The 72,089-nt window shown below is 40.2% G+C and overlaps 2 protein-coding genes and 1 long non-coding RNA gene across 3 annotated transcripts; 2 read left to right on the top strand and 1 right to left on the bottom strand.

Annotated features, from left to right (window-relative positions):
- Positions 1–6,922: 6,922 nt before the first annotated feature.
- Positions 6,923–13,469, top strand: LOC141803939 (uncharacterized). Its single transcript, XR_012599621.1, has 3 exons — positions 6,923–7,018; positions 8,058–8,123; positions 13,353–13,469. It is a non-coding gene; the product is annotated as an uncharacterized LOC141803939 (long non-coding RNA).
- Positions 13,470–14,211: 742 nt separating this feature from the next.
- LOC141804785 (eotaxin-like) lies at positions 14,212–16,359 on the bottom strand. The gene is made up of 4 exons (XM_074689402.1): positions 16,069–16,359; positions 15,831–15,948; positions 14,855–14,932; positions 14,212–14,734 (listed from the first exon to the last, which is right to left on the bottom strand). Exons 1-4 carry the CDS (start codon positions 16,148–16,150, stop codon positions 14,605–14,607), a joined length of 408 nt encoding a protein of 135 aa, XP_074545503.1. The 5' UTR covers positions 16,151–16,359; the 3' UTR covers positions 14,212–14,604.
- Positions 16,360–24,636: 8,277 nt separating this feature from the next.
- LOC141803892 (ephrin type-A receptor 4-A-like) lies at positions 24,637–66,311 on the top strand. The gene is made up of 19 exons (XM_074687954.1): positions 24,637–24,889; positions 25,557–25,624; positions 29,259–29,456; positions 29,728–29,838; positions 30,228–30,582; positions 46,938–47,093; positions 47,766–48,293; positions 52,266–52,390; positions 52,553–52,712; positions 52,812–52,923; positions 53,674–53,732; positions 53,988–54,101; positions 54,200–54,385; positions 54,482–54,543; positions 56,716–56,925; positions 57,161–57,337; positions 63,420–63,607; positions 63,775–63,960; positions 65,380–66,311. The coding sequence occupies exons 1-19, from the start codon at positions 24,733–24,735 to the stop codon at positions 65,495–65,497; spliced, it is 3,270 nt and encodes a 1,089-aa protein (XP_074544055.1). The 5' UTR covers positions 24,637–24,732; the 3' UTR covers positions 65,498–66,311.
- The last annotated feature ends 5,778 nt before the right edge of the window (positions 66,312–72,089 follow it).

Here is a 72,089-nt window from a genome sequence, read left to right as displayed (position 1 = left end):
TGTATAGCGAAGTACATTAGGATCCTTGGCAGGAAGTGATTTTTTACCCATAAAATTGCCAAAGTAAATGCCATATGAATTACCCTCCATTTAATTGCTTTACAGCCTGTGAATCATGCAATAGAAATAATATTTACTTTTAAAAGTACTTTTCAGGTTATTTCAGAGCCTGTACTTTTTACTTTTACTTTTACTTGAGTGAATATTTGGATCAGTACTTCTTACTTTTGGAAAGGACAAAGCTGTGAAAATTTTGTTTAGATTTTAGAATAAGCAGAGTGTCTCTACTCCTTCTTTGTGTTAGCTTATCTGGAGGATAGATGTCAGCCAGTCAGCTGAAAGCCACACTCCTGATGAACAGCTTTTATCCTTTCTGTTGATGTTTTTCTTTTTTCTTTTTTTTTTAACTCAGTAATTTATTCTCAGTTGATCACAGTAACTTGAGTAAATGTAATGAGTTACCACCACCCCTGCTCTTGCATCAGTAAGCTGCATACATAAATAAGTGGCAGGTTGGTGGGCTGCCAGTTTAGATGAGGGGTGGGGAAAAACCATTTCAGTGTGGTGTGTTCAAACAGTCACTGACCTCAAACACTGTCTTCTGTCAGAGCTCTAACCCTTCGCTCCACTCTATGGTTTGAGCTGTACTTTCTCTTTCTACCCACGCGTAGTAAGCAACAGTTTGTTTCACACATTTTTTTCTTTTTTCAACCACTCTTCATTGTGCTCGTACTGTCGCTGCACGGAAACATGATGACTGGAAGCCCCCAGAGCTTCCACATGGTCAGCCTGTAGCCCACCATCTCACATCATTTCAGAGGGGGGAGATGGAACATACCGGAAAATTCAAAGCGACACTGACTCATTCATAAAAGCAACAAATAGATTTGACTCATCCATAAAACTAATAGATAGATTTGACTTTTTATTGAGGAAAGTTGGTTTGACATTTTATTTGTGGCTTTAACTGAGTCTCATCTGTGTCAGTTAAATGGTTTATGTGGTTAAAGAGCTTTTCTGTGACCCCTGGGAAGCATAGGTTGAGTTTAACACTTTGAGGGACGATAACAGATGGTATCATAGCATTTAAAGCCTTCATGAAACAGTGACCTATGCTTGGTTTGGTGTATTGTGTGTGCCACAGTTGGCACCACAGTTGGTAAATCACCTTGTGATTCAAAAAATGACAAGTGGCGCACTCATACACTACACTTACCCAGTAAGGATACAAAAATCATAGACTTAAAAAAAGCTTCAGTCATTGTTTATAGTAATGACTGAATATTAAGAGCTTTGTTATCACATTCCATTGTTTTAAACAGGATATGTAAAGGTTATTTCTTAACTAATGAGACATAGCTGCACTTACAATAATTACGAATAATGGGTCCAAGAAATATACAACAAATAGAATTTTAAATTAGCTTATTTTATAAATATGCATCTTTTTTGCAGCATGACCACAAATTTAAAATATATCTTTATATCTATGACAGCTAAAATTTGATGTGGTAACAAATTGTCATCATTTGCTTCAAGTTAGCGTTGATGCTTCCTTGTTCCTCTATTCCATTTGTCATGTCTTGTCAAATTTGTACTTCTGGCCTTGTCTTTTATGCCTTAATTTTCCTTCCTGCTTTTCCTGGTATGAGTGGATCTTGTTTTAGTTTTCCCAGTGTTGGCATTTAGCTGTCATTTCTTGCATTGTAATATCATTCTTTACCCTTGTGTTCCTGAACGTCTTGTGTTTGAATTGTTTCCTGTTTTGTTTTGTGAGTTATTTACTTCCTGCACACTGATTGCACCTTATTATTTTTATCAGTGTTCACACCAAAGGGCAACGTCCAGTTTCGAAAAATGAAACCTATGCGAAAGTGCTTAAAGGTATACTTGGTAGTTTGATTTAGATACACCTTTTGTTACACTGGTTAAAATAATCTATATGTCCCGATTGGCAAGCAATACATGATGTGTTCTTAAATGAGAGCGAATAATATTTGCTATCTACAGCAGGAGAAAACCCAGGAAAACATCAGCCAATCACATCTATTAGGATCCAATCTGTTAAACCAATCAGATCCCATCCTGCCATTTTAGCATCCTCCTGTGCGTACATTTCACCGGCGGGCACTGCCCCTGACTCAATGTGTGTTCCCGACTATAGCGTTGTACAGGTTCACACTCAGCAGAAGAATGGCAGAGAAACTACCCATACCCTGATTACTGGTAACAGCTCCTCCGGCTAAACAGAGCAAGAAAAGAAAGATGGGGGCTGTCTTTTATTGCTCTGTTTATCTGCCTCTAACTAATGCCCCTCTCGCTCGACCTCGGGCCTGTCCCTTCTGACCCGATGAGGTACGTAGTCCAGATCAGAGTCTAATAAACTCTCCCCACAGGGGCTATGACAAGCAAAAAAATTGTAATATTTAGTAAGTCCTAGAGAAAATGTACATGTACTATTTGTATTATAGCTTTACTTGTGAAAACATGTCACAGGTAAAAGTGGATGATTCTAGCATTACAGTTGCGAGTGCTAACAAAAGTCATGTTTGTTTATTTTTTTCTAGCTTTACATTTTAACATTTTGGTGTTTCCTTACCTCTAAATCAGACATGACTCGACGAAGTGCAAAACATAAAATGTGCTGAGTCTGTCTTTCAGTCATTCACAATCATAGTGAATCAGCGGCACTCGTGCATGTGAGCGGGGCTGTTGCTTTGGAGGGGGAGGAGGGGCAAGTCAGAGTCCTGACGAGATGCTACATTCAAATTTATGCTAGTTTTTCAGGACTGCCAACCCTGCCTTTAAGTTTGCTGTTCATCGAGAATCTGCGTAAGGCTGGCTGCAGAAAGACTGGAAACCAAGTACACTAAGACAAAAATACAGACTTTTACGGCATTAAAAAGCATGTTTACAGCCTGGTTCAAAAACAGCTTGGGTCTGAAATGCTAATTTTGCAGTCAGCATACACTGAGCAGTGGGGTTCCTAACTCGTCAGTTTATTAGAAACATTATTGGGGTCGTCTGACTGTCCAATCACAGACACAGCTCAGCTCATGTGACTGGCGGGCGCCCTATGGAGGACTTTATGTTACTGTATCAGAGAAAGATGGGTGACGTTCCCGAGACTTCATCCATATTGAATACAGTCTATGGTTCACACCTGTTGCTCATCACCAAGTGTGTATGAAGTTGCTGGCTGTTTGCCAAACCTCCTACCACATACGACACATGAATGCAGTATGTGGAAGGAGCTGGAACTGCCTGCTGCTTTTATAACTAGTGTATAACTGACTTCTGTTGGGTCAGTTTTGTAGTATGCTTTGCTGGATTTTGGTTTCGTAGAGACACAAGTAAAGCAGAAGTAAGGCTGATAGAATAAAAAGCTTCTGCAGAATCTATTGAATTGTTTGAAAAAGATAAAAGGGGTTTGAATGCACTTCAATAACTTTTTCGTAAAACAGAGTGCCCCCCAGAAAAAAAAAAAAATTCAAAGCTGAACAACATTAGTGCCATGTATTGTGGGAAACAGTGTGAGGTATTCCCCATTTTATAATGAGACTTTTTTTCCCAAATAAGAACATTTTTAAGAAACTGCAGATTTTGCTCTTTTCACTTACTACATACTACATTTTCATACACACCACATCAGGAGACACTTATAGAGTAGTAGTTGGTTTTGAAGAACAGCCTCTGTGTTTCCTCCAGTGAGTTGAATAATTGTCTTTAATCCCCAGCGTTTGTTATGGTGGCCAGTGAGTGTCAGATGATTTGAAAAAGCTACAACACGAATGCAAGTACAAAAATACAAATGCAAAAAGCAACAACACAGATGTGAACACCACAACACAATGGAAGTACAGCCACAACACAGGTCAAAAAGGTTAGTTATCCTAAAAGACACAGAAAAGTTGCAGAAGTAAGTAAATGATTCTCTTTTTAAACTTAATCTATGAAAACAGCTTTGTGAGGGTCTCACATTGCAATATCCATCATAGTACTTTATTTTTTTATTTACTGGAAAAATACATCATCTTTTATTTAGCTTTATGATTCAATAATGTTAGCGTTAGCTATACTTATAGCTCAACTGTCCTCTTAACTTCTGTTGTGTTGTGGTTCTTGCATTCCCGTTGTGGCTTTTGCGTTTGTGTTTTTGCTCTTGGGTTTTTGTTGTTGCTTTTGCAAATTGTCTGACACCTACTGGCCACCGTAGTTTGTGCTGTGCTGTGGTTCCCTTGTGTTTTGAGTTGTACCTGCTTGGATTTAGATTCTGGGACATTTTGAGTCTGTTTTGTTCGACCTTTTGCTTATTGACTATTCATCAGTCTGCAAGCAGGCATCTGTTTCTTAACTGTTGTGACCCCAAGTACTTAAAAATTTAATCCTGCGCTGTAGATGATAATTTCCAGCAGTATCCAACTGTTTAAGTCAGCTCCATGAGAAACAGAGATTCCTATTTGGTGGAGACTGAGTCTTGGGATTTAGCTGTCCAATAAAATAACGGCACTGCCAAAAGAAAAAATATGAAAAAAAAAGATTGGAAACAGCTCAACCAAGGATAATTGTGCAAAGTAGAGTTTAATTCATTATGTACAATGCATTATTTTGATACTGATGCACTTTCAATTTTTGACTCTCATTCTCTACAGAACTTTTTTTTCTCTAAAGTTAAAGTGAAAAGTGCTATTTGACTATTTGATTCAGCTATTTCAGTGTGAGCCCTGAATCCATTCTCCACCTGCTATGAGATACCTTTCTCACCCAGTGAAATTCTTCGGATGCATCAACTTGAGAATTTCTCTGATTCTTACTCTACTACTCTACAGAGTTTTTCTCCAACTTAAAGATGTTATTATTGTGAGATTCTGTGTTTTGTGGCCTTTGGTGGATATGAAACTCACAAAGAAGTCAGATATAAAGATCTAAAAGCAGATGACACTACCAGTTGCTGAGAAACAGATCTGTTTGTGTTTCTCAAAACACAAACTCAGAAACAGCACAGGCTACTACAAGTAAAAATAAAAACAAAAGCATTTCATCAAAAGGGTTTTTAATTTTCTGACTTCACTGAGTGTCAAAGTATAAAAATAACACTTTTTTTCTCAAATATTCACATATAAAGGAAAATACATTAAATTTACATCAGTGGTGAGAAGATCTTTAAAAACAGCTTAAATTAACAAGAATGAGGTAAGAAATTTGTTGGAAGCACAGAAATCATTCAGAGTCTTTGGAAATCAAACGATAGGAAATCTTTGGTTAAAGAGGAGCTCTTAATTTAATTAATAGTGCAGTTCTTCAACGTGAAGATGGATATTATGCCAGTGATCGCATCATAAGACAAGTTGTTGGAGTTGCCAGTTCTTTCCATCCAGATAGGCCATGCTGGTCTTTGTCCACACTCTGCTGGGGCTGGAGCAGATTCTTTTACCATACACTGTCATAAATCTGTTCAAAAAAAAACAAAGCACAAAAAGAAAACATTCAGTATTTTGTGCAAAATTCTTCAAACCTCAAGTTCAAACCTAAAAATATTTTGGTAAATTGTGAATTGCAGACTTACACCACGGCATGAAGAGGGCATGATGACCTGTACTGTATGTAGTAACTTTTCAGCCGGTCTCTGTGGACTTGAGTCGATGTAAGTGTTCGGCAGCAACTTGCAATCCCACCTTTAAAGAAAGAAATAAGAGTTATTTTCACTATACTTTACATTTTTACATTAAAAAACTATCATAAATTGTGAATGATCATAAAAATCAACAAAATATCAACAGATAGAAATCCTCATTCTGCCCTCACCTTGACCTGAGGCTGTAGAAACCGTGATGGTTACAAGAAACAGCAAAACAGTAAAGTTAAGACTTGGCATTGTGTCTGTAGCTCAAACAGAGTTGAACACTTGTCAGCTCTACAGCCCCCTCTGAGCCCAGCGACACATTTATACATCTTGCAGTGCAGCGTGATGCACCCACAGATAGCACTGATGGAACAAAGCGTACATGTTTCCTCCCATCGTGGTACACTCCCCTCTACTCGCTGGTGGTCTGAGGGTGTTGATATGTTTTCCACTGCAGGAGGATGTGGTCTTTGCAAACTGTGGGCCTAATATATTTACAATTCAAATTAATGCAACAAAATACCCGTAACATGTTAAACTATTTTGGATTCCCGTGTTTTCAAAGAGAAGAAATGAATGCATGTTTTCACACAAACGCTCTGCATATGACTGTGGAGGTCACAGCTTAATCTCTTAGTTCACATCCTTCTACAAGTCTTACTCCTGCAATGAGACGTTTTCTACTATAAGTTTCTGAGGTTTCTCTCTACTACTGATGCTTGATGCGCATCTCTTCAACCACGTAGTGCAGAGGTTGAGACCCCCGTGTGTCAGTGTCATGACATTTGAAAGCACGTGACAGTTTAGTCACCAAGTGGAGACACCACAGCATTGTCTTCTGTTCCACTGAAACACTCATGGTTAGTCGTCGTGTGTTCCTCCATTCTTTAGAGGAAAATCATGGGAGCAAAAATTACTACCTTTATTTATTTATTTATTTATTTATTTATTTATCGTGTGTCTGCTTCTTTTTCATGAGTGCCTTCACAGTTGTGTACATTAGCAATATCACAGTCATTGTAACAGCAGGGTAATCTCAGTGCATCATTTAAGTCAATGTAAAGCAAATTCACATTAAATAAATCGCAAATGTATTTCCTTAAAACATTTAAAAAAAAGTCATTTAACCGTTTAGGGTTTAATAGTGGAGCCAGGCTCAAAATTTCAGTGTTCAGGATTTAATGGGCGGGTCAGAAATCATAGCTGCGTTACGTTGCGGAACCAATATTAGCATAACCCTGCCCCTGCTGTGAATAAGTTCAGTGTTGTAAGCTACGGTGGTTTTCTCGCTAGCTCTCGAGTCTCGCGTTTTTTACTACTAGACTGTGAGGAACGAGACTGAGCACTATCAGTGTCTGATTCAGAGTCAGATTCTGGCTCTGATGGCTCAAACAGGTAGGGATGGGTCCGACCGTTGAGGCTTCTGACGCTAGCTTCTTTTGCTACTGTAGGTTTCGTTTTTGTACAGCACACGGAGGCGGCTCCCCTCGTTCTAGCACCTCGAACTGACACTCCCCCGGTGTTTAGCAGCAGAGAGAAGTGCTTGCTTTTCCAAGCTTGATTTTGAGACTTTAATTTGTATACTTAAGTTTTTTTTTTAATCTTTCAAATTTGGCTTAGTGGTCAATGACACCTGTGTCTGCTGTGTGACAAACTCAGAACACAAATGTATTGCTGCTTTACACAGACTTTAAGTTAATATCAAAATAGAAAACACAAAACTGGAATTCCCATTATGTAAAAGTGTGTAATATTGAACATTTTCAAATAAAGAACAAATAAAAGCCAGTGTATAAGACCAGACCAGTATTACAGCGCTTATAAGAAAGTTAGGGTAAGAACAAGAACTTAAGAACTTTAAGGGGGATAGGTGTCCAGCTGCTGTTCATTAGCCATGTTATTAGCAAAGCCACAGCTAGCTAACGTTAGCATTACTCTGTAAATGTCCAATAGAGGGCGCTAACAAACATGAAGACGTCAGTCTAAGAAACATTCAAAATGTTTTGACTTGGAATAGACCACGGTGTGTGAAACAGTTTATTTTTAGCCTCAAAAAGGAATAATGTGGAGAAACCAGGTGAAATATTTTCTTTTTATGCTTTACTATTATTTTCGGTTAATATTTTATCTTTCTTATCTATGTGGTAGCTCAGTTAATGGCTTATTACTTTACTAGCTAGCTAGTTTGTGTTTTATGACTGAAATGGAGGAAGAGAAACTTGCAAAAGAAGTTTTTATAAGATTACCCCTGCAGTTTGAGGCGTTAAAGAGAGATTTTAATAATGTAGGGATACAAATAAAGGCATGTTACTGTATGCCATGTTTTTGTATATCCTGGTACCTACAGTTGATTTTTTTTCTCTAGTTAACACTAACGGTGTTTTTATGCAGTATTCTGTGTCTCATTGAGGCTTTTTTTGTGGTTAATCTACAGGACAAAAGAAAACAAGGATGATTGAGTCAGCAACTCCAGCATGTCAACTTTTCATTTGGATCTCAGGTATGCCGTAAATTTCTATACTAGCTTCAATAATCTTTAATTAAGTTGCAAACTGGAGCAAAAAGAAAACAGAGGACTATGAAATGCCACGCTCAGGTTGATTTGTTTGTGGCTGTTAATTTTCTGCTGGTGTGAATGAACAAATTTAGGATAACATAGCTATGCCTGAAAGCTTTTGTGTAGTTGGAAGCTTTTCATATTTTTTAAAGATTGTCAAAAGAAAGAATTCTCCATGGTGGCTGTAACAATGATGACTTGTTTTGTGAGGAACACACACAGAGTTGGTGTGATATTTCTCTAGCACTATATTCATGGTTCTTGCAGTCGCAGTCTAAAATGTGGTTACAGGTTTGTCATTTCAGTCAACAAGGTGAGATGCAAGGTGGAATCTATTTTTTTGCCATTACAAGTGAGAAAAAACTGTTATTGCAGCAATGTCTGCAGATTAACCATGAATAAATCCAACACTTTTTAGCAATATATCTACAGTGAGGTGATTAACTTCTTCCAGCTTATGTGTGACTGTAATGTGTTGCTACATGGAATTAGTAGTGGAGTTTCAGGTGATAGAATTATTATCAAACACATTTATTACAAGCACATAAACCTAAATAGTCTTTGTTAACAAATCTGGGTTATCTATGACAGTTTATAAAGCAGGTAAAATATCTGTGACACTTTCATCTACTTTTGTGTGCTTTGGTAAAAAACAATAGACTTAAAACTTGAAGGACAGACACACCTGATTGAGAAGATCACACCATCTTTTACCTTTTCAAGCTCCAAAAACTTTCTTAAATCACAAAGTCAGCTTTCTTTCATTTTTTTCAATGAAGAATTTAAGATTTGAAATTGAAACCAAAAACTTATCTGATGTGTCATGACCTTCACTGAGGTTCAGATTATGGTTGTATTTTAGGGTAAGCATCATGCCATTGGGTGCATCCCCATCATCCTCATTTCTACATTAAGTTCATGATGATTAAGAAATTCCGCAGGACAAAGCTTCATTATTAAAATTTCCACTCCCCGGCCACTTTATTAGGTACACCTGTCCAACTGCTCGTCAACACAAATTTCCAATCAGCCAATCACATGGCAGCAACTTATTGCATTAAGGCATGTAGACAAGGTCAAGACGATCTAATGCAGTTCAAAGCGATTATCAGAATGGGGAAGAAAGGTGATTTAAGGGACTTTGAATGTGGCATGGTTGTTGGTGCCAGATGGGCTGGTCTGAGTATTTCAGAAACTGCTGATCTACTGGGATTTTAACCAACAACCATCTCAAGGGTTTACAGAGAATGGTCCCAAAAAGAGAAAATATCCAGTGAGCAGCAGTTCTGTGGGACAAAATGTCTTGTTGATGCCAGAGGTCAGAGGAGAATGGACAGACTGGTTGGAGCTGATAGAAAGGCAACAGTAACTCAAATAACCACTGGTTACAACCGAGGTCTGCAGAAGAGCATCTCTGAACACACAACACGTCCAACCTTGAGGCAGATGGGCTACAGCAGCAGAAGACCACACCGGGTGACCCTCCTGTCAGCTAAGAACAGGAAACTGAGGCTACAATTCACACAGCAACACCAAAACTGGACAATAGCAGATTGGAAAAACGTTTCCTGGTCTGATGAGTCTGGATTTCTGCTCCACATTCAGATGGTAGGGTCAGAATTTGACGTCAACAACATGAAAGCATGGATCCATCCTGCCTTGTATCAACGGTTCAGGCTGCTGCTGCTGATGTAATGGTGTGGGGCGTACTTTCTTGGCTCACTTTGGGCCCCTTAGAACCAACTGAGCATGGTTTAAAGTCCACAGCCTACCTGAGTATTGTTGCTGACCATGTCCATCCCTTTATGAGCACAGTGTACCCATCTTCTGATGGCTACTTCCAGCAGGATAACGCTCCATGTCATAAAGCTGGAATCATCTCAGACTGGTTTCTTCAACATGACAATGAGTTCCCTGTACTCAAATGTCCTCCACAGTCCCCAGATCTCAATCCAATAGAGCACCTTTGGGATGTGGTGGAACGGGAGATTCTCATCATGGATGTTCAGCCGACAAATCTGCAGCAACTGTGTGATGCTATCATGTCAATATGGACCAAACTCTCTGAGGAATGTTTCCAGCACCTTGTTGAATCTATGCCACCAAGGATTAAGGCAGTTCTGAAGGAAAAAAGGGGTCCAAGCCGGTACTAACAAGGTGTACCTAATAAAGTGGCCGGTGAGTGGAGAAGAAGTTTGCTAAAAGTCACAGGCAAATTGCAGCCCCTCAAAAGATATTTACTTGATGCTTGATTTCAGAAAATAATCATTATGTAAAGGCTTAAAAATACATAGGAGTTAATATCTAATCAAAGCCAGCTGACCTACTGAATGAATCATGTCTTTTGGGACTGACTGGCAGCAAAGAGGCTCATATTTACTGTTTTGGCAGTTCTTTGGTTTTGGCAGCTTCAAAAGAAAATCTGCAAGTGAACTGGTGTTAACAAAATACTCCCAGCTGAATCAAAATATTCTAATGAGAGAAATTTCCACTTATGAGGTAGAAGTTCTTTATTGTTTTTTTTGTTTGTTTGTTTGTTTGCCTTAAAAGCACAGAGACCACCTCTAAAAAGTCAAGAGGTGTCACCAAAAAGATTAAAAAACAACCAAATCTGTGTGGCGGATGCTCAGAAATGTGTGGTTTGCGGTTGGGAGACTAAAGATTTCCTCTCATCCTTTTCCTTTAAATGCCCTTGCACAGATTACAGCAATCAGGAAAGAAGGAATAAGAGGAGTAGGAAGAAAGAAAGATGACACTTTGTGGAGAGGGGCCAGCATATGATGCTTCCTTTGCCTTCCCTGCTGAAATCAGCAGGAACAAAACACATTCAGGTGGAGGTTAAATCTAACTTGGCAGGTTAATAATAAATCTGCAGCACCATTTGAACATTCACTTTTAAATTCAATGAGCTTAAATGATCTTTACTCTAATTTACAATGCAGTGGAAAGGTTAGACCTTAGTCCAAAAGATGAAAGATTATGTTTGGGGTGAACCAAACCCTTTTCAACTATGGTAACCTAACCTATGATTATCTACTCTGTATTTATGACCAAACCTTACCTTACAGGCTATTAGTCATCAAAGACAATGCAACTGCTGTTTGAAACTTGAGGAGACTCCAAATGATTGTGAAAAAGCGTCAGTGTTTGTTTTGCATTATAACGTGTGAAAACTTGCACGTCTTTCAACTACCACGGGGAAAAGAGACAAACTGCATTCAAACATGGTAGAGATGTGCAAGCTCATAGCTGCATACATTTTTTGAATCAAATAGCACATTTAGGTGTTGTTTCAATGAAAGCTGGAAGAAAAGAAAGCTCCTCAGTCTCTCTCTGTAGAAACCAATGATCTCCAAATGTCAGATTCACTCATTTCCTTCAAAGAACCTCAGGCACAACCACAGACTGTGCAGCTGTTCAACACAGGACTAGCAGGCCTCCCTCAGATTTTTGGTCATGGTGTCCTCAGGTTTACTTATTGACAGCACAAACCAATGCTGTAACTCTTATCTCTGCTGTGTTTTTTATGATCCTCGCCTGAAGGACGAGGACACTATTGTAATTGGTCCGTTTCTTTCTTATAATTTTTATTCATATTTTTAAAAGCAGGTTATAAAGAGCACAGTAAATTTTGTTGTTTTGTGTTTAGTGAGTTAGTGTTAGATGCTCTATCTTTGCAAAATGAGCTGTGCTTTTTAGCCTGTTGGAAAAAAAATAGGGACATTCAGCTTCATGTGGGTGGGATCTGAACATTATTCTGGGAAACACTGTAGATTTTAATTATTTTATCTAACCCTGGTTAATGTCCTCGCTCTTCTCATTATAATAAACCGTAGCGGTGCAGCCTCCTGGTGTGTTCGAGCGCCACCTTTTGGTCAGTAGCAGTTGCAGGTAGACACATCTGATGCAGAAAAGGGTCAAAAAATGCAATTAAAGGTGAAAAAAACAAACACATCTGTCATTTTTGTTAATGAGATTAATGATCTACAAACTTTTGTAACTTAAGTAGAAATGTTTCTCACGTCCAATTGTTGTGGTGATTTGAAGATATTATTTGGCTGCCTTGTATTCAAGTCCCCCTTTTTCTGAAAAGTTTCATTTTCATTAGTTATAAGAGGTTAAAAACAAGGCTTTATGTCACGTTTAACGATGATTGACAGCTGCTGTTCTTGTTTATTTTTTCTGGGATTGTAAAATACATCAGGAGGTAGAGTCAAGGAGAGATTAGACTCTGAAAAGATTTTTTTTTAAGTATTTTTGTCACCGAGCTCCACTCAGATTCTCCCAGAATCCTTCACAGTCTCTACTGCGCAGACTCTGGGTGCACAGCTGCTACCAATGGCTGCGCTGGTGGTGGGGAAATTTTGGCTTCAAAACTGCACAATGGTAAATATCCACTCTATATACAGCCAATGCTATCAACCCAGTCCGCTCCAATCAGCTGTTTACACAGAGCATGGAGCGGATTATCAATCGACGTAGACTACCTTTAACAATCAGACCCAAATTACAATTAGATCCGAGTGAATCAGATTGGCTAAGGTGTTTACATGAGACATTTAAAGTCTGATTGACCTTTCAATCTGATTGTAAATAGGATTTTTGGACCCATGTAAACTAGGCTAATGAGACGCAAAAATCATACAGTAGCCACGGTTACACAAGGAGTTTTTCGTCTTTCCGAATGGAATCTTTCTGAATGACTTTTCCGAAAACAATAGTATATGTGGAAAGGAATATTCCAATCTCTGGTCTACATGCGCCGCTATAATCAAACAGAATAGTCAATGGGGCATACGCAGAAAAACGTAAACATCACGTGATTTATCAAAGAACGTCTCTAGTTGCGTCTTATGTCATATCTGAGCATGGGCTGAAAGAACGCACTCTCACAACTTACCATTTGAGTGAATACATGATACCTCAATCGGTTTGGGGAAAGGAATATTCCACCCCTGTGAAACTGATTAAATGTCTGTTTGGATTGGCACTTTTCTTTTAGAATGAGGTGTATACAAAGGTTAAATTCTTTCTGTTTGAGCAAATAAACCAAATGCAAGTGGAATATTTGGGTCCATTTATACTTGGCTAATGACACCCCTGACCTATTTTCAACAGGAAACCAGCTATTTGCCTTTCAGATAAAAATTCCGCCTCATTTTTATTTTATAGGCTGGCAAAACAAGAGAAAAGAAGAATGCATATCCAACTGCATCAACTGTCTATCATGTTTTCTTCTACAACCTCCGGCCCAGCCTCTATACTGAACAGAGGCGTGTGAAACAGTTTTCCCAGGTAAGCTTTCAGTATTGAAATTAATTTGGAATATCATTTTGAGATATGCATTTCTAGCTGTTTTTGTCTTTCCACTTTTTTTGTCAGTCAACAAACATATTTTCATGTATTGGACTGTTTTTCATTGCTAGTAGTTATCAGTAAATCCTTGTCCCCTCCACGTGTTGATGTTGGTTGAGAAGCTTGTTGCTGTAATCTTGTGACACCTAACACCCCATGATGTGTCTGACAGAGGGTTTCTGCAGATCAGTTGTGCCATCTAGTGGTGACATGAAGTCACATCATGCCATGAGGGGAGTGTGTCATTGAGGGAGTCACCTTGTCTGACTGGAGCAGAAAAGCCCCTTGGGGTGCTGATCTGAAATAGCACAAGAGACAGCTTCCCTGTCACTCATGTTGTGCATTTGCATGAGCTCGGGGAAGCGGGACAGCTCATCGAGAAGTTTTCAGGCACCTTCCAGCAGATGTGCTGCCAGCATCTTTTTCTAAGTACACCATGAAAACATGTCACGCCACTAAAACACACAGCATGCGCAGCAGCAGTCAGCTCAATTTGCAGGATCTGTGGGTTTTCTGTCATCTCTTGTTTGGTAAATGAATCTTCTAATTACGTTAGAGCCTGTCCTGTCCATGTCCCAACATGTTAACTAATACAGTTTGTCCAAATTAGCTGTGGATACATTCAGAGTTTCATGCCACACTCACAAGTGAGATGGTGCTGCAGTTTCAACAAATAAATGTAGACAACAATATTCAAGTATTGTGAATAAGATTTATTTGTTCAGGATTATTTTTGACGGCATTTTAACATATATACCAGGTTAACCAGCAGAATGAAAACGAGTAATACAAATATCAAGTAGAAATGTGCACATTCATATCTATTATCAGACGGTGAGTAAAGAGCAAGCTAGCCTCAAATCCTCTTTAAATCATGATTGCTTTGTTATGAGATGCTTGTTTTATATACGGTAGTATAAAGGTTGAAGCTGCGTGTGTGAAAGCAAATATCTGTAACGAGCAATTCTTTCTTTTTCCAAGATAATATTTCTGTTGCCACTGGTCACAGAAGGTCTCATGTTTTCTCTTCTTTTAATCTTAAATTTACCAAAAAAGCTTCAGCCTGGTTTTACCAATAATATCCATCCGTGGTGCTGGAGTAGAATCCACTTCCATCATTGACCACGGTGCTCACACTCGTCTTGCTGTGACTTTTATCTGCATCGGCAGCTGACTTTGACTTCTCCTTCAGTTTTTCACTGTGAGAGACAGTATTGTTTTAACCAACAAGGAAATGTGAACACACTTTACTCTAAAAAGTTCATGTCATAAAATAATAAATAAATAAATAGATAGATAAGCAAGCAGAAGTGTCAAACCTGAGGTACTTGAGGGCATCCATCACCCACTTGTCCCCTGGTCTGACACAAATCTCTTTCCTCAATTTCATGATGAAACTACAGAAATGAGACACATGAGAAGACACACTGAGAGACTGTCGTCATGTACAGTATATTGGCATCTGCCAGTACAGTAATTTAACCTCTTAAGACCCAGCATCCACATACGTAGACATTGCATTTCGCCTCTCAGACCCATGATACTTCTTTTTTTTAAAACTTTGACCCATTAGCTACATTTAGGGATACTGCCCACGCCATCTTTTGGTGACATTACACCAATTTCAGTGAAAAAAACATATTTGAGTTCAACAACACTACTAAGAAACAGTTGATAGAGACCATAACACAAATAATTGAACTTCCCGAACAATGATCAAGTTTAGACACTATACTTATTTGGTCTTACTTATCCCAAATAGCAAGGTGAGTCAAGAAATTGCACACCAGACAAAAGCTCGGGTCTTCAGAGGTTAAACTTTTTTTTAAATCAAAAATATTTTCTTCTCATAGTTTTTCTTTTTTTTCACGGTATATAATCAAATTTCTTCAATGATTTCTATCATTGTCTAGAAATGAGTCAGGGGCATTAAATTTCTGGACCAGGCCTCTCTTATCCTCTCTGATTCTTGACACTGACAAAGCTGCTCCAAAACTGTTGTTGACTGGCACCCAGATTTATTTTGTAATGAAATTTTGTTGGTCATAAAGACTCAACATGTTGGATTAAAAACTTTTTAGAGATTAGGAACAGACCAAATATCTGCCTGTCTGGAGGTGTGAAATTCAAACACTGGTTTTAAGTCAAAGACTTCAGTGTCTAATTTTGAACAAATTCAACCAGCCTTTACCAGCGGTCTCAGAGAAGTTTGTCACTTTGGGAGCATCATGTTTTTATGTTACTGGCTGGCTAACAGTGTTGTAGGTTTGACAGTTTGATTGGACAGAGACTTACACGATGGCCTTCATGCGGCAGTTTTCATCGCCTGATATCTCTCTGTAGCCCCGAATACGATCGAAGGGTATTGGCCCCTTGGTGAATGATGTACAACAGGCCGGGACCTTTCTGGGACCTTTTACACACAAACACACACCAGTTACTGATCACTTCTTAAAATGCCAACAACCTTTTTTTATTCTTCTTTTGTTCAAAGAAATGTAGGAAGTGAATTTGAATGACTAGACAGACTTACGGGTAGCTGAAGCTGGGTTGACCAGTCCCAGTGTGATGCAGAGGAGAACGGCTGTCACTGCGATCAGACTTCTTGGAGCCATGTTGATGCTGGTGGTGCAAAGAGCCTTCTGGAAACTTCACGGAGGTGCAGCATCACATACATTTATACTCTTCGAAGGCCTCCTTTTTGTAACCTGTGGCTCCCAAATTGGGGACAGGAAGCCCACTATTGCATCATGGCAGCGGAAGATTAAGACATTTCACTTTGATCGTAAATTAAGCCCTCACTGTACCACTCTGAAACACCTTGATCTCTTGGTGTGGGCCTGTGAAAGTTTCACTGTGAACTGATGCTTTAGGTTCATACAGTCTCCTTGGGCTATCATCTATATTTATGCTTTCTGGGTTAATAATCAAGCTGTGAAGCTCTTCATATACATCACAGCCAGCTCTAATCCTGACACATCCTTCACTTCGTTTACATTTCTCCTTTGCTGCAGTTTATTACTGCATCTTTGGCTCTCAGTGCACTTGCAGACATAATTACACTTTTATGAAATTTGTTGCTCAAAATATTGCTTTCTCTTTCTTCATATAGTTTTGCGCCCTGACAAAAAGGACTCTAATATCCGTTGTCATAATTTGATGTCATAGCTTAAAGCTAGTGTAAGGGTGTTTTACATAATCAGCAATCTCTGGGTTGTTTTGTGGTGAGGACTGATGGAGTATGAGCGGCTTGTCAAAACCCCCCTCCTCGTTAGCATGACCTATTTAGTCTGCAGAAAGCTGACAACTCCAAATCTAGCTCAGCTGACCTAGATAGACACAACATCTTCAAGATGTGAACACACCGGATCATGAAGCACATGTCAAAGAAAAGTTAGTAAACACGCTGTAAATGACTAGGTGTAAACATCAAACCTGCCTGCATGGTGAAAACTGTGAAAAGCTGCAGTCATGAATGAATGAGTGGAAGATTTATGCCAAGTCACCACAGGTTTTATGAACTCACGTTTACTACTTGTTATCGAAGAAAGTAAGGGATTTCTTTGTATGTTCCTCGGAGATACTGGAGAAATCAGTGTTTTCTGCTTTGCTCTAAGAGACCTGAAGTGTGAAGACCAGCAGCAGACTGGGGTCACTTCAGCTGACAGGGTTTATTCCTCATTGGCTAAAAGGCACTTCAGAAATGTAGGCGCTCACCGTGAAAGCACGGAGGCAGAGCTATTTCTGTGATTAATTTCTGTGTTCATATGCAAGAAATCTGGTTTCTTTGACCTCTTCAAGCATTTACTGAAATATCTTGGCTTCAGAGTGACTGAAGTGAGGAAAAATGTAAGAACAGGTGGATAAAGAAGGGGGGTTTCTGGTAGACAGACTCAAAAATTTAAAAAGGCTATTTGAAGACAAACTGTTTGAACAACCAGTAAATCTAGATGTCCATCTATAACCGAAACCAATCTCTGACATACTTTAGCTTGTCTACTTACCAAAACAATATGCTTCTCTGATAGAAATTGCACATTGCTAGGCAATGTTTACCCCTCTTCACTTTTCAGTTTCTCCAAAATATGAAAAGAGTTGTTTTCATACAACTACACTTTCTTTCTGTCTTTGAAAACATGTTTTATGTCTCCTCAGAAATGCAGAAACTGTTGAAAATGCTCAGCAGGTAGCAGTGATGTGTAATCACTCCATCATTTCGAACGCATTACAAATATGCTGAGTGTTTGTTGATTAAACATCTTCTTTAATGAGAAGAAATTTTAAAAAGTGTTCATTAAACTGTAGACAAAGCTGCACATTTTTATAAAAATAGGAAAAAAAGACCTGATATTTTCATTTGCCACGTATAAAAACAAAAGGAGCAAATTATTTTTGTAAAAATTTAAACATTAGAGTAGCAAACAGATAGAAACCAGTAGCCATGATAGCACATGCTCAGTTCAAAGATGTTTGCTATAACACGAAAAGACAACTCACTTTAAGGCTTCAGTCTCCAATTGTTATGGAAGAGGATTGGAGCAAGTTAATAAAAATCGTTGGAGCTCAGGCAGGTTTAATTTTAAATTAAGTCTTCTGGGTTATTTCTGCTTACAGTTTTTATTTAAAAATTGTGATTTTTTTCAGAGATCTGGGAAAAGGAAAAACCTCAGAAATCTGACTGAAATGAAAAATAATAAGGTTAAAATCAAAATTCTGTTTTTGTTTTTTTGTCTTTGTTTGTTTTAACTCAGAATTTTCCATTGGTACCAAGGTTCCAAACAAGAAGCTCAAAAAATTTAAATTTAGGAAGAGTTTTGACTTCTTCTCAGACTCAGCCTGTGAGGGGAAAAAAAGAGGAATCCTGACCTTTTTTATTTTCCAAATCTGACTCGCTAGAACATTGACTTTAAAGTTGCAATTAAGTAAAAAAAAAAAAAGAAAAGAAAAAAAAAGTCAGAGTTCTACACTTTTTCTAAAAAATTCTGACTTTGAAGTAAGATTTTTTTAAAGAAAATATTTTATTATTTTTATAACTTTCATTATTATTATTATTATTATTATTATTATTATTATTATTATTATTATTATCATCATCATCATCATCATCATCATCATCATCATCATTACTATTATTATTATTATTATTATTATTATTATTATTATTATTATTATTATTATTATTATTGTTGTTGTTGTTGTTGTCAGACTCTGCCTCTGTGGGGGGAAAAAAAGGGAAAAAAGGGGGAATCCTGACTTTTTTTCTCTAAAATCTGACTCACTTGAACATTGACTTTAAAGTTGTGGTTAAGTTAAAAAAAAAAAAAAAAGTCAGAATTCTAAATTTCGTCTAATAAATTCTGACTTTGAAGTTATTATTATTATTATTATTTTTAAAGAAACTACTTTATTTTTATCTATATTGTTGTTGTTGTTGTTGTTAGCTGTGTCCCTGAACTTTTCACATACATTTTGAATCAACTGATTTTAGCATGAACCCAGTCGATGTAGAAACCTGCTGCTGTAATTAAATATACTGGCTGGTATAAGACAGGAAGAGGAAGCTCAATGTCCTCGTTCTGACTGATAGTTTTCCATCTGAGGAAGTGGCCTGGTTTATGTTGCTGTGAAGCTGATATAATTAGACCTATATGTTTTGTTCTTTAAAGCCCTGAAACAAATCCTTGTCTGATCTGGTGAGCTTTAATTAGTCTGGACTGCTCTGGGCTCTGGCATTTCGTGACGACTCCAAAGATCGTGACTCATAATGTTATCGTAATGACTTGCCCAACTTGTGGCCTCCTTGAAACCTCCTCTGTCCTCCTACTTGGCGAGTGCTGCCCACACATCTCAGTTTAGCACATCACACAAACTCTCGCCGCTGTGTTTGATTGTTTCCAAGAGCACTTTCTCCTGCTGCCTGCACCCATAGGGGGGCAGTGTTGGCATGGGCCTCTGTTTACTGAGACAAGCACAGTCATAGAGAGTGTCTCTGTGTTTTCTGTAGAGCAGTGGTTCTAATTCAAGACATTGACTGTGATTGTTGTTGATATTTATGTGAGCTGTTGGGACTACTAATAAAGTCAAAGGTATCCTGATAAAACTGGACAATTGTCCAGTTCCCTGCCTAATCCCTGATAATCCTCAACAAAACTGACTCTTATCATCACCCTGTCCTGCTTGATAAATGACAAAGCCACTGAGGGCCCAAGAGAAAATCTCATTTTGAGAATTATTTTTTTTTTCTTTTTTTTCATATAAAAATATATAACAATGTTTTCGGGAATACGTGTTTACTTAATTTAACTTTTGACCAAAAATAAAAAACAAAAAAAAGAAATTTAAAAAATAGAAAAAAAAGAAAAACATAATGTGGAAAATCTAGTTTCTTGGCCATCATAAAGTTTATTTCCAGGGAATCAGTTTTCTTTGTTTTGTTTTTGTTTGTTTTTGTTTTGTTTTGTTTTTTAACATTTATCTTAATATTTTTGACAATATTTCTTGGACTCCTGAGTAAAAACAGACAAAAATGGAGCACAAGCAGTAAACTTAAATCTACTAAAAAATATTGTATCAATCCAACAAAACCATGTTTGAAAAAAAAAAAAAATGCCAGAAGTTAGCAAGCATCCAATTTGTAAAACAGAGGCCAAACCAAAAATTAGTGATATAAGTTTTGATTATGAGACTGCTTGAAGTTTTTTTTCTACAAAGGCAGACAGGGGGACTTAGAGTGACAGCAACAATGAGAATCATTTCCTTGTTGACTTGATTTGATAACGTGTTGGCAAATGCAGTAAATGGATCCCCAGTATATTTAACTCAACATACATATTGACACACATTTCTAAAATATTTGGCTGTCTTTGTGTGTTATAGTTATTGGTTTTGTCAATACATTCTTTTACAACTGTCAGTCATCAAATGAGAAATTAATAAATGACACTGATCCAGTTTGACAGTTGATCTCATGAGATAACATTTTATTCTGCGGTTTCAAAATATTGGCCAGGCTGTTAGACCGAGGGTCGAAGCATCAAAGTTGTTGTTCTCCGCCTTGGCCCCCTCTCCTGCCTCTTCTTTGGACCCCTGCTGCTGGACGGAGAGCCAGAAAACAGAGAAGGGGCAGGGATAGGAGGTAGGGTAAAGAAGAGGGGGGTCACCATTGAGTTGTCCTCCCACACAAGGCCCCCTCTGGTCACCTGCGTGGGAAGGACCTAAAAGAAAGGCTAGCATACACACACACACACCAAACACATAGCAAGAGCGACAGATTTCTTACCCCCAACACCTAATGTGGCAGAGGATTTCGGGTTAAAAAGTGACTTCAATTAGTGGGAAACTTCCTGAAATCCCCATAAAGGGTCATTGTCAGCATCTTTATTAGCACTCACTAACAATGAGTTTCAGCAGTGATCGAGGCAGCAGAGAAATCTTAAAAAAGAAACTCTGAAAGCACTTGGCTGTGGCGTAGCTGAAAAAAAGGGCTTAGTTTATCATAATTAACATTGTTCCAGACTGTCAAACCCGTGAGGCACGGAAAACAATGCTCTCTTCAATGTTTATTGAGGAGTTATGGTAAATTACTGAATGTATAATTACGCGAGCCAGGCAGATTCTGTCCTCAGCGTCTCCTCCTACATCCCATCTGCCCTGTGTGTCCAGAGTGTGGGTGACTGAAGTAGCTGCGGGGAGGGGGGCGGGTGGATGAGGAATTATTGTGGAAAATGATAAGAAAACTTGTGATGTAACAGTCTGAGTTACTCCTCTGCTGTTTAAGCCAACGCTGCAATAACAGGAGGAGCAGCAGAGGAAGAAAAGAAGAAGGAGAATATAAAAGTAAAGGACCTCTGTGACATTGGTAAGAGCCCAGAGGTGTTTTAGTCTGGCAGAGCGTTCTCCTGGAGGATACTGTGAGCCAGAGGAGGTGAGGAGAATAAAGGGGCAGAGTGTAGAGTTGGCAGAAAGAGGAGTATTTTTAGGGTGGTCTGTTATCTGCGGAGAGGAGGGTGTGCAGTATCACAGCCGGGTCACATTGCTGAGAGGGGAAACAGCCTGGGCCCTCCACTGAGACCGCAGATAAGGAGGAACAAGAACAATGAGATCTCTGTCTGTCTCTCAAACACGCACTGGTATGAAAATACACCCATAACCACATCCACAGGAAGATCGTTGCTCACACATCCTCTCACAGATTCTCAGAAACCTTCAGACGTGTTAAAAGATCACGTCAGAACAGAGCCTACGAGGTGAAGTTATGTGTGAATTCACTCTTTTCGTGCTCAAAAGGCCGACGTTTTTCAGAGAATCTCTTCACTCGAGCTCATCTCTCCCTTTTTTTTGTGCCATCTTTCTTCCTTAATCAATTTCTCCTCTATGTTAGTCCTTAAAAGATGTAAATGCCAGCCGAACAGATGGATGCTGGGAACATCTCATCACTCTGACACCATGTTTATGCAATCACGCCGTACACACTCCTCGTGCACGCTCGCAAGAACGCTCCCGAAGCAAGATGCTGATGGAGATTTCCTCAATCATCAAAGTGAGCACACGATACACACACACACACACATACACACACATGCTTTTGGTGTTTTGGTGTTTTTGATGAAACCTTCTGTTCGCTTCTTCCTTTGTTTATAGTGAGCACATGCACGCAAAAAACAACACAGACGCACATCCACACACATGAATCAAGGGATTCGCCAGACAGGCAGCTGTTGCAGAGAACTCTGGGTCCTCACAAAAACATCACTGACACGCCAACAGTGCAGGGTCAACCCCAGGAGTTCAACCACGCTCTTACACTGCCTGGATTTAGACAATCTGACTACTATCTGTCATATAAACCGGAGAGTATCCGTCTAGTGGCGTGAATATTAAACGGTTTTATCTCCCAGAGCGATGTAAGTACTCGCCAAATGAAACCCTGACTCGCTCCAGGAATATCTTAGTAAAGCTTTGAGGGAAGATCCTTTTTCAACACCCAACACCCCCCACCAACCACCACCAGTATACCACCACCACAACCACCCACCCTTCCAATCAAATCCTCCCTGGCAGTGCGCTGCTCCTCATCTCTCTTCTCTGCTTCTTTTGTTCGTCTCTCTCAGCCGCCCACACACCTACCGTCCCTCGGGCTTTTCTCTTTACACTCTCACACACATGCTCGCATTTACATTTGGCTACTTCCTATGTACTTTGGCTTATTTCTTAACGTCTTCCTTGTTACCGTCATCATTATTAGCCTCTTGGAGGTATTATATTTAACCAAGCGTAAGTTCTCATGATGATGTAAATATATAGAAATTCTACATTTGGTGCTTTACAATACAGATGTGTGGGCAGCAGCCATCTGGGGCCCAAATGGAACAAAAAGTAAGAGTGTGTTGGTGTGTAGATGTGTTTGTGTGTCACAGGGCTAAGGGCCAAACTTATAGGAGCGCTTCGAAACTGGGGGCCCGTTGTGGAAACCCCCTCAGAGAGGTGGGAATCTCAAGGGAGAGTGGGAAAAACATCCCGACGGTCATCAATCAAAACTTTGGTGACACAAATGACCAGAAACAACGGGACCGTTCTCCATCGGTGTCACTGTGTCACCTCCGCCCAACAGCCATGTCCCACCCACCTGCGCTGCTGCCCCATAGGCCCTCGCTCTACGCCGCCCATCGTGATTGGACCAAACGGTCCCAGGGCGAATCGTGATCCCATCAGGGCTAATTGGATCTTTGTGATTGCGCAGTCTGTCGTGGCGTTGGGGGAGAATGAAACGTGGAAGCGGTATAATGGTGGAAGGGGGAAGAGTGGCAGGTCGAAGCGGGGAGATCGTTTTTTTGGTGGCTCAAAGCACCAGATGCTCTTCCTGGGTCCTTTATGATGCCTTACAGGGGATCGAGATGGTTTCGGCATAGCAACTGCAAAGACACAAAGCGAGATGGAGACGAAACAGACCCACACGGGCACATACATGCAAATGCAGACACACTAACACATACACAGTTTTACGTTTGATACAATCTTCTTAAAAGTGGCTGAAGCCTGCTTTTCAGTTTCTTTGTTGGTCGTTTTAAACCATGTAGTATTTATCTTTGCGGTGTGTTTTCATCAAAGACAAAGCGTATCGTAGCATGTTTCAGTCTCCTTTTGTGGTTATTCTTTATGTTAAAAAAATAAGGGAAAACTCTAGATGTAAATCTGATTTACTTCTTTAAGCTGTGCCTCCAGTGAGTGTGATTGTTCACCAGGATCTTGGTGAAAGGGAGAGCGTAGGAGGACGGGTCATGAGCCTGCTTTGTTTGCTCCACCGTGCTTCTACACGAGGCCATAGTCCTCCGTCTTTTTGTTCATGTGCCTTATTATTAGGAATTCATCTGCTCCTTTCTCTTTACTTTGTCCACACTTTGTAGATGAAAATGATAAGGGCTGCTCCGGCAGATGGTGGTCGAACGATTGAAGCTTATCCCCATCTTATTAGCCTAAAAATATCCAACATACTGCCATGAAAAAGCCCTCAGCAAAAAAATGGCCTCTCTTCTTCTTCTTCTTCCCCTAACAACCACCAACAGGTGGTGCTGTAGTCACGCTGTTGTGTTGTGCTCCTGTGGACAAAGAGCCTTTAAAAGAAGACAGATTTGGTCTTGATCAGCAAATTGTGACACATATATGTTTTTGTATGCATGTGATTTAGGCAAAAACGTGCTGATGTGACGTTTTGACACATATGTGCCATTGACAGCTTACTGCTCTTCTGACGTAGTAAACAGTGATATACGTTGCACTTGAAGAGTTTGAGAGTTATGGATGTTGACTGGACTTGTGTCATATGTTACAGACCCCACATAAAGAGAGCTTTAGCCTGGTTGTTCAGGAAATTACTGGGATATAACTGATAAAGTAAGTTTAAAGAGAGGGGAATTTGCTTTTACTTATCAGAGATTTCTATCAAACAATCGAAACTTAAAGTCAACCTATAAGAAATAATTCTTCATTTCAGACTGGCTTCACTTTAGGGTAAAAACCGACCTTAAAGATGTAAAAGTGACGCTTATCTGGGCCACGGTGCTGTCTGTCATTTCGCTCACGCCGTTTGAAACACCATTAAGGGAAGCATCTGACTGTTAAGAGACCGCCCCAGTATCCACTGCTGCATCCAACTCGCTTTCACACTTGGGTTCATTCAACACACACTTTTCCCACAGGGATGGAGCCGCTTCAGCCAGCGCGCGGAGCAAACCAGGAGCACACGCGCTTTCACGCGGCACACATGGCTACGAATGCAAGGAGAATATTTTTTACCTTCGTCTGGATATTTTCGCTAGTTTCAAGTTCGAGGACGAGGATTTATCCACCAAACGAAGGTGAGTGTAAGGAGAGGAATGAGCCGAGCGGATCCGGGTTTCCGCTGTCTGTCCTGCGCTGCCGCGAGACTCCACCGCGTGCGCACCGTGCACGTCCTATAGTGATGAGCAGGACGAAAACATACAGCCTAAAAGTTACATTACGAGGGAAAAAACAAGCCTGTAAAAAAATTTTTTTATCCCTTCTCATAAAGTTTTAGCTGCACATTCTGTATTTTCTGTACTGTAACGAAAGTCTTTTGTGTCTGGGATATTTTCTCCTGATATGACTAATGTAACGCAAGCTGCTGCAACTTTCGATCCTTCAGATGTGATATTTATAAACGAATCATAATTTGGTGTAGGTGATTACACGTTTTCTTAATGCATCATAAGAGGTGATGAAACAACACCATAAATCAGAAGTGTTGACTCTTCATCAGATTTCGTGTAATTTAAATAAATTATATACAAAGCAAAGTCATATATTATCTTTACCATGTATTTGGTATTTGCCCAGGCTTAGTTTTGATATGTTTGCTATTTCTCTTATACTACTTTATGGTGCTTTTCACATATTTGTCACAGCAAGAGATCTTTTTTGTTTATTTATTATTAACTGAACCACTTTATGCTGTTTACCCTTAAATCACCTGCATATTTGTGTGTTTCTACATGTGCATTTCAGTGACACTGCTGGATACCAGGACAGTGCCAGGAGAGCTGAAATGGGCAGCCAGTCCTTCAGAGGGAGGGGTGAGTGGGAGCTCTTCTTCTTCCTCTACTCATTAATTTATTATTTTATCTCTGTCTCTCTCTCTTTTTTTTTTTTTTTTTTTTTACAGATACACTGTTTACAAAATGTTCTCTCTTTTCAAAAACACACTCCCTCTAGCTCTCACTTGCACAAACAAACACATACTTGAGCACACTTGGTCTGGAAACTGTAAAGAATCATCCCACAGATTTTGAAATGTGCTGTTGTTCAGCGAGCCTAAGTGCTAATATGAGCTCGCTGGTGTCGTGTTTGGCACAGCAGAAAGCATAAACCAGCTTGGTGGTGGGTGTCATTTTTTAGGGATTTTTACTACCAAGCAGTTGCCAGAATGTATCCTGGAAATATCTTTTTGATTTTACATCCTCTTATCTTTTAAATTTTTTGTTTGGTACATTATGATCTGCCATTTTGATGACTTTCCTCTTCCTCTCTCTGCCTAGTTTCCCCCAGTATTCAGCTCTTTGTATGTTTAAGAGTTATTGGTGAACTTGACTCGTATTTCTTCTGTCACCATGCTCTCTTTCTCTCACATGCTGCTTGATTGACGGGGTCCTGGTCTGCACACACTGAGCTTTTGATTACAGGCACCCCCCACCTTCTTGCATCCCATAGCTACTCACACACATACACACAAAACACCATCTCTGTATGGTTGGGGCAGAGCTTTTTTTTCTCTTGACAGCTGTGATTTCTGTCTGCTGAAAAAGACTCAAAAAAAGACAAGACAAAGAGGCATCATACCCCCTGACAGCTATTTTTTTACAGCTCCATTCCTCTGTATACACACACCCTGCAGAGACAGGCACATACTACATACAAACACACGCAAGTACACACAAAGACGCAACCATGTGCTCATGCGCTCACTCATGACTGCAAGATTTTTAATGTACATACTGTACAGCATAGGAAATGACAACTGTAGATAGGGATGGTACCTTTCACATTTGAAACGATAAGGTACTGATGCCCGGTACCTGGCAATTGGTACAGGTACTCAACGGTACCATTTTTCTGTACTTTTTTGTGTTCATGTGGTAAAAAAATATCAATTTGTTCAATAATAAAGCATATGTTTTTAAATTTAACATATTTACTTCTCAATATATATACGTGCAATGCTGTGTTCATTCCCAGTATAGAAAATCTCCTACTCTTCTACTCCCTCCCAGTCACAAGGATGCATTTAGATACCTAAACATGGTACCTTTTGATTTTACATGAATCAGTACCAATAAAAGTACCTAATTTGGTACCCATCCCTAGTTGTAGACTCAGAGGATGCACCTATGTTTGATTTTTGAAGCCAATACAGAAGTTGATATTGGAGAAAGATAATGTCTGTACTGTATTAGACCAGCCAGTGTTAAAAAATCTCACACAAATGAACAAAAAGACAGTTTTACTTCACACTTTTTGATTTACTCTCTCAAAATAGTGAAAAAAAAAGTTATAAAATAACAAAATATTTTTTTTCAATATCTCCACTGTCTTTCTCAACAGCTTCAATCATATCCCAAAGAATCAACACATCAGTATATTTTTGATAAGCCAACATCAGCCTAATAAGATCAGCCCTGATGACATATCGATTAAGCTCAATTAGACACACACTCCACACAGATCCCACCCCCCGAACACTCACAATTTCCCTGACTCTCATTCCCTCTTTCTCTCTGTGGACACGGTGCATTTAGCGTGTATACAGCTCTCACTACTGCAGATTATTATTCAGGGGCAATAAAAAGCCAATTTGGAGTTGGGAGGCTCAGCGGTCATTTGAAGGGTCACAGTACAAGGCAAACAGCCAGCTCTATTGAGATGGATGATGCAGTGAAGGCTGAGCCGGCTTCACTCGTATGGAAATGTGCCTGTTAACAAACCTTGGAGTCTCAACAAATCTGAACCACACTGTGAGGATATTGATGCAAAGATGAGTGTGAGCTTGTGTGGTGTCAAACAATAGCAGTTAATTAGAGAATGTGCTCCACCTGAAATGTATGTTGATTATTTCTAGCTATGAGGGTATAAATCTTCTCAGGCTGATATTGAAAAAGTAGTGCTCAGCAGTGAGTCTATTTGGGACTCACTCTTCATGTATTAAATCCTGTATCTGCGAGGGCTAAAGACTAGAGTTTCAATAGATTAACAGATTGAAAATAAGCTTTTAGATGTTTTAACCTGGCCGTAATCCTCAAGTCATACTCTGGTTCTTTATTTAGTTTAGTTAAAGTGTGCCCCCTACACAGAGGTCCTGGTCCTCCAAGTGTACGACCCTTTGAATATGCAATGCCAACTCCCACATACTTCTTACAATGTCAGTTTTTCATGATCTCCACCGTCTTATCCTCCAATAACTAGGGGTATGTACCTTTCACATTTAAAACCAAATGGTACCAAAGCCTGGTACCTGGCAATTGATACTGGTACTCAATGGTACCAATTTTTGGTACTTTTTTGTGTTCATGTGGTGAAAAATATCAATTTGTTTAATAACACAGTACTATTTTTTTCAATTTAACATATTTACTCTTCAATATATAAACTTGCAATGCTGTGTTCATGTCCAGGATGGACAATCTCCTACTCTTCCACTCCCTCACAGTCACAAGGATGCATTTAGGTACCTAAACATGGTACCTTTTGAGTTATGTGAATAGGTACCGTGTACTTTTGACAGAATTCAGTCGGTACCTACAAAATTACCTAATAGGGTACCCGTCCCTACTCATAACAGGTGTCAAAAGCTTTAAAATGACCATCAAAAAATAATTTATCCACATTTATTTTGTTTGCAGTTGAGTTTAATGTGCTGTTTCAAATTCTTCTGCATACCCCGCATTCTGGCACTTGTCAGAAAGTCTGAATCCAAAACTTTTGAGTCAGCAACCTTTGAAAAAAAAACAAACATTGCTTCCAATGCAGCATCTATGATAAGGACTTATAACCATCTATTTGTTTTATAACCCCTTGATGCCTGTTGTCGCAAATTTGCAGCGTACCCTGTCAGGTCTTGTTGCAGCTGAAATGACCTTTGTATCTCATTATTACCTACTGATTCATATTCTACACAAACCAAAGATCGGATCAGATTCACTGTGTGACAATATATTGGTCAGGGGATGAACTTCTCATGTCTATATATATATATATATGTATATATATATATATATATATATATATATATATATATATATATATATATATATATATATATATATATATATATATATATATATAATACAACTTAGTTATAACTTGTGAATACTATACTCAAATTTACAATGTCTACTTAACTGAACATCTGTAAGAATGCAAAAACACATTCATTCATTCATTTCATTCATTTTCCTTTATTTGTTTCACTGCACATTAATAAACATTTCATAAAAATGTAATGCACCTGAGTTAGCCAAAAGGCTAGTTTACATTGGCTGTCCCCCCTGCCAGAGCAGTAGAGGCTAGTACCTGGTAGGGAAGAAACAATATATTTTTACATTTGTTAATTAATCCAGACATTAAGGGGTTAATCATATCCAAGCATTTGTGGTGCATGTTTTGGTGGAGGGAGTTGTTTGGTTATGTTTTGGTTGTTTGTGTGTTCCTGCGCAGTGGGAGGAAGTGAGTATAATGGACGAGAAGAACATTCCCATCAGGACTTACCAGGTCTGCAACGTTTTGGAGCCCAATCAGAACAACTGGCTGAGGACAGACTGGATCCCTCGGTCCGGTGCCCAGAGGGTCTACGTTGAAGTCAAGTTCACCCTGAGAGACTGTAACAGTCTGCCCGGGGTCACCGGCACCTGCAAGGTACTAAAACAGCATGCCTCTGGTATCCTAGACTTCACGAAAGATTCAACATAAATACAAGAAGTCTGGACTTTATCTGCACATAAACTTCTAAGCTGATTGGTGAAAGGGCAGATTGATGCTAATGGAGCTTTATTATGGATTACAGCTGCTGGTTATTCAAGCACCAACCCTCCTTTTTGACTCATTATCATATTAAGAGAAAAGATGAGCACTGATGATGATAAATAGACGCCTCGGTCTGACTTTTTCTGTCCCTCTTGTCTTGAAGGAGACATTCAATCTGTACTACCACGAGTCAAACGAAGACAGGGAGAGCTACATCAAAGAGAGCAGCTTCATTAAAGTGGACACGGTGGCAGCAGACGAGAGCTTCACCCAGGTAACACCGAGCGACTGAGTCAGGATTTGACTTCTGTATCCTCCCTCCTCCGCTCTATCTTATTTGCTCTTATCTTCAAAATGAAAAGCCCTTTGGGATTAATGTGCTGTGATTTTTTTAATTTGTTTTTTACAAGCACTTTTATTTTGGATGTCCATTTTGCTGCTGCAGGATTCTTGCCAGGTTACATCTTTTTCTCTGTCGTTCCTTCAAATGCTTCTGATTTAAACTCCATGTACTTACCTTTGAAACCAATAAAAGTCAATCTGGATGAGAGCCAAATGCTGAAAATAAAGATCAATAGAAACGCCTACTTTAAAGAAATTAATTGACTAACTCATGCCTGACACAGTTTTCAACATTTTCATATTCCTCCGTTCCCTTTCCAGGTGGACGTTGGTGACCGCATCATGAAACTGAACACTGAAGTGCGGGATGTTAAGGTGGTCACTCGTAAAGGTTTCTACCTGGCCTTTCAGGATGTCGGCGCCTGCATTGCTTTGGTTTCTGTCAGAGTTTTCTACAAAACCTGCCCCCTTACTATCAGGAATCTGGCTACTTTTCCCGACACTGTCACTGGAGCGGACACGTCCTCTTTGGTGGAGGTCAGGGGGTCATGTGTCAACCAATCAGAAGAGCGAGAGGAGCCTAAAATGTACTGCGGTGCTGATGGAGAGTGGCTGGTTCCTATTGGTGGATGTTTCTGCAACCCAGGCTATCAGGAGAAAGGAGGCGCGTGTAGAGGTTGGTTGACGTTTATTTTTGTCTTGGTCCGAGTGGTTTTGCACGCCTCCTCACAAGCTCTCTTCTCCCCTTATGGTGCAGCCTCTGAGTCTTGTGATGCTATGAGTAACAACCATAGTACTCAAGTAAACAGGCTGTTCACTAATGAGGGAAAACAACAACAACAACAACAACAGAGATGTTTGATTTGTTATGTGATTTTTTTATATTTTCTTAAAGGAATTTGTTTAGAATTAGTGCAGTCTTGAAGAGGATACTCTCATGGGACTGAAAACAAGTTATTGGCAGAGTTTAAACAGAGAAATGCTGCACAACATCAAAGAAACATCTGTTTGGATTTTTATCTGCATTTTAAAGAACTACAGTGAGTTTTAGGAGACATTTCTTCCCTGTGGTTTGGAGACGGGTTCGCTTTGTGAGACAATCACACTATGTGTTTTGATTTCCACTTTTACACCGACCACTGTCTTGGGGCGCTAGGTGGGCTTTGTGATTGAAGCAGGCGCCCCGTGTACGGACGCCACGGCCCTCATTGAAGCAGTTGTCAGTTGGTACCCAGCTCCCTGCCTCCCACATTTCTGTCTTTTTTGCTTGAATGTTTGACAAATAAATTCAAACAAAGAAGGAATAGATCAATACCACTCTTGAAACTGCCTTGGATTGGCAATGGTGGAAGGACTTAGCTTGGTCCTGTTCAAAGAGATCACCTACCAGCTCCTGTGGCATTTAGGTGTCAGGTTTTCAACCATAGATTTAAGTATATTACTGCACTGAATAGGAAATTATTGGGAACACAATTGGGTGACACAAATTTTGTATTGTCGTTCTAAATGAGTATAAGTTGCTGTAAATGTTGTTTTTTGGCAATGGATGGGTATTTCAAGTCAAAATACAATTTGATTGTCACTAAGGATAATCTACAATAAATACCAAGCCCACACAGCCTGAGGGATAGTGAATAAAAAAATAAATATGATTTTCTTTTAACGATGACTAGGAGTATATTTTGAGATGAATATCTTTAGATATTTATACCAGATGCGTGCAGATAGGCCTTTCTGTCTCCCTTTGCTGGGTCCAGCCTCCTGACAGCGGCTCTGATAGGAGAAGCAGAAACAACAGTGACTCACACAACACTTCATCATGTGTGCTGTAGATGCAGACTCTAAAATCAAACACTTTGTGGGACACTCATCTAATTAACGCTCCACTTGTTTGGCTGTGGTTAAGCGTCTACCTCAAGCTTTATGTCGGTGTTTCTGTGAATCAGCAGAGTCGTATGCATTTTCATATTTCAGAATCATGTAGGCTGTGGTCTCTGCAATTTTCACCCATTCTTCAGGAGTTTGCCCTAAAGGTTTCTTTTGTGATTAGATCCTGTTTTATTCCTTTGATTATGTAACAATGATAAGTGAGCAGCTCTCAGGTTTATTACGACCACCCTCTGGTGGGAGCGCCACATTATAATCAAGGGGCCAGTGAAAACAGTTTAAAATGTTTTGAGAATGAGAAAATAGAAGGAAGTTGAATAGTTGAAAATATAATTTTTAACCACTGAAAGTTAAAATCATGACCCATCCCTACTTCAGTCTGATTGAGGCCCCGTTTACACAACGTTTCATCACTGTGAAAAAAATCTGTTTACTCGGAAACACCGAGGGACTGAAAGTGCTGTAGTAAGCATGCCAGGCCTGTAGTTGGCGCTTTAACTGTCTTGTCTAGAAGCGGCTTTTGGGAGATCTCCACCGAAGTAGAGTTGTGCTGATCATCTGGTGTACTGGTGAATACTAAGTGCAGAAGTGGAGCAAAAGAAGCACATTTTGTATAAAGACAGTCAGCAGATTCAGCAGATTCAGCAGCACAAGCACAACACGGTAGTTCGTGACGATCGTAACAACGGCACTGTTGTCCTGTTGTATGCGCTCACGTGAAGCAGAGTGACGTCAGCGTTTCCACTGAAAACGCCAGCTTACTGTTTACACGGCAACAGAGGTTGTGTCCAGAATCGTTCACTCCTCCCCTGCTCACTACTCATTATACAGTGGACTATATAGTCCACTACATCAGCTAAATTAAACCAACATTTTGGACACGACTCACTCACTCACCAGCCGCTGACAGTGACGTCATTACACTAGCGCTGCTCACGGACAGCTGGGGATTTACAGTTGTTATTTTTCTCAAACACTGCAAACCGGCATTGATTTCAGTTATAACTAATATTATACTTAGCGTGTTTTACGCAACAGCCAAATATAATAGAAAAAATTATTACACATTATTTATAAGATTCATAAAGCATATATTTTCACAGAAACTTATGCTGTGTTTGAAAATTACAAGGTCCAGTGATTCAGCGGCTTATGTTCCTGTTGTTTGTTTCTCCACTTGAAGTTGTGAGATGCATTGGTCCGAAAGTTAACAGAGAGATAAGTGTCATTCTCTGACAGTTTTTAATGTTTTGTCATGTTATTAGTAATCACTAATTATGTAATCAGCCATTCCTTCTGATAGAATATCAGAATAGAATAAATATTTCTAGCATAGTAAGCATCACTAATACACTACTTTTCAAAATGCATTATGGGATACACTGAGTGGACTATATAGTGAATGACCATGCTCACTCAAATTTTGGACAAAATTACAAAATGGCGTATTCACTATAAAGTGAATACGGAGTGATTTCGGACACAGCCGGTTTGCGTTTTGGGTCAGCTAAAACACCGTTTCCATGTAAGCACAAGGCTGAAACGCAACAAAACTTTTGTGTTTCAGCCTAAAACTGTGGCTAGTTCTTCACCTACATGCTAGGCTATGCTAACTGTTTTCATTAGGGCTGAACGATTATGGAAAATAATTTAATTGCGGATTTTTGGCACCAACATTGCAATTGTGATTTTGGCAGACTATTTTTTGGGGGGGCATGGGGCGTTTATCTTCTGCATTATTCACTAAACGCAAGCTATCAACCATTCTACCATTTGACTAACATGGCAAAAGGAAACTGTCAACATATAAAAAAATCCTTTCCTGAATGTTATGATGAAATGAGATGAACTGGTGCATGAATTGTAACAAATAACATATCTTTATTTAACTATTACAATCATAGTAGAATATTGAGTGAATGATTTAACTTCAAGCCTTGTAGATTTTTATTGACTCTTGATGGTTTTACAAGAAAGAATAAGTTAATGTTACTCTATTCCTTCCAGGTCTGTATGCATTAAGCTTTTTTTTTTTTTTTTTTTTTTTTTAATTGCAGCCTTTGCGATTTGAAAATTGTGTTCTGTTAAATTGCGACGTTGGTTTCAATTCGATTAATTGTTCAGCCCTAGTTTTCATGCTTTAAACTAAAAACAGTAACAATCTACATATGTAATCCTCATTTATTCCTTTATTATAGTGTTTTTTTTATGTTTGTGTTAATAACAAAGACCATGACTGCTTTGTCAGCATCTCCAGAGATAACAGACGATAATCACTGTGTTACTCAGTCTGAATACCACAGTGTGTCATATTTTGCGTATTATGCATTATTCCTCATCCGATCTGTGTATCTTGATAAATTAAGAATGTGTGTCGTGTTTTAAATTCTACACTAAGCATAACTGAGGTCTTAGTGTGAGGTGTGCTGACACAAAAAAACAGCCATCTGGATAAAAAAGAATATTTTCTATCACTTACAAATGTGGTCTGAACTTTAGGGTAACAAATATTCAAGCTGTTCACACCTCACACCAACATGCATGTGGCGCCGATGACGTGTAATGTTAGAAAGTGACTGTTGCGATGGGGAGGACTTCTAAATCTGCGCGTCTGTGTGAGAAAGTGGGGTGAACGGGGGACAACAGACTCGGTGGAGACACTTTTACTACACGGCTTCACTCCCCCTATTCAGCGCGATACACAACAGACACACAACATGTTCGTTAGCACACATGCACACACACTCGCGCAGATGGACCAATAGAGAAAAAGGAGAGCTGCTCACTGATCTGCTCCCTCAGTTTTATTTATGAAGCCTGTCCCAGCAGGCTAATTGTATAACAAACAGACCCATAACTCAAAGAGAGAAAAAGAAATGCTGAGAAAGACGGATAGATGATCATAAAGTCAGGATGCAGTTGGTGCCAGTTGGCGAGGAAGAGGGATATAAACTTGACTTTTTCTTCTTTTCGAGGAGAAGCCAAATTCTCCGTGTGACAAACGTTCTCTAAACTATTCACCCCGTTTGGTTCGTTTGTTCTCTGTGAAAAGTAGGAGGAGGTTGGCGGGGTGGTCCCTGAGGCCTGAAAGATGTTCCTCCTCAGCGAGATTTAAGAGGGACCCTTGACTCTGTTGAACCTCCAGCAGATGTGAAGTGCCATCTATCTATCCACTGCTCACTTCTGCGTCTCCCCTGCTCTCGCTGTCTGTCAGTGTTGTTGGCCGGGTTCAGCTGCCTCGGTGGAGATCCATCAAAGTCTGGATGAATACAGAATGCAGCTCAGTAAGAAAAAAACTCTGACCCTGCAGTATTGGATAGAGACCTCAATGCTTCTCCTCTTCTAAGTTTGAGATTCACAGAGAAAGAGGACGGGTGGGGGGGGCAGATAGATGTGAGAGTAGATTTAGATCATCTGTCTCTCCTGCCGTCGCTGATGTCAAAAGGTTTCTGGATCTTCCAGACTCTCCGTCAGTATAACTTGCTCAGTCAGACTCAAGAGGATTGACAGAGCTGAGTGAATGTATTGGAGACAGAGACACCAGGGATTACTGCTGGGTTCTTACAGAATAATGCAGAAAAGACAAAAACTGGTATCTACATTTTGTACACCAAATAGCTGGAAGGGACAGCTCAAAAGTTTGGGATGTAATATTTTACTTCTTCACTTTAAGTAAAATTGGAAAGTCGGTGGTTGAAAAAAATTATAGTTCCAAAAGATGTTTTTAGTGTTGTCAAATCTAGGGTATTTTGTCATAGTTATCTAGCGATGAAGGACTGGCAACTGAATGGACAAGCCAGCCAGTCCTCCACAAAAACTCAGTTTTCCTTGGCTGTATTTTGACTGTGTGTTGTGATTGTCACCAACATTTAAGTCCTACTTTAATGTTATACTCCCTTTCAGCAGACTGTCTGCTACAATTTGGTGTTAGTTGCAGGTTTGTACGATAATTTGTTTCCTGACAGTGTTGAAAATTATGATGACCCAGGACATATTTCATATTCTGGATCTTAGTATCCAGAATATTTACAGGATCTGGATCGTACTTTTACATCCGTCAGAAATTATGGTGACCTTGTCTTGTATGGTTTTGCAAAGCAATCTGACCATTTATCATGGAGTTATATAAACATATGGTGAAAACAGCCCTATCTCACAATGATAAAGAATCCTTTAAAAAAGTCCTGGATCCAGACAGTGATTCAGATCACCTCCAAAATTTAATCACTTCTTCCTTATTTCATCTTGAACATTTCCTGAAAATTTCATGAAGATCCATTTATTACTTTTTCAGTTAAATTCAGCTAAAAGCAAACAATATTACACTAAGTTACATGCAAAAAAAAAAGTGACTTTGTTGTTGAGAGTAAAAATGACCACCAGCAAACAAAGATTTCTTCATACGTCTCTTGAAAGAAACATTAAATTTTGTTTACAGAAATGTTAGTCCGTGTTTTGGTAGCCGATCATATTTGGTACAACTGATTATTAAGTCCTGCTTTGGACTTGACAGTTCAGTGTGGCTTGAAGGAAGTGTAATGAAATATTGACTGGTATTGATAGTAGGGATGCACCAACAATCTGTATCAATATTGGTATCGGCCAATGTTGGTCTTTTTATAACAAATTGGCATCAGCCTATGTGTAAAAGTCATTAGTTGCCGTCCATTTTCAGAGCATCTTCAACAATCTTTTAAGTCCCAAATAATATTGTTTTTTATAACTATGTAAACATCAAAACTACCTAAGAAGAGTGGACCCTCTTTCTTATGTCTCTCTTCCTTTTTTTTGATCCAAAAAACAGACACAAAGTTTTTTTTGATCGTGTTTATCTCAGGTGCTCCATCTTTTCATGCTCTCCATGGTCGTCTTCTCTCACGATGGTGCAGCTCTTTCTCTCTGAACTACCTCGACAGATTGTTTTTTTTTTTTGTTTTACTGATACATAATTTTTTACACATCAGTTATTGGCCATAACAGCAATATTAATATCTGATATGATTGAGATGATAGTTTTGTGATAGATCCAAGCTTTGGCTAAACAGCCTGTGAGTGACTTACTGTTTCCTCCCTGTATCCAACAACTGCGCTTAGCTAAGCCAACGATGTCCTGGCTTCATGTTTAACAGAAAGATATGACATTTGAAGAATGGTGGCAGCCTGAAAATCACATGGCTCAAGCTAATTAAAAGAAAAATAGCACGAAAAGAAAGATAAGATGATGAAATGATGAAGATCACATCACCTGACTCAGAGTGGAGTCAAACTGTTGTGATTTCCAAGCTTTGTGTGGGCTTATTTTCTTTTTCTTGTAACAATAAGAATCTCTCTGCCAGAATGCCTCTGCAACTTTTTTAAAAACTTTTTTAACTCCTCTTTTAAATTTCACACTTGTATATTTGAAGTGGATCTCAGTTTTCCATCAATAAGTGCAAAGCTGTAACAGGAGCACACACCATCTATCAAAGTCATTTATTTTTAACACTTCACTTTAAAGCAAACAGGAGCAATCTTTAAGAGTCCCTGCGCTTCTGTTTAAATATTTCCTCTGTCAGCTGAACTCTTTAGCTTTTCAAATAGATTTGATCTTTCCTCAAACTCCTCCTGAATTGAACTTAAACAAGAGTAGACTTTGCTAAAGTGGGAAATGTGAAAAGTTCATTTTCAGTCTCGACACAGAGTAATAAGGATGGAGAGGATGAGAGGAGCAGCCCTGAAGAGGAAGAAGGGATTAGAAGTTGAATGGGGCGAGAGGGGGATTGAAAGCAGGACACTGACAGCAGAAGGCATCAATGCAGAGCTGCCCCTCCCCCGCTGGGGGTCCATCATCGGGTGCAAAGGGGAGACACAAGAGAGAGGGAACTCCCCCTCTTTTATAAAACCTCTGGTTAAGACCGAGGTCATGACTGAGCCCGATGAAGACGTCAAAAAGTCTGACTGACAGCTACACAACGCGCGCACATACACACACGCACAAGGAGAGTTTAGCAGCAGAGTGCAGGGTCATGACCGAGGTAGATGAAGACGTCAAAAGTTTGACAGCTGCGATACGTCTGGGAGGATCGGAAACGAGGGAGGAGAGACAAGAGACAGAAAAGAGGAGAAACAACAGAGAGAATTTGAAATGAAAACGGACAGAGAGGCGGAATAAAAGAGGAGCCTCCTGCTTTTTGTTTCACTCTCCGCTTCTCTGCACCGGCCCCCCTCTTCTCCTGCCGTCTGATTCTGCTCAGTGCTGCACGCTGCCTGGGAGGGTTGGAATGTTGCTCTGTGTGCATGTGCATGTGTGTGTGCATCTGTGCGTGTGTGTGTGTTCCCTGCGTCCAGAGAGATTTCATGCTTGTGCTTCTTTCCAACGCACCTGCAGTGTCTCGTCGACAGCAGAAAGCATTTGGACGAAGAGTGATGAAAAAAGGGAGAAAAGCTGAAAGAGAGATGACAGAAAGCAGTGAGCGGATGATAGAAAGAGAGCCTAATCGCTGTATTCAGCCCCTCTAATTATTGCATCGCGTTTCTGGACTCTGGACATGTTGGATTGCTGATTTATAATGTGTGTGTGTGTGTTTGTGTGTGGTGTGTATGTGTGTGTACTGTATCTCTGATTTTCTGCCTAACAAAGCCCTCCCTCCCATGTACTCACAGTTTGGAGGGCTGCCCAGGAAAGGAATGCCTGCAGAAGTGTGTGTTGGGGCAAACAGAGGGAAGAGTGTGTGTGTAAGTGTGTTTTAATGTGTGTATGCGTATGTGCACGTATGGCAGGTGACAAAGCAACGCAAAGGAATGGCACTGCCTGAAGCGAGCCAATCCCAGGTGGGGGAAATGGTTTGCATTCCTCCATCACAATCAAATTGCATGTGTATGTGTGTGTGTGTGTGTGTGTGTGTGTGTGTGTGTGTGTGCTATTGTCTCCCTCTCCCAGGTTGTTCCTAACGTAGAGGAGGAGGTTTGCCAGCTCCACCAGTCTGTCTGTAGCTCTCTGGCATCAGAACAGCTCTGTCTTGCTCTTATTATCCCTCCTTTCTCCTCTCCAGCTCCTCTCCCTGATCCTGGTCAAAATCAGGGAGGTGGTGGAGGTGGTAGGGGTGGTGGAGGTGGTGGGGGTCTGCTACTGCTGCCACTAGTGGCAGGGGGTGATCAGAGTGTGATGGGGAGGAGGGTTATTGTTGTTAAGGCCCCTTTCAGATGCTAATGTTAGCGCTGTTGGCTTTAAGCACTCACACACACACACACACACACACACATAAATCCACGCACGTTCCTCGTTCGAGCCACCAGTTTTTGTGAGGATTTAAATTTAGACAAACTTAAAGCTGCGGCTTCCTTTGAGCACATTCCTAAGGTTTTAAATGGAAAAGGAAGAGAGAGGCTGGTGCTGAAGTTGTAGCAAGTTGAGGTGTCCTGAGACCATTTTCCCACCATGTTTCTTGTGCATTGGATGTTAAACCTAACCCTCCTAGTAGTGGTGCCATTAAAACTAATACAAATGAATTCCAAGTAAAGGTAAAACACTGTCAGGTTTCATTTTCTAGCTGTGATTTAAACACCACAGTGCCAGTTAGTGATAGATACTAAATTAGCTTCTTTTACAGGCACCAACTGAATTCTGTCTGTAGCACCCAGTACTGTTTAACTTAAAATCAAACAGTACCATGTTTTGGTACGTGAACACATCCTTGTGACTCTGAGGTAATAAAAGGGTAGGTGATTTTCTATGCTGATCATGAACACAGCATTACAAGGTTATATATTGAGAAATAAATATATTAAACTGAAATTATTTGAGATTTTATTATTACACTACAAAAAATGAAATCTTATCTAGTGTTTGCCTTATTTTAAGTAGAAACTGTCTTATTACACTCAATATGAGTCACATTCACCTTATCAGTCCAGAAAAAAATCTTGTTTCAACTTATTCAAAGACAAAAATTAGGTCAGAATGTCTTGCAACAAGTAAAAAAAAATCTGCCAATGGAAGAGAAATTTGCAGCAAAACTTGCTTGAAACTAGAATAATGTCTTAATGAAAGTAGCTTATTCTTGGTCCATTGGCAGATTTTTTTTTGACTTGTTACAAGCAATTCAGACCTCGTTTATGTCTTTTAACAACTTAAAACAAGACATTTTTCTTTACTAGTCGGGTGAATGTGGCTCATATTAAGTCTAAAAAGAAGTTTTCTACTGAAAAATAAGACAAAATCACTAGATTAAATTTCAGCTTTTTGCAGTGTAAACCAAGGGGCTGCAACTGGTTAGTAAGAATGAAGCCTATGTGGAAGTGCTACAAGTTGCTGTTCATTGAGAATCTGCTTGAGGCTGGCTGCAGAAAGACCAAAACTCACCTACACACCCAGCCATAAAAACAGACTTTTAGGATTGTTTGATTGTCCAATCAGAGGCACAGCTTGGGTCACGTGACTGCTGGGCGCTGTAGGTGTTAGAAATGAAACTTACGGCTGGCGTCATATTAAATGTAGATGCATCCATGGATTGGCTTCATTTCATGGTTTTAGGAACAGGTGTGGGTGACGTCGTGGAGGTTACGTCCATGTTTTATACAGTCTATGGTATAAATGAATTTATATTAATACTACAAGAACAAACACTCTAAAGTACCAAAAATTGGTGCCGTTGAGTACCAATACCTATTGCCAGGTACCGGGCATTGGTAACATATTGTTTCAAATGTGAAAGGTACCAATCCTTAGTGTCAGTTTACCAAACTCTTGGTTTTGGGCGCTAAACTTATAATTCAGACTTTTTGATACTTGTTATGATATTAATCTATTAACAGTGTTGGCTCCTGATAGAATACTGCGAGTGGTTACACTGATACCTACACTAGTCATGGTGGTAAGTCAGCTCTGTATGCCAGGCCTCCTCTGTTGGGAGATGAGTTTGATATTTTGGGGGTTGGGCTCCACTTCCTGTAAAGACTTACAGTAGAGAGAAGATAAGACTCCAATCTTATCTCGAGCATCTCTGTGGGTTTTAATTAACAGGGCATGACCCTTGTGATTAATAGTGTCCCGCCTCCTCGTGTGACAGTCTATCAATCCGTCCATCCATTTGTCAATCTGCCCCTCCCTCCCCTCCATCCATCACACAGACAGGTGTCAGACTGGAGCGGTCAGGGGTACTTCCTCCATCTACACCCCTCTGCTGGGAAGGAACAAGGGATGATGACAGATAACATGGGGGGTCAAGGAGAGCACACACACATACACACACACAAACACAAACACACACACACACACACACACACACACACACACACACACACGCACGCATACAGTGCACTGACAAAGCTCTTAGTTGGATTTGCAGGGTGCTGCATTTGCATTTTAGGTAGCAGAAGAATGCATATGCAAATGCCGACAATGCTGATAGTAATCAAAGGGCACCTTCCCCTCCGGCTTCTTTTTCTCCTCCTCCCTCCCTCGCTCTTTTTCTCTCTTCACCTCTGTATCCATCACTTTTTCTGAGTCTTTTTTTTCTCACTGTGTCTGCAGGGCAGCCTTCGTCATCCTTTCAATGTTATCGTTCTCTCTTATTCTTTATATCAGACTAACCAGCCAGGTTTACAAGCAGTGCATACTGTTTTCAACATGCTAACAGATGCTAAAACATGCTAATAGAGCTGATCCTATCAGTGTGCTTGTGTCCTCATCTGCAAGTTTACCGGTGGATCTCAGGCTGAGCACCACGCTCGGCGGCGTAGGGTTAATGTCGGGTTAATGACACCCTCATGAGCTCTTATTCCATGTCAGTATCCCTCACCCCCCCAGCGCTAAAAAAGACACAAAAGGCTACAGACAACAGAGAGAATAGAGACATGAGAGGGCGCTGAAGGAAGTTTATGGCTCTTTTCTTTCTCTTCCTCCTTCATTTTGTCCTCTGTGTTGGAGACAAGGCAAGAGGATTGGGTGGGAAGGAGACAAAGGCAGTGCGCTCACCCCCTCTGGCACAGTCTTGTGGAGGCCTGTAATCAAGCCTTAGCGGGTCATAGACTTCGCTCTGTGTTCCTCTGGCTGGTTCCCTCCTTTTCCCATGCATGTACAGACCTTCACTGATGATTACTAACATAAAAACTGTGAGTGATCATCCTGTATTTTATCCTGCATCAGCTCACACAGTAATATGAGTCATTCAGCAGATGAAAACCACACTTATCAGCTGTATATAAATTCACAGGTTTCACGCCTTATCGGCTGTAAGTGTGTCCATGAATTTACAGCGTCTGACAGGATGGTTTTCCACTGCGTGTTTGTGTGCGGTCTCATTTGAATTGGTGTCGATATCGCGCCATAAACTCTCCTCACCAGCCTCAAAAGCTTTTCCAAGGTTTGACACTCAAAGAGAGGGATGTACAGAGATACAGCAGGACTTATCAGACACAAAAGCCAAGATGAGTAGAGGTCGAGGAGGAAGTGCGCAAGGAGGTTGTGAAGGGGAAAAAAAGGATGTGAAAGGGAGGGCAGATGAGTGTGTGAAAGAGCAGATCTACGGAGGCTCACACACACACACACACACACACACAGATGGAGCAGGATGGTCGGTGTGAGGAGATTACAGAGGAGACTTCCTCCCTCTCATCAACTGATGAGAGTGTCATAAAGCACTCTGACACACACACACACACAAAAAGGCACATACACACATCATTCCCACATTCCTATCCACTCCCACCGGGATGTCTTCATCTCCCTTGGAAATCTTTGCGAGCGGAGAAGCGGGAATGATGGTGGAATGGAGGAAGGGGAATGAATGGGCCGTGATGATGAAAAAGAAGGTGTTGGAAAAGTGGTTGCAGCAGGAACAAACGAAGGATTCCCCTCTGAAATTCAAGAGAGAAAAAACATCTCCAAGCAGCCCTGCTCTGCCATCTCTGGTGCTTCACTAGTGGATGTCAAGCAGTATAATTATGCTCTCATTTATTGTATTGTTCCTCTGTCAATGCATGGTATACAGAGAGAAGATTTCTCTCCCTCCCTCAGCCGCTTTCTTTCTCTGTCTCTCCTCTTTCATATATTTAAATGTCAATTATATTTGTGTGGGCTGTAGCACTGAGGAGTTTTGATGTATTCAGTTCTACTGTTTCTGATTTGTGCCTGTGTTTGTGTGTGCGCGCGTGTGTGTGTGTGTGAGAAAGAGAAAAAGAGAGTGAGTGGGAGCTGATCAGTAAGTGTTCTTTTTGGTGTTTTTCTTTCTTTGTTCATCAAAATCAAAGATAAAAGAAGTCATAGGGCCCCTCCTCTTCACGCTATATCCATTTCTCCCCTCGGATTTTTCTTTACGGTTGTTTATCTGCGGATCGAAACGCAGCCTGTGTGTTGATTGACTCGTCTTCTACCATGTCTAAGCTGTCAGTGTGACAGAACAAAGACTTAATCAAAGGGTCAGAGGTCATCTGAGTTTAATACAAGCCTACCAACGCAAACGTCAAGCAGGACTTAGAGTGCTTTTAACTCATTACACTGCAAAAAACTGAAATCGTATCAAGTGTTTTTGTCTCATTTTTAATTGAAAATGTCTTTTAGACTCAATATGAGCCACATTCACCTGACCAGTCCAGAAAAATGTCTTGTTTCAAGTTATTTAAAGACAAAAATGTGCTTTGAATTACTTGTAACAAGAGAAAAGTATTAAGACATTATTCTAGTTTTAAGCAATTTTTCTAGCAAATTTTTCTTGTCCCATTTGCAGATTATTTTGATTTAATGTTTGAAGTAATTTATACCTCATAATTATTTCTAAATAACTTAAACCAATATATTTCTCTGTACTGATAAGTTGACTGTGGCTCATATCAAGTATAGTACAAGACAATAGACAATTTTTACTCAAAATTATACAAAAACACTCAAAAAGGTTTCAGTTTTTGCAGTGTACTACCAGCTTTGTGACTAATCACCCTGCTGTTTGAAATACTGAATTCTGATTGGTCAAAGCCCTTTGAGAGCGGTCTGAAAAACTTCACAGGCGTCTTATCAATCAACCTGAGGAGAAGAACTTCCCACAATACAAACAATAAGATTGTTTTATGTCTTGTTTTGAGTAAAAATATTTTATTAGGCTTGATATGACCCATGTTCACCTGACATGTCCAGAAAAATGTTTCAAGACAAATTTTATGGCTGAATTGCTTGTAAAGAGTAACAGAAACAATTGCCAGTGGGTTTAGAAAAATTCCGTTGTATTTTAGTTTAGACAACTTTATTTATCCCAATGGCAATTCTGATTTTGTAGTCCACCTAGGCTACACATATATCTACAAACAGCAAAAAGAGTCAACAATGAACAGAATATAAAAATATGATAAAATAAATTTATAAAATAAAAGTCAGAAAATGACAGAGAACACATCAATACAGCAGCCTTCAACAGACTCTTCCTGTAGCCTGGGTTGCACAGATTACATTACACATCCACAATTAGTGGCAGGTCAAGGAGAACATGGAGATACCCAACAGTGCATTAAAGATCCCATACAGTTACAACAGCGAAAAACAAAAAGTACCAATACGTCAGTCTAACAGACTGCTATCAAGGTGAAGCAGCCTGATGGCAGAAGAAATGGAAGGCTATGAGTACCTGTTTGTTCTCCTACTGGGGGGTGATAAAGCAGCGGCCTGAGGGCATAAAGGTAAACTCTGAATGCAGGATGTGGTTATGTTGGTAAATAACTCCTTTTGCCTTTCTGACCACTTGTCTCTTTCATAAAGAACAAAGATCTGTCTGCTGGACTCCTATTATTTTGTAGCAGATTTTAACAATGCTGTACAGGCTGTTTCTGGCTTTGACAGACAGACCATCAAACCAATAAATAAAAGAAAATGTCAAAAGACTTTCAATAAAGGACCTGTAGAAATTACTCAGATTTTTGTTACATTAAAAGACTTCAGCTTCCTCTATAAGTGGATTCTTAATTGACATCAACAAGCAATGCTCTCAGTGTTATTGCTGAACTTCAGTTGAGAGTCAAACACAGTACCTAAATACTTATAAGATTCAACAATCTCCATATCACCACATTTACTTGTTTATTTTATTGTATCAAGAAATCAGTATTTTTTTAATCTTGTTTTAATTTTAGCTAATGTTTTTATTCAACCATAAATGTAAACATGTAATTATATCATAACATTCAAGTAGGCTAGTGTTAGGACTATAAAATGAATAAAAGTGTTCAATTTACCATGACATTTTTCTCAAACATTGTTTCTGTCATTTTTTAGGAGCTCTTTTCATGCTGATTTTTTTCCCTAACGTTCATTTTTCTGAGAAGTTTAGCTTTTTGATTTTTAAAATGAGCAGATGTGACATCATGATTGACAGCCCTGTTGATGAATGCAGCTCCTGCAGCGTTCTGTTCACGATTAGCAGAGTGGAGGAAGAATGGTGAGAGAAAATGAAACAATCACAAACACAAGGGCAACATGTCAGTGTCCATTGAGGCTGTTTTCTGGCTTCACATCTCACAGTGGGGGCTGCACAATGGTGCAGTTTGATTCCTCGGCTGGACAGTTGCCTGTCTGTGTGGAGTGAATGTGTGTGTTCTCTCCAGGTACTTCAGCTTCCTCCCACAGTCCAGAAACATGCTACATGTTAGGTGAATTTGTTACTCTAAATTTTCCATAGATGTGAGTGGGTGTGTGAATGGTTGTTTTTCTGTACGTGTTAGACCTGTCCAGAATGTACCACGCTTTTTACCCAATGGTGGCTGGGATTGGCTCCAGCTCCAGCAAAAAAGTCAGTGAATGGATTAAAGAATGGCTGAAATGAAGACATGTTCAACAAATAAGATTGATAATGCAGCTCACTTTGTGGATTTGTAAAAAAGAAACAAACGCAAAATCTGAAAACAATGAAAGGTAGAGTCTGAAGGAATTTCCTGAAAAAATAAGAAGTCAACTCTTACAGGAATAATCCTGCTCAATTGTCACTTCTGTGCCTTTATACGTATGTGTCAGTGTCTGTGTCTGCCTTGAACCCTCTCCTCAGCCTGTGTGTTGATGTTTTGGTTGTTTCAGAATGTTTTTGAAATGTTTCTGGTAACATCAACCAATCAGAGCAAGCCCAGTCCACAGGTGACTTTGTGTGTTGATTAGCAAGTGGATGAAGCTACAATAGTGGACGTATGAAGTTTTTTACTCAGCAAAGCTTAGCTCCTTTTTCACTTGCTTTTGGGCACTTGAAGAGCAGCTCGGGACAAAGAGCAGTGCGAATTAGCTTTCTGCTACACTGCAAAAAACTGAAATCTTATCAAGTGTTTTTGTCTGTTTATAAGTAAAAATTGTCTTATTATACTCGATATGAGCCACTTTCAACTTATCAATCCAGAAAAATGTCTTGTTTCAAGTTATCAGAGTACAAAAATGAGGTTTTAATCGCTTGCAACCAGTAAAAAAATCTGCCAATGGAACAAGAAAAAATTGCTTGAAAATTTCCTTGAGACTAGAACAATGTCTTAATACAAGTCACTTTTTTCTTGTTCCATTGGCAGACTTTTTTTCTTGTTACGAGCAATTCAGACCTCATTTTTGTCCTTAAATAACTTTAAGCAAGACATTTTTCTGGATTGGTCATGTGAATTTGGCTCATATTGAGTCTAAAAAGGAATTTTCTACTGAAAATAAGACAAAAACACTTGATACAATTTCAGTTTTTGCAGTGGAGCCAAGTATGTGTCAAATACCCGTGATTAGCTTGTGCTAACATGCCAAGTCAGGTGAACGGCTGAACCTTGAGTCTCTCCCATGTAGAAATGTGATGCTAGAGGTGGTTGTTGGGCTAGTGAGTGTGTTCACATTGTCATAGTCGGAGGCTGTGGGTGTGCGCTGCTGCTGGCACTGAGCCAAGGAGGAGGAGCCCAGTTTGAATGTTGTGTTTACTTACAAGTAATAAAAATTCCTGCAGACTCTACCTTTAACATCTAGACTACCATTAATGCCAACCTTGAGTGGTGAAAAACAAAATTAGTACAGACGTGCAAAAAAGAAAAATGCACTTCCTCAAATATTTACTCCAGGTGTGACATGATAAGTAAGTTGATGTCACTCCATTAAGGATGTGTTTCTTTGACTGGTGTTGTCTGATGTAGTGATAAAGCAGAGTGTTAATGTCTCGTCTTTCTTGTCTGCAGCCTGCTCTGCTGGGTTTTACAAAGCCAAGTCTTCAGACGTGGGGTGCTCAAAGTGTCCCCCGCACAGCCACTCACTCAGAGACGGAGCGACTGTCTGTGACTGCCACTCTGGATTCTACCGCGCTGACAGTGACCCTCCCTCCATGGCCTGTACACGTAAGAGCTCACACACACACAGAAATACACACACATATATAAGTAGGACAATAGATAAGCGAAAAGACAGACAAAATGCGAGTGCATCGCCTGCAAATAAAAGCAAGAAGAGCGTTCATTGTTTCCCAAACCTCTCTATCTCTACCAAACAGAGGGAGACACAAACTTGTCTGAATGCCACCCCTGTTTCATGATCCCATTACTTATGACTAAGCCACCATCTACATCCTGTCTGCCAGAGATAACTAAAGACATTGAGAAGTGAATAAATGTGCTTTCTCTTTTTCCCTCTCCCTGAGTCTCCGAGTAGGTCCTGTGTGGCAGACTTGGAGACCTCGGTCTGTGTGTCATAAACTTAATTATGCCTATATACAGCACATGGTTTCTTTGGCCTGGGAAAAATGAAAACATACACATAACCACACACACACACACACACACTCTGTCAGACACACACACACAAAAAAGAAATACCACAGAAGAAAACATCCAACCCTTCAAAAACTTCTCTGAACAGTATGGTTTGCAGTCTGATGCCAGATGTCTGCATTTCAAGCGGTGCCAGCATCTCACACAAACCTCCCCATACACCCCGTATACTTCCACTTCCCATATGCGCACTTTCCTGGTAAGTTTCCTTCAAGCTCAAGTTTCTCCTCTTTTCTTCCTCAGAGCCCCCATCAGCCCCTCAGCAGCTCATCTCTGTGGTGAACGAGACGTCGGTGGTCCTGGAGTGGGCCCCCCCTCGTCGGCTGGGGGGACGCAGTGACACCAGCTACAGTCTGGAGTGTCTCATCTGTCAAACAGGAAGCCACAGCCAGAGCGGCGGTAGAGCGCTCCCCAGGAATCGCAGCATCTTGCAGCCTGAAGCTCAGCACGGAGGCCTCGGGATGCAGTCAGACCAGGGGATTGTGGGGTCTGAAGTGCAGGCAGGGAGAGGGGTCTTCCAGGGCAGGCCAGAACATGAAGAGTACCCCCAACCCAGCTCGGGCTCCATCTCTCAGCTCTGCCTCCCGTGTGGCTCCGACGTGCTTTTCTCCCCCAGCCAGACAGGCCTGAAGAGCACCAAGGTGGTGGTGAGTGAGCTCCGGGCCCACACCCACTACACCTTCATCGTTCACGCTCGCAACGGGGTCTCCCAGGCCAGCGGTGCAGGGGCAGCCCAGAGTGTGTCCGTCACCGTAACCACCAACCAAGCAGGTGAGAAGAAGCGTTGAGTGTGGTAAATGAATTAGTAGGAGTGTTGCAGCAACACAAAAAGTGTTTCTGAATGTTGTCCGTAAGTGGGTCAGCACAAAGCAAACTGCTGTTCACTGCATGTGCGCCCCCGGGAGGCAAGGCCCCATGGGTAATGCTCTGTTGTGTGTGGAGGCATGATATGAGCAAGCTCTTTAAAAAGCTGCACACTTGCACGCAAACGTTAGTATCTGTCTTGAACACTGAAGGCAGCATTGGATAGCAGCTGCTGGTGATGTATTTATGCGCTGATAATAAGGAGAGAAGTGATTTTTTTTTAATTTACTTTTTTCCAAAACACTTTCCAAACATATTTCCAGTCCATCTGTAGAAATTTTGTTTGAAGGTTTGTTTCTGGAAGGAGGCCAATAAAATGTTGTCACCTGCAGCTCTTATTGTGAAAAAAGAGAATATTTTTGACAACATTTGACTATTAGCTTTGAGTCCATGTTACATTTATACATATTTGCCATTCATTTACATTTAGTTACCTTCGCTGAGGAGGTTATGTTTTTGAGAGAGTTTGTCTGAGTTTGTCTTTGGCTGATGTTACCACACTTACTCTTCCCAGAAATGTTCTCAAACAACTCACAGGCAGAGGAGAGGGTTTGAGGCAAACACAGACACTGACACATACGTATAGGGGCCCAGAAGTGACGATTAAGCAGGATTATGTAAAAGTTGACATTTTATTACCTCCACCAAGAAGGTTAAGTTTTTGGGAGAGTTTGTCTGTTTCTTTTGTTTGTCTGTGAACAACATGATAAAAAAAGTAACAAACAGATCTTGATTAAATTTTCAGGAAATGTTGAAAATGGGATAAGGAAGAACTGATTAAATTTTTGAGGTGATGATGATCACCGTCTGGATCCAGGACTTTTTAAAGGATTCTTTATCATTGTGAGATATGGCTGTTTTCACCATATGTGTATATAACTCAATGATAAATGGTCTGATTGCTTTGAAAAACAATCCAAGACAAGGTCACCATAACTTCTGACAGATGTAAAAGGACGATCCAGATCCTGGCAAAATTCTGGATACTAAGATCCAGAATATGAAATTAGTACTGGGTCAACACTAGCCACGTACACATGGACCCAAATATTCCACTTGCATTTGGTTTATTTGCTCAAACGGAAATAATTTAACCTTTGTACACACCTCATTCCAAAAGGACATTTAATCAGTTTCACAGGGGTTGAATATTCCTTTCCCCAAACTGATTGAGGAATCATGTATCCACTCAAACGGAAAGTTGTCAGGGTGCGTTCTTTCAGCGCATGCTCAGATATGACGTAAGACATAACTAGAGACGTTCCTCACTTTGTTTACATTTGTTTAAGTGTGTCCCATTGACTTCTCTGTTCGATTATAGCGGCGCATGTAGACCAGAGATTGGAATATTCCTTTCCATGTATACTATTGTTTTCGGGGAAGTCATTCAGAAAGGTTCTATTCGGATAAACTAAAAACTCCTCATGTTACCGTGGCTACTGTCAGGTTACAAGTTACCCTACAAACCTGTAACTAAGACCAAATTTTAGCAGACAGTCTACTGAAAGGGAGTATAACATTAAAGTAGGACTAAAGTGTTGGTGACAATCACAATATGCTTTGCGGAAGCCTGCACTCTCCGAGTGCATTTCTAGTTTGAAATGCAAACACAGTCAATAAGCATTACGTCTTGTAACATATAAAGATGACCATGATGCTTGTTTTGTCCCATGAACAGAGGCCGTGGTCCTGGGGGCATTTTGCAGCTCTTTACCACATGCCATTTCTTCCTCTTCCCCCAGTTTCCCACCATATCCATCCCTCCTAATTAAGGCATAAAAACCACCAATATATCAATAATAAATACAAAAGCAATGACGCATTTGCAGTGCTTTGCAACAGAGTCAATTCGAAGTAAACATATTGACCAGTATTGATACCAAAAGAGCAACAGACTCTTTTCTCGCTGTTTTCAAATAAAAACTCTTGCTCTTACTATCACTGTCAAAGTTGCCATAGTTATTACTCCGTCCTCCTACACCTAACAACAGCTGATTTAATTATAGAGCTGTTCTTAAGAGGATGTCAGAAAGCATGCTGGGAAATGTAAATCACTGACTTAAATACAAACAGACAGAGCAGGCTGTGGGGAAAGAAGTCAATTACAACTCTACACGGCAGAGTTGTTGACATGAAACAGCATTAGTAAATCTAATGGCCGGGTTTTACTCATGTCAGCTCTGGACCTCTGAAGTGTTTGAAAAATCACCCAGATTTTTACAGCGTGTTTCATTTTAGTCGTGAAGGTGTCAGCTGGTGTGCGGCGCTCCTCACACATGCTCTCCATTAGAGGTTTTTTTTTTTTGTCAGTCCTCTTTTTTTTCACCCTGTAACGTCTCAACTGTCGATGCTTTAAAGCCTGTACGGTGGCATTTAAAGAACGGCATACCTGTTTAGCTCCAAGAGCCCTGGGGAAATAACTTCGCTCTTGTGTGCACAGCATGAAGGCTGTCTGGGAAGTGTCAGGTCCAACCTGCACCACCATATGGCCCCGTATCATATGAACAGCCATTATGGAGGACAAACGCCATAAAGGGATGAGAAAAGGAGGGATGTGTGAGGAAGAGTGAGAAGGGTGAGGTGTGTCTTTATGGAGCAGAAAGGAAGGAGATTTAGGTCAGGTCTCAGGTGCACTGGGTCACTGAGATTGTTGACAAACAGGCACCGTAAATACCTTTAGACTTTATGTGGGGCTTAGGAGCAAGCTAATGACTATAGATGTTTTAATAGGATTTACAGAATTTAACTCTACTAGCTTTTAAGTGTTTTCACTTTGGAAAGTCATGATTACTCATTTAACTAGCTAAAATTCTTGATCTTCCTTTATAAAAAACAAAACTTGGTTAGTTCTCCATCGCAATGTTATGGTGTGAAAATGATAATTTATTGAGTTTCTCTGTCATTGTCCATATAAACAACACAATACAACAAGCGTGTAATACGCAGACTGAACCATTTTGATGCAGCAATTTTGGTTTAACCAGACCAAAAATGATGAACAGTTTGGTTCAAAAACAAAGGTAATTTAGATCCAAGGTCCCCAATCAAACAGGAAAACGGGAGTGTGTTACACACACAGCATGCATTAGCTGTAGAAAGTTGAAAAATCGGTTTCAGTGCAGTGACCATTTCTGTGTGTGGTGTGTCTATTTATTTATTTATTAAATTGTATATATTTTATATCCATTTTGTTATTTTAACAGTGAATTTGCTGTTGTTTTGGTTAATAACATGTTTGTGTTTTATTGTAAATGTTTCACTTGTCTGTTTTTTTTTTCATTCATGTACATGTTTTTACCACAACTAAACACATCATTTTGTAATTTCTCAATGTTCTGTTCGCTTTAGTGTAAACAAAAAAAATAAGCTAAGTTAAGCAAAGCACATATAAACCAAGCATAGGCAAACCAGATTAAACCAAGATGGATATAGCTAAATGAGGCTAAGCTAAAGCCAACAAGGCTAAGCTAAGATACACCAAACCAAATCAATTCAAATTCAAGGCAAAGTTCATCTTTGCTAAAGTAAAAAATCCAAACCAAACTACACTTCAGTTTAGAAAACTCAGCCAGACTTTATCTTTATCAAAGCTTAGCTTAACCAAGCTAGCAGGCTAGAAAAAGCTACACTGAGCTACACTGGAAACTTAATTATGCTACCCTAAGCTTGGAAACAACCAAGTCCAGACCGAATCAAGTTGATCAGCTCAGCTACATTAAGCAAGCTGAACCCAGCTGAAGAAAAAGTCATTAAAATAAACTTAACTTATCTAAAAAAACTTTAACTTCACCAGAGCTTAACCAAACTCAGCCACCAGTCCAAACTGAGATTAGCTTTGCTTTGTAAACCAATGATCTCTCCCCATCTTTCCTCGCTTAGCTCCTTCTCCAGTATCATCAGTCCACGCCACAGAAGTCACCAGGCAGAGTTTGTCGTTGTCCTGGCAACAGCCGGATCGACCCAACGGGGTCATCCTGGAGTACGAGGTGAAGTTCTATGAAAAGGTGAGGCGGCCGCAGGTTAATGCAGCTCAGGCAGCTGTCTGAATTGTCAATATGTCGTCCTGCTGTTTGTGTTTCCCTGATGGTGAGCATGGATTTGCAGTCAGATGCTGAAAGAGTCCCCCCTCCCCACCCTCCTCCTTCTGTTTTGTCCCATCTAATCAGGACCAGAAAGAACGCTCCTACCGCATAATGAGGACCTTCTCTCGGAGTGTCGATGTCGCAGGTCTTAACCCCCTCACCGTGTATGTGTTTCATGTGCGAGCTCGCACTGCAGCGGGGTACGGGGAGTTCAGCGCTCCTTTTGAGTTCTCCACTAATTCAGGTATCCATACAGCAACAATCATTTTCTATGAGGAACAATTTATGATTGTTTATCTGATGAAGTTTGCTGAGTGTGACTTTTGTGTCCTTCATCTCTTAGATCCCTTTCCTCTGATTGGTGAAGGAGTAAACTCAGCCTTCCTGCTGCTGTCTGTCAGCGGGGTTGGAATTCTGCTGCTGATTTCTGCTGCTGTTTTCATCATTAGCCGCAGGTACACACACACACACCCACACCCACACACACACACACACACACACACTCACACACGGTGATATATGGATCCATACAGTCAATGTTCACACCTAAATGCTTATGTTGGCTGGAGGTTTCCCATCAGTGCATCTCTGACGTCAATCAGAACGCTGCCTCTTTCTTAACTACACACACACATAAACACACCTCTGTGTGGCTGAATAATGTGTGTGTGTTACCTGAAGCTTTAAAAGGGGGATTAGAGTGGAGACAGTGATAATCCCTTTGTCCCTGGCTTGTCATTACTGTCTTTTCAGCAGTGCAGCTTGGGTGTCACAGTCACGAGCACGCGCAAGTGCCCACAAAAAAACACACACACATTCACACACACCTGCTCGCCAACAAAGGTGTTTCTGACAGTTTCTTTGTTTAATGGAAAACACCTTTTATCTTTTGCTACCTGAGGCGTCGCCCCTCCTCCAGCGCTCTCCCTCAGATGCTTTCATCTGCTCGCTCTGTGTCTTTCCTGCAGCCTCTGTTCTCATTGTCATCACTTTCTATTGCAGCAAATCCTAGAAAAATAACAGGAATCCACACTGCAACTGGAAATAAAGCAAACTTAGAAACACGCACACGTACACACACACACACACGCCCTTTATGCTCTCTAACCTTTAAAATCTCAATCATGTGGAACCAAAAGTGTGTAGGGACATCCGTTTTGTGAACCATGTGAGTCAAATGTTCGTTACTTCTTTTGTGTTTTCAGGAGGAGCAAGTACAGTAAAACAAAACAGGAGTCAGAGGAGGAGAAACATCTCAACCCAGGTACTACATACACACATACACACACCTACACACACGTACAAACATACTGTAATGAAAAAAGACAGATGGATCCTCTTTTTCCTCATCATCTCTTCTATCCACCTGCACACATCTTATGCACATACTGCCAAAGACATTTACATAACATATGCAGCCATTACACAACTCATCTTTCTCACCCTCCTCTGCATCCTTCCCTCCCCTCTCCTCCCTTCTTCCCTCTCCTCTCCTGCCTCCTCTTCACCTGCGTGGCAGGAGTCAAAATCTATGTGGACCCGTTCACCTACGAAGACCCGGATCAGGCCATCCACGAGTTCGCCAAGGAGATCGATGTTAGCAGTATTCACATCGAGAGGGTTATTGGCATGGGTAAGCTTGGCATTAGTACTTAAACACACACACACAGGCACGCGCACAGAAACCCACACACATGCTTACTTGGCGCTGACTCTGCTGTTTGTGTGTAGGAGAGTTTGGGGAGGTGTGCAGCGGCCGGCTGCGTGTTCAGGGCAAGAGAGAGATCTACGTGGCCATCAAGAGTCTGAAGGCGGGATACTCAGACAAACAGAGGCGGGACTTCCTGTCTGAGGCGTCCATCATGGGGCAGTTTGACCATCCTAACATCATCAGGCTGGAGGGCGTCGTCACAAGATGTGAGAGTCCAAAAGCTTTAAGTGAAAGTTGTGTGTGAGGTTGTTTGTGTACGTGTGTGTCAGTGTAACACGTTTGCTTTTTTTTCACCCATGTAGGTAAGCCGCTGATGATCATCACAGAGTACATGGAGAACGGATCCCTGGATGCTTTTCTTCGGGTGTGTATTTAAAATATAAAGCTTTGAAACCCTGCACTGCAAAAACTGAAATGTGTTTGCAGGCGTCATTTTTGTCTTTCAATATCGTGAAATAACATTTCAGTCAGGAACACTCGTGATAGATTAAACCATTTATTTCCAAATGGAAACAGTTAGAATTGGCATTACAGCTCTGCTTTTCAGGGTACTTTCTGGGTTAGCTGAGCAGCCTGCTCCAGCTCTCCAAGGAGTGCATAGTAAAACCCTCATACCTACATACAGATTAAAAGGATACATACTGATCAATAGGATACTTACACGGAGCCCTTATAGGAGGAGGCTGGGGTGGAGGAGGAATTATTCAGACAGCAGCAGCTGGTTAGCAAAGAGGTATCAGGGATAACAGAGTGACGCTGTGATTGGTTAAGAAGGGCTAGAGACTGAACATCAGGCTGTCAGCTGATCACAGCTGGGGGTATGACTTCTGTGTCCTGCATGAATTTACGCTAACTCCATTTTCCTGGACTTGTCAGGTAAATCTAGCTTAAACTGAGTCCAATAAGAAAATTTATTTTTACTAAAAATGAGCTTTTGTCACATTTGTAGACCTCAATTTTTTCTGTGTTTTGCTTCACACAAGTTTTAATCTCTTCAAAACTGACTTCATGGTAGGGCTGAACAATTAATTAGTTTGAAACTGAAGTCAAAATGTAATGGAATGCAGTTTTCAAATCACAAAGGCTGCAATCAGAAAAAAAGTAAAGTTTCATGTTCACAAACCTGAGGGGAATATAGTAACTTGTACTTGGTCCTCCTTAAAACCAGCAAAAGTCAAAATGCTATTTTTTTTCTGGCAAAAATTATACATGGGATTTTTGGGGCAGATACTAATACCTATACTGGGGACCAAAAAAAGTCGGTATACGATATATTGACTGATATATATAATACATTCATTGATATGCACAGGATACTGTTTATGAGCACAAATTATTATAATACCCATATGATTCAAGACAGAGACAGAATACTATTGAATTTAAAGAAGGAACTTTAATTATAAAACTGTCAACATAAGAACTGTAGTTTAAACCAATGATAAATAAGAACAAGCTGTAAACACAATAATAAATACAAAAGTCAAACTGTAAACACTTTAGATAAATAAGTCAAACTTTAAACACAGTAAGAAGAAAAAAAGTCAAACTGTAAACACACAATGAGCAACTAACATGACGTTCAAACCTGTTTTTATACTCTTACATTAAATAATGGTGGACTTGTGAATTTACAGTAGCATTTATCTCTGTTTATCTCTCAAAAAAGTAACTAACACGACGTTAAAACACCGTATTATAGCCTTACATTAGATTATTGTGGACGTGTGAATTTACTGGTACATACATCTTTATTTCACAAAGGTTCAACTTACATGACGTTAAATATTGTCACACACTCTTCAAAACTTACATGAAAAAAACCTTGGATGCTCTCCTTGGCATGTCTTAACAGTGTGTTTTTGTCATGGAGCACTGAAGTGTAGAGTTACATTGCTTTGCAAAGTCACAGCTTACCATGGAGTAAATTTAAATGGTTGCCGTCCTCTTCTGTAGCCGACTGAGTGTGAGTGGGGGAGAGGAGTTAAAATAGTAAAAACCCTGTGAGCCACAGAGATCCAGACAGTAGAATGATCGTGGCTGGCAGAGCTGTACCCCTTGATCACTATATTCTGTGTGGTTTGTTACTCTGACTGATAACTGGTGGTCAGAAAAATTTCACTGTATTTCTTTTTTTTTGATTAGAAAGTGCAGAAAAGACTTGTTTGAGTGTTAACAGTATCCTTTGTCGTGTTGGTCATACAGTAGAATGACTTATAGCTTGTGTTTAGTCAACAATGCCAAAGATTAATCTCATGCTAAATCGCAAGATTGGTCCCAAAAAAAATCGCAAGTTAGATTATTTTCCAAAATCGTTCAGCCCTACTTCATGTGCTTCAAAGAGCTCTCTGTTACATGTGGAGAGCTTGCAAAACTGTGTGGTAGGTGAGAAAACATCACTGGAAATTTTTGCTGAAGCGTTTTATAAGAAGCACTTTACAGTGCGCTGAAACTGAAGCACGTCACACCACATCTCTAACTGCCCAGCTGGTCTTTGGTGTGTGTATCAACCTTCCCTGTTACTTCACTGTTTCAGAAACACGACGGCCAGTTCACAGTGATCCAGCTGGTCGGCATGCTGCGTGGCATCGCCTCAGGTATGAAGTACCTGTCAGACATGAGCTACGTTCACAGAGACCTGGCAGCTCGGAACATCCTGGTCAACAGCAACCTGGTGTGCAAGGTGTCGGACTTTGGCCTGAGTCGAGTTCTGGAGGACGACCCTGAAGCTGCTTACACCACCAGGGTGAGAAATGTTACAGACTTTATAAATGCACAAACTGTTTATGCATTTGTTTGTCCTCATTTCATATCTGCTTCTCTCTTTAAAAGCACATTTTTATAGACATCTTGTCGACATAAATCAAAACATAAATCTCAGAGTTAACCTCTGGGAGGGCAAGCAGCTCCTCCCTTCAGATAAGAATCAATAAATATGTCCCATTACTCACTGAACCACACTGACTTTTCCTGCTGTTTAGGAGCCCACTGGGACTTATCTTTCACCTGGAGGGAAGATCCCCATCAGATGGACAGCCCCAGAGGCAATAGCCTACAGGAAGTTCACCACGGCCAGCGATGTGTGGAGCTACGGCATCGTTATGTGGGAGGTGGTTTCGTATGGAGAGAGACCCTACTGGGACATGAACAACCAAGACGTGAGTCAGTTTTTATATCCTCTGACCTATGAGCTGTCTCACAGACAAAAGAGTCTGCTTACTAATGAAACCCTTTTTTAAACTGAAGGGTAAATGACAAATTCAGTTTCTGAATCACCACCGTCCTTTGTTTATTAGAAGTGCAGAAAAAGATATAAAAGCGAAATTCGGATTTCCCTCTGACAAACCAATCAAACTTCTTTTCATGAGTAGATAATTGCATGTGATGCTAAAAGCTGAAAAATGTGACAACAAAGGGTTTGAAAAACATAAACACCTTTTGATGTGTCAGGAGATCAATGATCAACCAGGATGTGGATCTTCAAGATCTAATAAATCATCACCCTATTAAAATAATGGCCTGAGTTATTTTCAAATGCAGAACAAGGGGTGTGTGTGAGCGGGACAATGAGGGACAATGTGGGACACGTTACTTTAATGCTGAAACATGGGCTAAATTTCTAAATAATGTCCATCTTACCTTGAAACATTAATATTTATTTTAAGACCAACCTTATAATTACATGTATAACAACAATTTGATTTAGTTGCACATAGTGCGCACATTGAAGTTTTGTTTTTTTCTCTTTAACTTAATTTTTCCAATTCAAAAGACAAGTAAATGCGTTTGTCACAGGAAAAAAGTTCTCATAAAACTATTAAAATATCTACTTTTAAAAATTCAAAAAAGAAACCACAAGTTTGTCAGAGCTCGTGAAAAATTGTGATTGTAGACATTAAGAGTATCTTCTATATTTTATCTTCAGCTTTCAGCTTGTTCTCAACCCTTAAAAGTCAACTAATCTATGCGCAATAACATGAAAAGGCAACAACATTTTAAGTTTCTTGTAGGTTTTACATCATGACGTGTGTCACTTCACATAGTACTCACCTCCATGCACAGTGGGGAAATAACTGATCAAGTTCCCAGGACACTCGCTGTGAATCACCCTGCACTGGTTTGATCTTAAATAAACATGTTACCAGCTCCTTTTTTCTCTGAAGATTCATGTCTGAGGCTTATTTTCCTGTCAGTGGGCGGAGGTTGGGAGGACGCAGGTGATAGGTCGATGAACTCCTGACACCACATGCATGTTGATATTGATGAACAGCTGACATAGGCAACAGTGATAGCCCTCTTTCAGGTTTTAGAATACAATAGAATAGAATAGAACTTTATTGTCATTCTAACAAGTACAACAAAATTGAAGTCACAGCAGCAATCAAGAAAACAAAAGTAAGAAAGTGTACAGAAAGTGCATAAAGGTCCATAAGAAAATAGATGATGACAGCTTGTCCATCATTGTCCAGTTCAGCCAGCCTCCACCTCCACAGGGTCCAGGACTGAGCAGTCTGTTCAGTCTCTGTCTCCTGGATCCTGATGCTACTCTGCCCTCTGGTATTCCCTCTGTTGCTGGGTTAGCACAGCTAGCTCGTCCATCTTAGTGGAGAAAGATCTTACGTTCCCAATAATGATGGATGGAAGGACACGTCAATGTCGTCACTTCTTAGCTCACACCTGAGAATCAGCACGTCGCCCTCACCTTCTCCTCACCTTGTGGGAAACATCGGGCCTTACACCAGTTAGCATTTTGAATGAAAGTCATGCTTTCAGAATAGAGACTGCCTTCACTTCAGAGAGCAAGAGCCAATAACGCGTGACATCATCTGAACTTGTGGGATGTGGGAAAAGTGATTAAAATGCTGTGCAATCCCGCACAAAGCGGGACACCTGGTCACCCTACTCCTACCAAAAAGCAAAAACATTTCATTTGTTTTAAACTCTGAGGGGTATTATTGCCTTGTGCTCTTTTATGTTTGGTTACAGAAATAAGTGGGCTGGCCAGGAATAGGTAGCTAGCTAGAAGTAGCTAAATTTGTAGTTAAACTGAAATTTAGACTAAATTACTACACAACATTATACCCTAGCCTTTATGATCGTGAACCTAATCACTCACCAGTTGAAACTAATTCAAGAATCATGTTTGCAGCTTTTTTTGCGCTGAAGTGTCTATTTCTTCTTGAAGCAGCCGCCATCATGAAAGCTTGTTAAGTTGCCGAAGTCACACATTTTTCACTAATAATCTAAAATTTTGAGTTAGGCTAGAAATAAAATGGCCTAAGTCACCCTCTTGATATAGGCCATTGTCCTATAGGGCATAAAGAGCATGATCCTTTCAGATAAAGCTTGAAGCAATTTTAACAGAGATGGCCAGATTATCAAGATGTGATTTCAGCCAAAAACTCATATCCGTTAAAAATGACTTTGGCCATTATTTTAATAGGTTGATGAAATTTATTGTTCGAGTGATTACTTAATGAATTATTTTTTCCTGCAGAATCGGCCTGAAACTGGCAGGTTTAATGGCTTTAAATCAAATGTAATCATATCTGAAATGAGAGAGATGAAGATGTAATGAAACAACACTGAATCACTCTGAAAAGACTCAGGGATGACTGCATCAATTTCATTTTCTGTCAAATTATTTTTGCCTTGTGAAAATTCAAACTAAACTTTGACACCCGTATAGCTCAGAAATTTGACTTCAATGAACTTTGTTTAAAGAGATGAATCCATATAAGGGCATCATTTCTGTGGGATACTTAAAGAACGGACTTCTGCACAAACAAACTGTTCTCTGTGTGATGTTATGAATTCTGACCCAGTGACCTCTGCACCATTTAAAAAATGTAAATTTTGGCTCATAATTCATCTAAAAGAGGAAAGCAGCGAGCCAAGTCTGCGTCTCAAGGACATTTTTATTGAAGATGAATATTTAGACTTAATAGAATATGACCAGAAAATTCCGCCTGTGTTCTCCCTCCGCCAGCACGCAGTAAATAAATTCAGAGAGGATTCAGTTGTTCTGAACAGTTTTTTGAGATCTGAGAGGAAAATCCTATTTCAGAGCAAATTTGCAATCACTTTGCTATCAAAGCTTGTTAAGTCTGAGCAGGTCAAAGAGCCAGTCTGGCGTATGGAAATTTCCAAACATGATTGATTTCATCTGCAGCGCTGCTGAAGTCTAAGAAAACTTTCCTGATGAGCTGCTCTCCACACCCTTTATCCATCTTATTTACTCTCCTTTTCTCTCTGAGAGAAACATCGCACACTGAGCCGCTCGGCTGTTTATTTTTTTGCTTATTTGCTGGCACAGACTTATCGCACAGCCACATACAAACTAAAGCATTCTCAACTTCGTTTCCAGTGTCACTCTTAGCTGAGACCCAATTTGACATTAAATACTCGGGCAGGTTTGGAGTGTGTTATTTTGATAAAAGCTGACTGATTTTTCCCTCTTATCAACACATCCAGCACTCTGCTGCGGCAGAGGCTGTAACAAACCGCTCGTGGAAGCAATTAGGTTTTTTAAAACCTTATTGTTACTCACAGTCATAACTTTGATATCAGCTGAGAATAAACTGACACGTTTTTTAAGTATCAAACTCATCCTCTGATTGTGTATCTGTGACTACAGTGACAGCAGAAGTTGCCAACAGCTTATGCAAGACATTTTTAATTACACCATATTCTAAAAAGTGCACAAATAAATGCTGATTATAAACACTAAAGTAACAAAAGTTCAGCTGTGATTTGACTTTAAAAAGTAAGACTAGACTTGTTTGAGAAGATTTTTAAAGTCACAGTTGCATCCTGTGCAGTATGCTTACACAATTCACAACCCCTGATAAACAACGTTGTCCAACATTTTAATGTACAAAGGAATTATGGGAATAGCTCAAAGCCACGAAACAAAGTAAATGAATTACAGATGGCGGTGAGACAGCTCTGGTTAGATTTTTGAAAACAAAGGAGGTTATAAATCAGTGGCAGGAGGAGTGGCTTTCTTCTTTTGAAACTTAATCAGCAGTGGCATTTCAAAGTGGCAGTTGGGCTGGTGCGGCACACATTAAATCATTTCCTGTACAAAACCATAATGCAGCGAGATTTCTCTGCAAACATGCTGTGACACTAAGTGTTACAGTTCAATGTCTGTTACTCATGTGAAATACGTTATTTTGACTGGTGTCAGCAAATTTCTTTTATGACTACATTTGCACAACAGCTATTTTTCTCTGGTGTCTTGCTTAAAGAGAGGGTATTAGGCTTTTCCAGGCTTTATACTGTGACTCTGGTACCACTTTAAAAGCTTTACATGGTTTACAGAAGAATCCTTTTGTCTCAGTCTGGTGTTTTAAAAAACTTACAGTGCTTAACAAAGTGTGAGGCATTTAACTCTACTGCTTTAAATTCATATATTTCTCATGGTCTGAATATTTTTTACATTTCTTTAAAGGTTAATCCACCAGTATGAGAAAGCTTTTTAATGAAAAAAGATATCTTTAATGCTAAAACAGAAATACTGTTGTTATCTGTGAAATTTTAAACGTACTGTTTCCAAAGATAGCAAAAAAAAAAAAAAAAAAAAGTAAAGCACATCATTGTTCTTTGAATGCTAAGTCACAGTTATTAACTGAAATTACTGAACAGGGGAAAAAAATGATTTGTCTGTCATTCTCGACTCATTTATGGCTTTTCAGAGAATTCAAGTTTTCTGGCTAAAATCTTCAAATAAAAACCTGAATTCAGTTTGAATTTCCTCACTCATGCTCAATATGGTGAAGCATATGGAAAGAAAGAGATCGAGTCAAAGCACTTAATGATGCTGAACGGTTCTTGTTTTTATGACAGGTCGTCTGATAAATCCATTAAGTGCTGTATGTCAGCCTCTGTCTAAAATGCTTTATTTCAGCAGCTGTCTCTTTAAGGCTTCCCAAGCTATAAACCCCTTTCAAACTGATTGGTTGACATTCTGGAGCATGCTTTAGATTTTAAAGCCCATCCCTCCAAATAATTTATTTGATCATCCAGCATTCTTACTTTATTTTTGTATCTAAATATAGGAATGCATAATACTCCTCTTTAAAGGGGTTGTGAGGAGTTTCTAAGAGATCTTGAAAAGTCTTTCTTCTAGATATGTGCCTGCTCAAAATCCACACTTTAAATTGAGATTATCGGCATCAATATTGGTTATTTCGAAATGCTGCTTTGTTGCGTCTCATTCAGGTCGAGCAGGATCAGGTTAATTTAAGGCACGTCTAGGTCTCTATGACAACACCACGCTGGATGACAAAGTTTAGTGGAGAGAAAAGCTAAAACTCACAGAGATGTGTTTTTTTCTCTGCGATCTCTTTGATTAATTTTGTAGTGATGGTGGACACTGGAGCCCAACTGTCAGACAGAAAAAGGACAGAAGAGCAGAAGAAAGATAGACAAGCCAATGCTTGTGCCAAGCTAAAGGCTAATTAGCCTTAACACAGGAGCTAAACTGTTTGTGCTAATGTTGATTCCAACCCACAGTCAGCAGTTATTCTGCAGTGGTCTGTTCAAACTTGAGAGTCTATCAATAAATGGAGAGTGAGGTTACGTTAGCTCTGATTGGTAGATGACTGGCAGGACAGAACCAGGATTCACTAACGTTACACATTACAGACATGTCCTGGAGCACCGATCTGCCAGCTGCGCTAAATATAAATGGCTACTATATTTTCTTGTCACACATCAAACCATAGCGCTACATAAACGTAGTGATAAACACCTTATTTTGGCGTGTTGCATCTTGAAAGTTATCTTGAACAACAAAATGTGTTTCAATCCAGTCTCCATTTAATTCCAAAACAAACACAGGCCTTCTTAAAAGTCACGTCGTAACGACAACGTGGGTGAGACTCTCTGTTATTCTGTTCAATTTAAGTGATTTAAGACAGCTGTTTATAACCCACTGTAAATTATCTTATCACCAGCCTCTCTTAATTCATACAGAGCTGTTTTGAATGTTCTGATTGCTCAAAATCCAAGAACAACAGAGTAAACTCTGGATAGCAAGAGCCACGCAGGGACAACCAGATCATACCTCATCACCTCACATCCACCAGTGTTTTGCAACTTCACACTAACAGTTCACACTTCACAGATCAAAACATTAACAAGTTCACATTCATTTTTTGTTCATCCTTGAGATGGGTGTTTGTTGTTGGATTTTGCCTTTGTCATAAATATAAATCCTCTCCCTTCCCGTAGGTGATCAAGGCGATAGAGGAAGGTTACCGCCTGCCTGCTCCCATGGACTGTCCTGTGGTGCTGCACCAGTTAATGTTGGACTGCTGGGAACGGGAACGAGCAGAGAGGCCCACCTTCAGCCAGATCCTCAACATGCTGGATAAACTCATCCGTAACCCCGGGACTCTGCGGCGCACAGGAGGGGACAGGTACACACTGCAAAAAACAAAGGATGGGAGACTAACACATACTTTATCCACATTACCACAGACATTCATCTGTCCTCACCTACAGGCCTGCACCCAGAGCTCCGTGCTTCTACTTCATCATGTTTCAACCCCAAATCTGCTCAGTCTGACTTTGTTTCTGTGTTTAGACCCACAGCCACCATTCTGGAGTCCAGTCTGGGTTCAGAAGTGTGCGTGTCCGTCATACCAGAGGTGTGTGTGCCAGCATGGTCCATGTGCGTGTGGCTGCAGTCCATCGGGTTGGAGAGGTACAGAGACACTCTGGCAGCAGCAGGATACACCAGCCTCGACAGCCTCCTGGCTCTCACACACCAGTAAGTGCAAAGTCATGTGAAAAAATGACGGAAAGGAGAGCCACTTTGGCTGTTGTTCATTAAATCTCATTGTGCTAAAATGTGAGCTGCGCAGACAGATTCTCATCTCTAATTTTACTCAACAAGATGATGAAAATCTGACACAGATGAAAATAAATCCCTCTCCTCCTGTATCTGCAAACTAACATCAACATTGGCTGCATTCTGTGGTTTTACTGGAGCAAAAATTTTGCCCGGACAAAAGGGGAACTGATATGCTTTTAAGGTTTTGCACCTTTTACTCTGAGGGAGTCAATGAGGTCAGACAAACAAACTTGTTGGGACACAAGTGTCATCTGTGCTTAAGGAAAAATTCGAACAAAACAGAGCTCTGCAGACAGAGTCGTCTTCCTCACACACATTCTGTTTTACTTCCATGTCCATATGTTCTTAACCCCTCAATGCCTGTTGTTGCAACTTTGCAACATACCCTGTCAGGTCTTGTTGCAGCTGTAATGACCTTAGTATCTCATTTTTACCTATTGATTCATATTCTACACATACCAAAGATAGTATTAGATCCACTATGTCACGATCATAGACTGTAAATAAATGGACATCATGGCTCAAAGTGAAAAACTGCTCCCCCTGGTGGCTGGCTGCAGTATAGGTAAAAAAATCTGTCTCTCCAGTCAGTCCAGATGGGCTGTGGTAAAACTTTTAAAAATAAATACACCTTGTAGAAATGTTTCTTTTGTCTGATTGTTGTGGTGATATGAAAATATCATTTGGCTGCCTTGTATTCAAGTCCTCTTTTTTTCTGAGAAGTTTTGTTTTCATTAGTTATAAGAGTTTAAAAACAAGGTTTTATGTCAAGTTTAACGATGATTGACAGCTGCCGTTTTCATGTATTTTTGAGTCGTCACCTCTTAATCAGAAGGTCGGGGGTTTAATATTAGCTCCTGCAGTCCCATGTTGAAGTGTCCTTAAGCAAAACACTTATATTGTTGCAAGTTGCTTCCACTCTTGGTCAGTGGTGTGTGGATGAGTGTGAATGTGTTAGTCAAAACTGATGGTTCCCGGTAGAAAACTCTATCATCAGTGTGTCAATGTGGTGTGAATGGGTGGATGAGATGAGCAGTGTAAAACACTATAAGCGGAAAGACTAGAAAAGCGCTATTTAAGTACTGGTCTATTTAGCATTTACTGTTGGGAGGACAATGCTTTTTATATAGCAAACAACCCAAAAAACTGCCTCACCATCATTAACTTTCTCCCTGTTACTTTGGTTTTTATTCATTTGTTGTTTACCTGTCGACTTTTTGTGAGATTTGGTCCCATTTGTATTTCTGAATTTCTTTACTTAAAACAAGGATATGTTATCATGAAGAAAATTACTGCCTGTAGTGATTGAAGAATTCTCTGTCTCTGTTGTCACAGGGAGATGGACAGACTTGGAATAATCACGCCGTCACACCAGGACATACTTATTGCCAGTGTCCAGCAGGAAATGTTGTCTCAAATGCAGCACATGCAACACACAATGGTTCCAGTCTGAGCAGCAGAACGGATACAAACCTGTATTTGGGAAGAATTTCATTTACCTCATCCATGCACTTTAGAGGGACTTTTTCAAGGAGCGAAGTGAAGTTGTGATACCGAGTGGAAAAAGGAGAGATGGAGAGAAAGAGAGAGAAAAGCAGCACTTTTGTGAACTTCCATCCTGTGGAGTTTTCTAAAATCCATGATCTGGACGTGGCTACGGGACGCATTAAGCTACTGCGAGCTTAGACTGAAGCCTCATCCTCTTATCCACTTCTCTTTTTCATTATTTTATTCTCTGGTTTTGTGAAGGCTGACATGTAAGGCTGTGCATAAGCAGAATGGCTTCCAATGTTTTCTTTTTGCTGCTTTGGGCTTGACTTGAATAAAGTGTGTTTGCCTGTATGTATGAATGTGTGTGTGTCTCTGTGTGTGTGTCTGTATGTGAATGTGAGAGTGATATACATTGCGTGACTGCACAGAACCTGGAAACCCCCCTGGTCAGGACTTCAACTATCTTTGAATATTTTGAATATGCAAAGTTAAAAGTGTGAGGGAGGAGCCGGACAGAATGTATCCTTATGAGCTCTTGACCTGATTCTTACTAACACTGTATGATACGCTCATCGTCTTTTTTTTTAAATGTTCTGTTTTTATTTTTTATTTGTATTAGTTATGTTGAATTAGACATTTAGAATAGATTGTCATCCGTCTGTGTCAAATGTATATGTCTCTTGTTTAATGCTAAACTTAGCTATCTGAAGCATTTTGTTTATTTATGGCCTTTTTTTTAATTTAGTTTGTACATTGTAAAATAGAAACATTGAGGAAATATTGTAATGATTGCTGTATTGCATTGCAATAAATCCCAAAAACATTCAATTCATGTAGGTTTTAATGATGTTCAATCACACAGGCTATTCAATAAAAAATTCGGCAGGGCCGTATTTTTCAGACTACAGACATGAGCTGGGCTGCACAAGTCGGCTTTATTGTAGTACAGCTCTGGTTGTAAGACGCGGTCAAACTCTGAATTTTAGCTGCCCCTCATGAGATCCCCACTGGAAAGTTTGTATGAAACGCAGCATGTTTTTCATTGCAGTGTCTTTAGACATTACAATCTTCAGCACTGCAAAGCACTCATTGCAGTGCAAACACATTGGTTTGGCTTCTGGACTTGGTAGTAAAACAAACGAACCAAAAAAATACTTTTCAGACAAAACTGACAATTTCCTTGGCTGATCTTTTGTTTAAGGGTAGAAAGAGACATGCTAATTTTACCTGTGTAGGACTGCTAATGTTAGCTTTTCTAACACACCTGCTCAATGACGCAATGCATTGTTGGTTAGTTGCTGGGTTCCAACAGGTGTTGCAGTCAATATTTGTAAAAATGTTGGACATTTGTAAGAACTTGTCAGTGTTAGAAAAAGATGTTTTCCTCATCGGACCCAAATCCCAATTACTTGGCAGCTACTTTTGGGCCACTCAAAGGTTGCTTTTGGCTGTATGTGGCCAGCGGGCCACTAATTGAATAGCGCTGGGTTAGGGTGTGTTATTTATGGACATAACATCCTTAAATCACTTTAAAAAATATCTGAAAGGAAGATTTAAAAAAAAATCTTTTTATTTTTAATATGACTCCTGTTTCTTCAATTTAAATCAAAACACATTTTTTCTAAATAAGTAAATATATAAGTAAAAATTATCATAAAATAAATAAACGAGATCAGGTGACTGATTTTGGCCAATCGCGCAGCACGCAATGAACCTTTGACCTTACGCACATGTTTTGATATTTGACCGCCAGTTATCCCTAGTTTTTCAACTGTGTACGTCCAAGTGGATTGTTTTGAATTTCATAAATGAGAAACTTAATTTAAAACATGAAAAGAGGGAAAGATAGAGATTGTGGTTCAGGTGAGGCTCATGAGGTGCTCTACGTGAGGTTTAGGACGATCAAGAAGTGTCAGTCATCGACTGGGACCAAGAAAAGTCTGAAAAAGTGGATAACGGAATGGACCAATCCGGGTTTTCTGCTGAGAAATTGGATAGAGGTCATCCCAAGTCCTACAGAAGCATCCAAGCCTTCGTGGTCTACAGATGGATTGTTTCATCATGAGGACATCACTTGGTAAGTCCGTGTTTTCTTGGCTTTAGTGCGTAGATATGATGCATTTGGTGGTTGAGTCAGATGGTTCTGAATTTCTGGTGGCCTCCTCACTTGTTAGTTTGTTTTTCTTTCTTTTTTTTTGGATAATTTTTTGTTTATCTTCGTATCAGAGCTAGCTGTGATGTAAAGCCTGTTTCGTGGATGCAGGCTCTCTGACACACTTAAAAACTGAACTCTGTTTATGGGCAAGCCTTAGTGTGTTCACCTCCAGCTTTTGTTTTAAAAGACATTTAAAATTTAGCAGGACACGTGCACCTGTCCGCGTGCGACTGTGCTGGTGTGTGCAGAAGTGTGCGTTAATGCGCAGGCGTGTTGGCAGTATATTAATTATGCATTGTGAGTTTAAGAGCACACCGTACTGATAAAAACACCCCCACTGTGCCAGAAGACAAAAACCTCTGTCACCCTGAGTGTGTACTGTAACGTAGACAGAGTGTGCCTTCAGGCCTTAAGCGTCTTCATGTGCTTCAGTTCAGGGTTTGAAAGTAGAAACTCAGTCAGAAGTCCCGTCAAAAAGAGAAGACTGAGCAGAAATGCTTCTGGTTTAGCCACACACAAGTGTTGAGTTTGTGTGTGAAAGAGAGGACAGACAGAGAAGAAAGAGTGGTGGAGAAAAACAAAGAAGAAAGAGAGCTTGAATTAAAAGGAGAGAAAATTAATACTGGGCTGTCACCATGAGCGTCTGTGTGGCATCATGTTTTTTTCATCGGCTAAATTGGGCTGAGTTAGGGTGCAAACTTGCCGAATCAGCAAACATCTGTCTTTCGCTACACTACTAACAAACACTACACACACACACACACACACACACACACACACACACACACACACACACACACACACACACACACACACGCAGGCAAACATTCAAACTCCAGGGAGTTGATTGGAGGAACCCTCTGATACATAAAAGAAGAAAAATATGATTTGAATTCTGGCAAAAATGTCAATGTTTTTCCAGCTTAATGAGAGCTGCCTGCACACACTCACACAAACACATCAAGTGAACACACACATACACACAGCACCCTTTGCCTCAATACCAAAACATCTAAATCACACACAGCAAACAAGATACTTATGGTGGTTAATGAGGCAGATGCCTCAGAGTGAGACACAGAGAGAAGAGGAGGAGAGACAGAGTGAGAGTCTGCTCAGCTCGGGGCGATGAAACAGGCGGTTTCTGTCAAATAATGACACACTGACAACACATTTAGCAGGTAGCCTTTGTAATGATGCACCACACACTGAGCTCTACTCGCTCACTGAGACAATGGCATCTGTTTCTGGTGGACGGTAACTGTACGCAGACGGTAGACACGCTCACCGTGAGCCATCACAGACCACCGAGAACCACGGCTGTAAGGATGACAGTGTCAGTATAATCTCAGTGCTTATTCAGGACTGATTATGCTAACTTTAGGTGAACTTTGACCTTTCATCAAGCCTCCATCATTTTGATTTGTCAGTTTTTTTAATCTGCAAAAATCACCACTCATTTCCAGCTTTTCTGTCTGTGAAACACATGCTGTTAAAAATGACTGACAGTATTTGTCGTTAAAGCTCTGCTTTCTCCCTGGGTTACCCAAACAACCTGCTTAAGGCCCATTTATGCTCAACGCTACTTACACATGGATACGGATGGAGCCCTCTGTCCGTGCTCTGCGTCATTTCGTTCGCATTTCTGAATATTTCCATGAATCTTATGGATATGGACCAAACGGAGCAGTACCCCTGGAAACAGTGGGGGCAGTGTTTCTGTTACTACCCAATACAAAGCTATAGTGAGACACGAAGAAGAAATAACAATGCTGGAACTCTCGGGATATATTTGACTGCCTCACTGACTACTGCCTGCTTCAACTGCCTCAGTTTCTGTCTTTTATGCAAGCTGGACATTACTAATACTTCCTCCACAGTTGCCATGCTTGTTTTTGAGTTTTGTTGTCATAAACTTTTGCCTCTGGGCTGCTCCCCCTGGTGGATGTGTTGGTTAACCACAAAACCAATGTAAAGGACACACAGATGTATGAAAGCAGTGACGGTAACATTGTTTGAAATGGACGGATACAGTTTTTGTACGTAAAAGGAGGAGAAATGGGCCTTAATACTTTCCAGGGAGTGCATTGCAAAATGGAGGAGGCTGGGGTGGAGCAGCAGTGTGGTAAGTGCAGGAGTTGCAGGGATCGGTGAGAGTGGGTATGTGTATTAGGGCTGCACGATATTGGAAAAAACTGACATTGCGATTTTTTGGGGGGTTGGGATATATTGCGATATTAAAAAAAAAAATAATTTTCACCGGATGACTTGAATAGCTCTGTTTGGGAAGAATTTGGTTGACTCACAATGACACCATTGTATTCCTATAATACAGTTTAATCCAGGCTAAGGGGGTTTATCTGTGAATGATGAAGATTGCTGTATATGAAAGGGATCCAGGAGGCCATGTCTCTGTACAAAATAGAATTGGTTCCAATTTCAGTTGCTTTTTTCCCATTTCTCCAATAAATGGGGGAAATGCAATAGTCGCATCACATGCTCGATGTGACTATTGCGCATGCGCATATTGCGATGCCGATGTTCAAACGATATATTGTGCAGGCCTACCGAGTATGCATATGACCTCCGTGTCCCACATGAACTTACGCAAACTTAATTTCCTGTTCAAGGGCTAGCAAGACGCCACCAGTTTCTCCATGACGTTGTTGAAAGGAACTTTTTCGATTTTGTGTTCAGGCTAATTAGCTGCTGTTAAACATTAGCTATTGTCAGCATTTAACCACATCCTGACCAAAATGACCATGTTGCATACAAGAGACTTTTTAGGCATGTTGGGACTTCATAGCAGCTTCTACCACCCTTTCCTACCCTCTCTATATAACGGTTTCCCTTGGTGATTCATAAAAGCGGCTAAAAAACATGACGCATGGCACATGCATATTTGTGTTCTTTCTTGGGTCTGAAAAGATGAAAGCAATGTCAGTATGGCTCCAAACTTAACAACACACTTGGCAACGTGAAGTAGGGGAGTACATGCATGTATCATTTTGTTGGTATGTTTGGTTCCTTCAGTTTGGGTTTGTGTTTATCTTTTTTACATGAAGAGACCATATGAATGCCCTCCCTTTTTGATATTCATAAGTTACATTTTCCTTATGCCAGAAGACATTTTAAGAAATGGCAAAGCCTGTGGAATCCAGTATTGTTTACATGTAGCCATATTTCTATTTAGTTGGGAAATATATTTGGTGAAAATGTTGAAGTTTTACATTTAAAAGCCACGTTCCATCAACTATCCTTTGATCATGCAGGTCAAATGTTAATGTTTAATTTCCATCTGTTAAATCTTTTTCTTGTTGTAGCTTTGTTATCAGATGAGATGGCGTCCATTTTCCACCATGTTCCCTTTAGGGAAGGTTAATAGAATAGAATAGAATAGAAAATACTTTATTTATCCCCGAGGAGAAATTCAGGAGTCACCGCAGCATTTAAGAAAACAAAAGTAAGAAAGTGTATAAAAAGTGAAAAAATGTCCACAAGAAAATAGATGACGACAGCCCGTCCACCACTCTCCAGGACAGCCAGTCTCCACCTCCACAGGGTCCAGGACTGAGCTTCTTCAGCAGTCTGTTCAGTCTCTGTCTCCTGGATCCTGTCTGCTCACAGCAGGCGAAGCTCCTCCAATGTGGCACCAGCGACCGATGTCAGCTCCATCAGCCACGTCCGTGAACAGCACGATGCCGCTCTACCCTCCGGCAGCCCCTCTGCCACTAGGCTAGCGCGGCTAGCTCGTCCATCCCACTGGAGATAGATCCCACGTTCCCAACAACGATGGATGGAAGGACAGGTCAATATCGTCACCTCCCAGCTCACACCCGAGAACCTGCACATCATCCTCACCTCCTTCTCCTCACCTTGTGGGAAGACATCAGGCCTTGGACCAGGTAGCATTGACATGCTACAAGCTACTAACAGCTAATTTCGCATGTAAACAATGCAGCCATGGTTACATGTAGGATCTCCAGACAAACACAGGAGAAAAGTAGATAAGAGTAATTGAGTACTTGAATACTCGCTGTTGACCTCACAAGTATAATGAAGTCTTTGTCTAACTGAAGATACTAGGTAGAAAAAAAATTAACAGGATACAAACTTATGACTTCTTCGACCACGGCTTTAGCACACCAAATCAGATTTCAGTACGAACAACTGTTTTACGACAGCTATGGCAACTCTCTAGGAACATGTTAATACAAAAGCAAAAGCTTTAGTATGCATGCCTTAGAATGACTAGTTTGACGCCTAAGCATGCTATTAAAACACAAGTAGGAAACAGCGGAGATGGGCAGTCTAGCATCGCGTCAATTGGCGGCCCTGTTAGCATATGTCGTTGTGATGAAACCAGTACAGAGAAGATTGGCCTGCTAATAACCAAAAA

This window comes from Halichoeres trimaculatus, unplaced genomic scaffold (assembly GCF_033239565.1).
Source record: "Halichoeres trimaculatus isolate MK-OKI-2021-1 unplaced genomic scaffold, fHalTri1.1 fHalTri1_scaffold_15, whole genome shotgun sequence".
NCBI lineage: Eukaryota > Metazoa > Chordata > Actinopteri > Labriformes > Labridae > Halichoeres > Halichoeres trimaculatus.
This window is presented reverse-complemented; position numbering and strand designations above follow the sequence as displayed.

Excerpts from the sequence above, each read along its gene's own strand:
- LOC141803892 (XM_074687954.1), top strand. The coding sequence starts at position 24,733 with ATGGAGCCGCTTCAGCCAGCGCGCGGAGCAAACCAGGAGCACACGCGC. Across the intron at positions 48,294-52,265 it reads CGTAACCACCAACCAAGCAG|CTCCTTCTCCAGTATCATCA; the intron begins GTGAGAAGAAGC and ends TTCCTCGCTTAG. Across the intron at positions 54,544-56,715 it reads CCCTGGATGCTTTTCTTCGG|AAACACGACGGCCAGTTCAC; the intron begins GTGTGTATTTAA and ends TCACTGTTTCAG.
- LOC141804785 (XM_074689402.1), bottom strand. The coding sequence starts at position 16,150 with ATGGCTCCAAGAAGTCTGATCGCAGTGACAGCCGTTCTCCTCTGCATC. Across the intron at positions 15,949-16,068 it reads CAACCCAGCTTCAGCTACCC|GTCCCAGAAAGGTCCCGGCC; the intron begins GTAAGTCTGTCT and ends TGTGTGTAAAAG. Across the intron at positions 14,933-15,830 it reads TGCCGCATGAAGGCCATCGT|TTTCATCATGAAATTGAGGA; the intron begins GTAAGTCTCTGT and ends TCATTTCTGTAG.